The sequence below is a fragment of the Azolla caroliniana genome, unplaced genomic scaffold, assembly GCF_043228905.1.
Source record: "Azolla caroliniana isolate FFs.n. ecotype wild unplaced genomic scaffold, voAzoCaro1.0.p SCAF_4, whole genome shotgun sequence".
NCBI lineage: Eukaryota > Viridiplantae > Streptophyta > Polypodiopsida > Salviniales > Salviniaceae > Azolla > Azolla caroliniana.
The window spans coordinates 24836945-24909033 of record NW_028230439.1 but is presented as its reverse complement, the minus strand read 5'-3'; the positions used below and the strand labels follow the sequence as shown (position 1 = coordinate 24909033).

General features: G+C 39.8%; 6 protein-coding genes across 7 annotated transcripts; 4 read left to right on the top strand and 2 right to left on the bottom strand.

The window, feature by feature from the left end:
- The first annotated feature begins 12159 nt into the window (after positions 1-12159).
- LOC147865594 (protein PSK SIMULATOR 1-like) lies at positions 12160-37288 on the top strand. Its single transcript, XM_087318443.1, has 12 exons — positions 12160-12579; positions 15371-15693; positions 19766-19858; positions 19954-20041; positions 20297-20390; positions 32622-32719; positions 32995-33064; positions 33626-33738; positions 35799-35915; positions 36055-36134; positions 36266-36310; positions 36389-37288. Exons 1-12 carry the CDS (start codon positions 12292-12294, stop codon positions 36903-36905), a joined length of 1926 nt encoding a protein of 641 aa, XP_087174569.1. The 5' UTR covers positions 12160-12291; the 3' UTR covers positions 36906-37288.
- A 6465-nt stretch (positions 37289-43753) lies between these two features.
- LOC147865593 (cytochrome P450 709B1-like) lies at positions 43754-47949 on the top strand. The gene is made up of 5 exons (XM_087318442.1): positions 43754-44093; positions 45490-45719; positions 46162-46412; positions 46823-47201; positions 47316-47949. Exons 1-5 carry the CDS (start codon positions 43778-43780, stop codon positions 47751-47753), a joined length of 1614 nt encoding a protein of 537 aa, XP_087174568.1. The 5' UTR covers positions 43754-43777; the 3' UTR covers positions 47754-47949.
- Positions 47950-49262: 1313 nt separating this feature from the next.
- Positions 49263-53567, top strand: LOC147865592 (cytochrome P450 CYP72A616-like). 2 transcript variants are annotated; one of them, XM_087318440.1, is made up of 5 exons: positions 49263-49609; positions 50622-50851; positions 51741-51991; positions 52473-52851; positions 52966-53567. In XM_087318440.1, the coding sequence occupies exons 1-5, from the start codon at positions 49294-49296 to the stop codon at positions 53401-53403; spliced, it is 1614 nt and encodes a 537-aa protein (XP_087174566.1). In that variant the 5' UTR covers positions 49263-49293; the 3' UTR covers positions 53404-53567. The 2 variants fall into 2 exon arrangements, with proteins under 2 accessions (XP_087174566.1, XP_087174567.1); XM_087318441.1 differs by having other exon boundaries at positions 49472-49609; positions 50593-50851.
- A 902-nt stretch (positions 53568-54469) lies between these two features.
- Positions 54470-55716, bottom strand: LOC147865591 (uncharacterized). The gene has a single exon (XM_087318439.1). The coding sequence runs from the start codon at positions 55663-55665 to the stop codon at positions 54712-54714; it is 954 nt and encodes a 317-aa protein (XP_087174565.1). The 5' UTR covers positions 55666-55716; the 3' UTR covers positions 54470-54711.
- Positions 55717-57514: 1798 nt separating this feature from the next.
- Positions 57515-58545, top strand: NCLPP7 (nuclear-encoded CLP protease P7). The gene is made up of 2 exons (XM_087318438.1): positions 57515-57588; positions 57622-58545. Exons 1-2 carry the CDS (start codon positions 57549-57551, stop codon positions 58278-58280), a joined length of 699 nt encoding a protein of 232 aa, XP_087174564.1. The 5' UTR covers positions 57515-57548; the 3' UTR covers positions 58281-58545.
- A 3473-nt stretch (positions 58546-62018) lies between these two features.
- LOC147865589 (ADP-ribosylation factor 1) lies at positions 62019-66475 on the bottom strand. The gene is made up of 6 exons (XM_087318437.1): positions 66258-66475; positions 63554-63624; positions 63297-63416; positions 62869-62987; positions 62424-62505; positions 62019-62335 (listed from the first exon to the last, which is right to left on the bottom strand). The coding sequence occupies exons 1-6, from the start codon at positions 66403-66405 to the stop codon at positions 62330-62332; spliced, it is 546 nt and encodes a 181-aa protein (XP_087174563.1). The 5' UTR covers positions 66406-66475; the 3' UTR covers positions 62019-62329.
- Positions 66476-72089: the final 5614 nt, after the last annotated feature.

The following is a 72089-nucleotide window of genomic DNA, read 5'->3' as shown; positions in this document are numbered from 1 at the left end:
CGGAGCGATCGATCATTCTCAAAAACGCTTCGGCAAATCGCAGAAAACGCACTGCAGTTCCAGGTTCTACAAGCTTCCGACGAAGGCAGTAGCATAACCAGCCTCCAAGAAGCGGAGACACTACTACAGACTCTCGCTGGCGGCGACGGGGACGCAGCGGCATTTGCAACATTAGAGGCGGATTCGGATAGCGGGGAAAGCGTGGGATCCCGCTATAAAAGCAGCCACGAGAACAACCCCTTTGAGTCGGATCACTCAGCTACATCGGAGCCAGAGGAGGAACTAACTCTGGAGTTCGGTGACCGGCAATCGCCGAGGAGGGAGGAGTGGATACCAACACCACCCGCGGAGGAACCGCAGGAGCGGTTATCAACACCACCCGCGGAGGAACCGCAGGAGCGGTTATCAACACCACCCGCGGAGGAACCGCAGGAGCGGATACCAACACCACCTGCGGAGGAACCGCAGGAGCGGAGACCGACATCGGAGGAACCAGCGCAGGAGAATCAGTGGGACGACACGATGCCGTATCCATACCCAAAGTATCGGGATGAGCCCGACGGAGAGGCACATGTGTATGCATTCCTGCGAACATGGGAAGCCAACCACGTGTCCCAGAGACTGACGGAGCCCGAGGCCGACCGATCCAAAGTCGCCGAATTCGGCATGACATTAGAAGGACCGGCGGCCCGGTGGCACGACAAGCACTTACCAGGCAGCTTCGCCACGTTCGAGGCATTGAAAACCCAGTTTTTACGCTTGTTTCATAGACGAGTGGAACAAAGGGAATTGGTCGGACAATTCTACACCACTCGGCAGGGAGAAAACGAGACGGTCCCACAATTTATCGTTCGTTTCCAGACCTTGCACAGTCAATTAGCAAGAGCACCACCCGAAGAGGAGGCCAAGGCAGTCTTTTTGGCTGCGTTAAAAGACCCACTTCGAGCGATGTGTGGAATCATCGATTTCAGCACCAGCACAATGGACCAAGTCATTGATCGGGTCCTGGAAATGGACACCACGAGCCCCTTCTTGCCGATGGGGGCGTTACACCAGGCGCTTCCGAAGGAGGAGGATCTCCGGTTCCGACAAGCCCTACAATGCACAACATGCCTAAATTCGGGGCACTCGACCGTCGACTGCACCCTGCGTGCACAGTGCATGATATGCAATTCTCGCGCCCACACAACGAACCAATGCGAGTATAACCTGTTAACTCGACAAGCGGCACCGGTCCGACACATAGAACCGCGCAATCGGGACCCGGAAGAGGATCGATTCCGGAGGGACGACCGCTACCGACGAGAGCGCGGCGACAGATACCCCGATAGAAGACGCGACAGCTATGACCGAGAGGAGAACCGAAGGGATAGCTACCCCCGGGACCGGTACGACCGAGAGGAGAACCGAAGGGATAGCCACCCCCGGGACCGGTACGACCGAGACGAATCCCCGGAATACGAGCGACGAAGAGAAGAAAGGCGGCCAGGAAACCGGAATTTCCAACGGAACCAAAGGCGTGGATTCTTTCGTAGAGAGGAGCGTCGGGAGGCAACAAAGAATGACAAACCAGTAGCGGCACCGGAGAACCGAAAAACCGAGGACAACCGCCGGGGAATGCCCCTTCCCCAAACATGGGAAAAAGGAGAATCCAGCAACACGCACAGGGTGTACTGTTATTACTGCCGAAAAGAAGGGCATTACAGTAATCAATGCCCAAGCAAAACAGCCGACAAGCAGCCGGCAGTCAACATGGTGACAGCCGAAGTACAGCAGGTTACCACGCGGTCGAAGGGGAAGGCCGCCGAATGGGAAGCCCAGGAAACAATCAGAAAACAAGCGGCACAATGGATCAAAGAAGCCAACGAACAAGGTGCGGCGGAAGTAAGAAACCAAAATATGCCGAGGGAGGAGGAAATCGTACAGCCAGGAGAAAACCCGACATGGCAAGCACTACAAGATTGTCAGATCGTGCTGCCGTTGGCACGGTTACTGCAGTTGGTGCCGCGGTTCACAGCAGACTTACAAGCCGCCGTGAGCAAACCGACGCCGACGCCAGCACCGGCATTTTTCTCCAACCCGGAGGAAGGCCCAGCGGTGGTTGATACCAGTAGCCCAGCAATCACGACAATCGTCAAAGGAAAGGAGATTCCAGGAACAATTATTGACGGAGGCTCCGGGGTGAACGTCATTAGTCGACAGACATGCGACGACCTAGGCATCCAGGAGTGGGAACCATGCCCCTTCTGGTTACGCATGGCGGATACAAGCTCAGTCCGACCAACTGGTCTTATCCGGGACTTGGAAGTAACAATAGGAGGCCACGTATTCCGAATATCGGCCGTGGTACTAGAGCTGAATGTACAAGGCGCATATCCCCTACTGTTAGGACGACCATGGCTGCGAACGGCGCATATTAAGCAAAACTGGCAAAAGAATATGATCACGTTCCGACGAGGCAAAACAAAGGTACGGGTAGCCACGCAACCACGGGTGCTCACTAGCAAGGAGGCAACCCCTTTATATGCCGAAAGCATCAACATGTTGGAGGGCTTACCGGATGAGGAAGTTGATCGGTATCTCGAGGAACACCCACAGATCGTCCCACTTTTTGAGGTGGATATCACGGCAGCAGTAGAGCCGTACATCACAATGCCGGACGAGCCGGACAAAGTGGCGATCCGGGAACTACGCCAAGCACAGGAAGCCCTAGAAAGAGAAATGACGATATCCCAAAGGGTGAAAGCATCCCAGCTGGAAGAGGTGGACCTCGGCACAACAGAACAACCCCGATCGGTAAAAGTCGCGAAGGAATTGCCGAAGGAGGAAAAACAGGCAATGGTAGCACTGTTAACGGATTTCAAGGACGTGTTCGCATGGTCATACGAAGACATGCGAGGGTTGGACCCCCAGCTCTACCAGCACCAAATTCATCTAAGTACTGACGCGAAACCCATCGCTCAACGTCGGTACCGGATGAATCCAAACTATGCGGCAAAGGTGAAGGAGGAAATTGACAAGCTTCTCCGGGTCGGATTTATCCGACCAGTCAAGCAGGCAACCTGGCTAAGCCCGATAGTGGTGGTCCCGAAAAAAAACGGCAAAATCCGGGTATGTGTAGACTACAGGAAACTAAATGCCGCGACAGTGACCGACGCTTTTCCACTACCATTCACGGACGGAGTGCTAGATGCGGTGGCCGGCCACGAAGTTTACAGCTTCCTGGATGGATTCAGCGGCTACAACCAAATCCGAATGAACCCGGCCGACCAAGAGAAAACAGCGTTCGTGACGGAATGGGGAGTGTTCGTCGCGGTCGTGATGATGTTCGGATTAAAGACAGCCCCTGCAACATTTCAAAGGATAATTATGGAAATCTTCGGTGATTTTATTCCCGGTTTTATGCAGGTCTTCCTAGACGATTTCGCCGTCTACAACCGACACGGAGAACATCTCGATCACCTACGACTATGCTTAGAAAAGTGCCGCGAGTACCGATTAAGTCTGAACCCGGCTAAGTGCGTCTTTGGAGTCGCAAGCGGCAATTTGTTAGGCCACGTGGTGAGTCGAGAAGGAATCGCGGTAGATCCAGATAAGGTAAAAGCAATTCTCGACGCACCGGCACCGAATAGCGCAAAAGCTTTAAGCCGATTCCTTGGTCAAATAAGGTGGCATAGTCGGATGGTACGGCACCTTGCCGACTTTGCGACACCATTGCACGCTGCTGTACATAGAGTACCTTTCCAATGGACAGAAATGGAGGAGGCAGCCTACCAAGCGTTGAAGGTCATGCTGTCACAAGCTCCGGTGGTGCAGCCGCCGGACTGGAGTAAAAGCTTTCACGTCTTCGTCGACGCGTCGGACGTAGCAATCGGCAGTGTTTTGATGCAACTCACGGAACCGAAATGGTATCGGCCGGTGTACTACGCAAGCAGGAAACTCTCGAAAGCCGAACGGAACTACTCTACAACGGAACGAGAGGCATTAGGAATGGTGTACAGCGTCACAAAGTACAGGCACTATCTGCTCGGACGAAAGTTCTCCTTCCACGTTGACCACTCGGCACTACTCTACTTGGTCTCAAAGGCAGCCCTGACAGGAAAACTCGCACGGTGGACGCTGCTATTACAGGAATTCGAATTCGACATTTTCCACCGACCCGGGGTGCAGCATGCGGTAGCAGACTACCTGAGCAGACTAGAATCCGGAGAATCAGGGGACGGCGTACAGGATGAATTTCCCGACGCCGAGCTGTTTAAGGTCACGACGGCACCGGCAACGGAGACCACAGTAGCGGACGAAGACAAATGGTTAACCGAAATGCATCAGTTCCTGAGCACCGGAGTTCCCCCGGAAAACTTGGACCGAGACGAACGGAAGAGGATGGCAGTACGGAGCAGACATTTCTGCTTGGTAGGAGACACCCTCTATCACAAGGGGGCAGATGGCGTATGGAGGCGAGCAGTGCGGAGCGATGAAAAGGATCTGATCTTGAGGGAAGCCCACTGTGGAATTGCAGGCGGGCATTATGCCGGCGAAACAACAGCCCGAAAGATATGGCAGAGCGGACTATGGTGGCCGACTACCATGAGAGATGCCGTTAAGTATAGCAGGGAATGCGACCTGTGTCAACGACTGGGCCAACCCACGGAGCAGGCCCGGATGCCACATCACCCGGTCTTGCCATTAGAACCATTCCAAAAGTGGGGCTTGGACTTTGTCGGTCCCTTTAAGCCACCGGCAATGCGGACCGGAAATCGGTATATAATAGTGGCTACCGACTACTGCACCAAATGGGTAGAAGCAAAGGCACTACGGGACAACACGGCGGCGTCCACGGCCAAATTTTTATATGAATGCATATGGTGTCGGTACGGATGCCCGATTGAGCTGATCAGTGACCAGGGAGGACATTTCCTCGGGCAGGTGGTGGAAAGTTTGACGTCATTCTATGCGGTAGTACACAAACGAAGCACTCCCTACTACCCTCAAGCCAACGGATTAGCGGAATCAACAAACAAAACGCTACAGAACATCCTTAGAAAAATCGTCAATGAGAACCGGACCGACTGGGACACGAAGTTGCAGAGCGTGCTGTGGGCGTACCGAACGGCGTACAAGACCAGCATCCGGACGACCCCGTTCCGACTGGCATTCGGCTTGGAAGCAGTCATGCCAGTAGAATTCCAAATTCCTAGCTTAAGAATACAGGTTAAGGAGCGGTTAAGCGAGAAGGAATCGGAACGAATCCGGCTGAAGATGCTGTTAGAACTGGAAGAAAATCGAATAGCCAGTCTGCTACAGCTAGAACTAGAGCAAAGGAGGAGGAAAGCCTTTGTAGACCGACACCGGCGCGGTAACGAAAAGGAATTCGGGGTCGGGAAACCTGTATTACTGTTCCAGACAAGGATGGGGAGCATGCCAGGGAAATTGCGATTTCGGTGGACCGGACCATTCTGGATCACAAAGGAGTACAATGGGTCTTACCAGCTCGGGACGTTGTCAGGAGAAGTTGTGGGCAAATGGGCAAATGGTTTTCGCCTAAAACCGTATAAGGGGCACATGCCAGCTAACCCCTTCAAGCAAGACCCGGAAAACCCGAATGGCGAGGAACCGACACCGACGCGTAACAACGACGAGGAACCGACAACAGTGCGCACCGACCCGAACACATCGGGGGGAACCGAACAATGATGCGGCATATGTTAAAAAAAAAAAAAAAAAAAAAAAAAAAAAAAAAAAAGATGACGTGGTGCTACGGTCAAGAAAATTCAAGACAAGAAGATCAAGAAAATCATGGTAATGATGAAGGAGGTAGTTACAACCGTCACACGGATGCACGAGCTATTTAAAGCACAGAACGTGGGGGGCCGAGGTACAGGACTTAATACGTGCGGCAATCAAGGAGTCATAATGACAGACACGTAGGAGATTCGACACACGCGGCAAAGAAGCGCAAGCATGACACGCGGCAGCAAAGGACAGACAGCATGCGCAGGCGCCAAAAATAGGACATGCTATTCATGACAGAGCATGCGGAGGCGCCAAAAATAGGACATGCTATTCAAGGCAGAACACGTGCAGCCGCCGAAATTAAAAAGTGAGATGCTAATTATGGCAGAAGATACGTACGCGCGAAAAACAGGAAAAGGCGGCTCGAGGGAAACGCCACTATATAAAGGAAGAACCGGGGAAGGGTTCACTTTTTACGAATTTTCCCACAAGCAAACGCAGGCTCAAGACAGCAAGATCCGACGCGCAGAACACCCACACCCCGACCTCAGACCACAGGCAGCAGCAGAGGAAGAAGAAGCGATGGCACTGTCGGAAGGAGCGCGCCAATGGCTGACAGAGAACGGATTAGGAGGGCTGCTGCGGGTCGCTGACGCTCCACCACACAAGGAACCAGAGCAGGCGGCAACAGCGGTGGACTTAGCAGAGGTCACGGAAGGAGCGGTACAAGCGCTCACAGGGATTTCGGAGGGAGGCCTTCAGACGATAGAGCTACCCTCGAGCCAAATATTCTTCGAGTATTTCGGCGAATACTCCCTTAGTAGCAAGGCGTATCGCACACAGGGCGGAGAGAACCTGCTGTTCGGAGAGGTGGCCCGCGCCCTGATGGAGTACGGGTTCGTGAACCCTCATCCGGCAGCCATAGCCAAATACCGAGCAGCGATCGTCATCGCGACATTCGAAGGCCTGCAGGTGGACTGGCTCCATTTCATCACCGAAGGACTGAAAGAGGCGATCAAGCACTTAGTGGAAGGGAAGAAGCCATGGGCCGGAATATCCCAATGGTTAACAGTGTTGGTCCCACCGGTGTCCCCCATCAAGCACAAGCAAAGAAGTCGGCAGGAGACTACCCCGAAGCAAACCATGAAGCGCCGACGAATCCTAGAGAAACACACTCCAGGATGGACACAGGAAGAAGAAGCGCCGCCAGAAGAGGGATCATCCCGACAGCCGCGGAAAGAAGGCTCATCTCGACAACCGAGGGAAGAAGACTCCTCCCGATAGCAACGGGAGGAAGGCTCATCACGGCAGCCACAGAAACAGCAACAGCAACCGACAACGAAGAAGAAAAAGGCGGAAAAAGGCAAGGAGAAGGGGGCAAAGAAGACCAGCAAGAGGCAAACCGACACCGAACCAGTAACGCTCGAATCGGAACCAGTACCAGTAAAGGAACCAATAGTGGCACCGACGGAGGACGCTGAAACAGAGGAAGACTCATCCGAACCGATGTTAATACTACCACCCAGGCAAGGAAAGGAGAAACGAGCGACAAAACCGACCCCAACAGCGGACGGAACTCAGCAACGGGCAAAAGAACCGCCTCCAGTAACCGGAACAGAAGCGACACAGGATGAAGGTTCGTCTGCACCAAAGACGGCAGTACCGGAACCGACGGCGGCGGAGTTCGAAGAACAAAGAAAGGAACAAGCGCCGGAACAAGAGAAGAGGCCGGAGAAACAGCCGGAAAAACAGCCGGAGCTAGGCACGCCTGATGACACCAACGAAGGCAGAACAAAGGCACAATGGCTAAGATGGTTGTCAGGGCAGTTGTCGGGAGTAGCAGACCAGATGGAGAAAGAGGAGGAGCAAAGAGAAGAAGTGACTAGGACGATGACTAAGGATATGGTCATGCTCCGGGCACAATTAAATGAGCTGCAGGAAGAGATAGCACAGGCAAAAGAAGGCAGCCGACAAGCACAACATGGCACCGAGCCGGTCGCGACATCAGAAAAGCAAGCCGAACCAGAAACGGAGAAGGCCTTGCAAACCGGCCCTGAGACCGAGAAGTTAATAGCAACTCTGAAAGAAGAATTACAGGCTCAGGAGGCATTGAGAGATAACGAAAGAGAGCAGCGGAAGTTGGTAGAAGACGACAGACGGCGAATGGAGGAAGGCCTTCGCCGAAGCAAAGCCACCAATGACCGACTACAAGAAGAAAACGGGACACTGCAAAAGGAAAAAGATAGGCTGCGCCGACGAATGGAGCAGGAAATTGAGCGGTTGCGAGAGGAACTCCGACAACAAAAGGACCGGGATGATCAGTTGCGAGCTCAGGCGAACCGACGCCTAAAACAGAAGACGGAGGAATTCGACCGACTATGTAAGGATTATAAACAGGCCACGTCGGACATCAAGAATCAGGCAGCAACGTACGACCGACAGATGGAGAAGCTGAAAGAGCAGCTCAAGGAAAACCGCTTGGAATTGTCCAAAGCAAGGGAGGAAGTATCGGCGGAGAAGACCTTGACGTCGGAACAAAGAAAGGAGCTGGAAGTACTTCGGCAGAAAGTAGGGGAACTGACAAAGAGCCGGAACGAGGAAAAAGTGAAGTTGACTTTCGAAATCAACAAATGGCGGAGTACCTGTGACAAGCAAAAAGTCGACTCTGAAGCTCAAGCTCAGTTAATGGCCGACATCATCAAACGGATAAGGAAGGAAAAACAAGCAGCTTCGGAACAGGCTAAAGCAGGGGTTGACCGAATTAAGTTCATCATGTCCAGCTGGAGTACCCGAGCTCAGGCCAGCATAAATGAAAGCACGGAGAAACTCTGGAAGGAATGGGCACAACAGGCAGCTGAACTGCAGATACTCCGAGCTGATGCAGAAAATCGGAGGAAAAACGGAGATGGGTTCTATAAAATGGACGAAGAAAGTATCGTCAACATCCGGGAAGAACTGTCGGAGGATTTCTATGCTCTAGCAGAAGAACATCTCAAGGAAATCCAAGGGTTAGTAGAGAGGTTGGATGACGGACAGCTCGAAACCCAACTAGAATTGGAAGGGTACGAGAAGGACCGACTGCGACAGGAAGCCGAGGGACACACAACGCCGATCTCCATTAGTGAGGGCGAGCGACCGGCTGAAGAGGACCCAACCAACAATGTACCCGAGGAAGAACTTCCGGAGCAAGAGCAGGTTGATGCCGGGGATGATGCAGAGTGGAGACAGAGAAGTACCGAATCCGGGGAGGAAAGGACACAACCAGTGGAAACCGGAGAGAGCGATACCGAGAACGGAACGGAGGTGGAGCAGGACAGACCCGGACAGGATACAGAAGAAACACCGGTACCACCGGTACAAGCAGAGTCGGAGCAGCAAGATGCGAAAAGGCAGCCAATCCAATCGGACGTCGGAGACGGCACAGGCAAAACAACACTTGAAACCTCGGAGCGGAGTTTGCCTGATAATTTGGAGGAAGACTGAAGCCGGCTGTGGGTTCGAAGTGCAATGCACTTTCCCACGGGCGTGCCATGTGTTGGCCGGTCAGAGAAGGCAAATGGGAAAGCAAGGTCGGATCGGATAAATATAGAAATAGGAATAGAATTATTAGGAGGGACGGATCCGGTAGTTGTAACCGATCCGGATCCGAACCGATTCGGTTTCGGTTAACGGTTGCCTACCGAGCACCGATTGTAATCTGGCCGGATGCCTATAAAAGGATCCGATGTTTTGTAATGAAAGCGCGAAGAATTAATATAGTTTTGCTTATGCTGATTAATCTTGTCTTCGTCTGTGCTTAAGTGTAATTATCATACGCGTGTATTAACATCCTATCCCTACCACCCCTTTGGAGAAGTGTCGGATAGACACCTGTGTTGCGGCTAGTCCAGCCATACATACAACATTACTTACCTCAGTACCAACTTCAAAATATATCCTCCACTTTAATAGAAAGCAACATAAGTCATACCCCCATGCAGGTTGATCATTCATTGATAAGAGGTTCCTTTTTAGAGGCATAAAAAAGACAATGTTTGGATGCGAAGTTGTGTATCTATTGTGGGGGTCTACAACACAATCCACGTTTGTCTTGTCTCTAACCATTTGGCTTTGACCCTGAAATTGCATCCAAACCCTTATCTAGGGGTTGTATCTCCTCAAATCAAGTTAGAAAACCCATCACCTACTAGTATAATTAAGGTCAAATGCAACATATTGGGCTATATATTCAAAAGCATAATTATTAAATTCACGCAATAAAAAGCATGGACACTTCTATTGGCACGTGCAACATGACAACCTCAATATTGATTCATGTTGTGCATTTAGAGCCTCCATGAATCTAGCTCAAAATGTATCATAATGAGATGACTTTTTATGCATATAAGATGACCTTTGCATTGAGATGATGATGCTAAACAATACAACATGATTTTTTTTTGTCAAACTTTGGAAATCTCATATTCCATCATCAATTTAAGAGAGTAATATGAGAAAAAAAACATAAAATCAGCATCAATACCATTTCAATTCTAGATTTTACGATGAAAACATGCCAATTATGTCAAATTATAATTTTATGTACAACGTAGCAAATGGCACATGAAGAAATTTCTATTGGACAATTTCAAATTAGCAATATCTTAATTTACAGGAGACTTCAAAATATAGCATTTGTACAAAACCCACATCAATATTGCATAATGGCTTTAGATTATGACCAATCGCTATCCATGACTCAAGTGACATTATTTTGATGATTATACCCTTTAATAAGCATAATGTTACCAATTAGTCGTGCTCAATTTCAATAATATAAAGCTCTTGGGAATTTCAACGATTTGCTCATACAATGGCATTCAAACACTTAACATTTTAATAATGTTTACATAAGACTAATTGACAATGTGTATGCCAAGCATCACAGAAAGCTAGTTCATGTGAGAGATGATACAATTAATTGCTGTTCAATTTGGTTGCAAGTCTTTGTTGACTTGACCACATTATCACTAGAATGGATATTACTTCTTTATATAACCCCAAGTGAAAGGCACATGATGTATGACCAATCACCACACATTACACCCTTTGTCAATCAATGGACATGCTTTCTCGATCCAAAAGATGATCACCACACCACAAAGACCTTCATCGAGTGAATGAGACGAGGCACTTTGTTCAACCTTATGTAGTTTTCTGATGACAAGATAAATTCCAAATATCAACTAATATTTTTTGATGGGCACGTGTCATGCTCTATGTTTCCAAAGGGACCAGAACTTCTAGCTACCACTACTACAAATGCAAATGTCTCATCAAAGGGAAAACTCATCACACATGGCCTTGTTGCAGACTTCTTAGTTTTATAACTATAGATATGGTGCCTCTTAACAATCAAAATGCCACTAAATGGGCAAGTGTGGTTAGTCCATCCTAGGCAACATGCCAAAGTTGTTGTATGTATATAGGGCCCTCTTCATGGACATGCTTGAATCCCTACAACCTTAAGAGAAATACGAAATCCGTCGCTAATGTCCACCTTTCATCGTGCATCATAAAAGTTCATTCCAAAGTGAGATTCCATCGCCTTGAACTAACGCCAGTTCGACATTTCCGTGAAGCAAAGATACTCTCGGGTAAGTAGAAACCACAAACAAAGGGTAGGATAAGGCATACGAGCGGGAGGTACATACCAAGGTAGGGGTGGGATTAGACAAGACAAAAATATAATCACTAAAGAGAGGCGATTCGATTAGTGAGCACAAGAGGGGATGCCAAGCTAAAATTGAAGCATTGCCATTAGGAGAAAGAAGATTAGGGAAGCTAAAATGGAAGCATAGCCATTCAGGAGAAGAGGAAGAGGATAAGGTTATATACATATGATATACATATATCTATCTTAAAAGTTAAGACTTAGATCTGTCTACATATATATGTAGGCTTTGAGGCAGAGAAGAGGCAGGAAGGAAGGAAATGGGTCAACAGAGAGAGAGAGAGAGAGATGGAAAAGAGAAGAAGAAAAGGAAAAGAGCAATGATATGGAGGTAGATCTGACAACATTACATACATACATACATGTAATGTACCTGTTTTAGTAGAAGAGTTGTATATCAATTGAATAGAGAGAGATAGAGAGATAGAGAGAGAGATCTTCCTCTGTCCCCTTCCCCTGTTTTTGGCGGCCCTTCCAACCTTCTAATCAGAGTGAATAAAAGAACAGAAAAGAAAAGAAAGAAAGAAAGAGAAAGAACTGAGAGATTTTAGTACAGTATATGAGAGGAGCCCACCCTGGGTTGCAAGCATCTGTGGTCCTGTTGACCCCTTCCACATCATGGATTCTCTCTCTGGAATGGTCTTGTAGCTTGGATTGTTGAGTTTCTTCTGATCTCTCTCTCTCTCTCCTCCCCCCCCCCCCCCCCCCCGTGTGTGTGTGTGTGTGTGTGTGTGTTTGTGAAGAAGAAAAACAACAATTCTTCACGCCATAGCTAAAATAAGAAAGAAGACGAGAAGCAGCTCTGTTTTTCTTTTTCTTTTGCGTTTTCTTGAATTGTTCTGCTAATGGGTGCTGGCTATTCAAAGAAAGAAGGTGAACATTATAGCAGCAGCAGCAATATTGCTAATGACGGGCCTTCTGAATCTCGTTCTCCTTTGACAAGACGCCTTTTTAGGGTTTCGGAGGCTACCTATAGACCCCCTAGAGACATTTCTGGACCGCTTGGCCCTGTCCCGCTGCATGTTGCAAGGACTGATGTCATCTCCACTGATGTCACCACCTCTGCTGCAAATGCCAGTGTCGCTTCCAACTCTGCCTCTGAGAAGAGCAAGACTACTCGCATAAAGACCAAGGTATGTTTGCTCAATTTCAAACCAAATTCCCATACCCTATGCGTGGAAGTTTCTTGAAAATATATAGTAATGACATTTTAAGTCTTTTAGACGTGTTTGTATACATATGCATGTGATCTTAGTAAGGATTAGATTGATGAAGCTCAATTCACCATTGAGAAAGCTGAATCAGTCATTCTGAAGTGTGATTAAATCACCGCTCAAACATGGTGGATTGGTTTTGAAAAATTGCCATCAAACATGGTGGGATTCATTATGAACATATGCCATCATGAATGTGAAATTCACCAACAAAGAAACTGAATTCACCATTTGATATATTTCGAATCCACTATTAAAAAATGTTCCAACTTCACCAATCAAAGATATTCAATTCACCAACCAATAATATCAAGCTCATCGCAAAAAATAAATATGTTTCAATTCACCATCAAGGATTTGAGTTAACTATCAAAGATGTCTAACTCTTCATCAAAGGTGTTAAATTTATTGTCAAAGATGTCTGAAGGTGCTGAATTCAATTGAAAATGTACCAAATTAATAATTAAGGATGCTGAAATTACATGCTGGCGACATAATTGGAGTGCTAAACATATGTACAGGAGAGGAGTTTTGCAACATTAGCAAATACTCTTACCAACATGAAATTCGCTTGCTAATTAGATGAAGTTCTTGTACATGCAATAATCAAATTTTCTCCCCAATAAAATTGTGCAAACAGCTCATAGCTGGAGAAAGAAGGAAAGAATAGAGAAATGCATATTAACTTCTTTTAATATGCCAAAATGTGCTATAAGATCAAACAAGAGATTGCATCTGAAAATGTTTTCTTGTCTTTGGGAACAACAAACCAAAATAAATTTAAGTAAAAATGTAAATAGAAATAGAATCACTCTTGACTAAAGAATCTTGTCGTCTTTACTAGTAAGACTCTCAAGTGAGACATATTGTAAATTTTGACTTCGAAAGATCTCGAGCACAGGTCGATTCAGAATGGCAAGAGAAGCACCTACAATGGCAGGAGATAATGGGTTTCAGTGTCGATGACAAGGGTGGTGAGGCCACGGTCCACAAGGCCAGAAACTATATGCATGACAAATTGCTATTTCCCCATCTATTGGTGGGGAGCCCATTTTTCTAGCCCTTGATTGGCTCATAGTGGTAGGGAGTGATGGGGCTAAAGAAACTTGTGGTTCTTTGTTGATGAGCTTGTGTGCTGTATTGTTGTTCTTCGACAACTCCCTTTGGCTCTTGAGTTTGACCAAGGAAAACCATAGGCACCATCGGTCATCATATTCCATTACCTTGTGTAAAGGGCCAAAGGCTTGATTAAAGAGGCATGGATTTGCCCTCTTATTTCATAAAAATCTGTACAATGACAAACAAATCGTTCTTCAGATTCCACTCCCTGATGATACAATTGTCAAACTCTTTCTTCTAGAGCTTTTTGTGCATATCTGCCTACCTCAATCTTTAAATGATGTGGAGAAGTTCACAGCTGCCCTATTACACAATGCATTCCATAGGATAGATGTATGTATATATAAGAGGTCCGGATGATCAATCCATCCTCTGATGTGTGTAAAAGGTGTTTTATAGTGGGCCATCTTCCTACCAAGAGATGTTGTGGGGCTGATCCATGTTATTTTGTTTTTGAAGTTGATAATATCAGTTTAGATCACTCTATTTTTTCCAATTTGGTCATGTTTAGATGGGGACAATCGAGCTATATTAGAATGGAGGTAGTGCATTTGTGCTTATGCCATGTGACTCAAACCTTTGTTGCATTTCAGCCTACCAACAATGAATATCTCCATTTTTCAGCACCTTCGTTGACTACCTTCATTCAGGGAGCTCAATGATGACATAAATGCCAATGTTGAGTACCTTCATTCAGGGAGCTCAATGATGACATAAATGCCAATGTTGAGTACCTTCATTCAGGGAGCTCAATGATGACATAAATACCAACGTTGAGTACCTTCATTTAGGGAGCTCTTGAAGCTGTTGGATATTGTTCACTGATCCAAATAATGCCGCAATGATTATTGGGTCTGCTCTCATTTCTATCCAGATTATATCAAGTGGCACTGATGCTTTTCTCCTGAACTGCCGAATCTCCCTATGTAATGTGATACCTCATCAATTTAGAGATTGAAGAGAGTGGGTGATAGTGGTATCCTTGTTCTACTGCAATTGTGCTCGCCACAGCCTCCGACAACCGAAAGAAAGAAAGAAAACAGATATTCTAGCATTTTTTAAGAGGCAAGAATGGCTTGTGAGTCTAACAAAGGTTACATCTGTTCACATTAAAGAAAGAAAACAGATATTCTAGCATTTTTTAAGAGGCAAGAATGGCTTGTGAGTCTAACAAAGGTTACATCTGTTCACATTAACTCATCAGTGTGAATGACAAAACAAAACATCTGCAAGTCCAAGTCCAAATTTAGATCATTGCTCTTCATGTGGATTTCTTAATATATGACTATGGTTGGTTCATATTCCATATCTGTTTAGTCCTAGGTTACAACACTGAAGATCTGTGTTGCTACAGGATAAGTTCCACACATCCAAAAATTTTCATAGTTAATTTGGCATTGTGGTGAAATAATCAATATGATGGCTAATATATAAATACTGCATACATTAAAAGTAGAATGCATTTGTATGGTTGGATATAAGATCTTATCTAAGTAAACTTAAACGGTGATTTGATTGTGTCTTTTCTTTAATTTCATTACATAAGTAAGGTTAAAGGGAAAATTGGTTACAAATTTTTGATTTTTTGCAGGTTTTGCAAGTGGTGGGAAGGGCTGGGACTGCTGGTCTTGGGAAAGCAGTTGATGCATTAGATACAATAGGTAGTAGCATGACAAATCTTAACCTTGGAGCTGGAGGTGGTTTTCAGTTGGCAGCCGCATCAAAAGGAAACAAAATTGGGATATTAGCATTTGAAGTGGCGAACACCATTGCCAAGGGATATAGTTTGAAGCTTTCACTGTCTGCAGATAGGATAAGATATTTAAAAGAAGAGGTCCTATGTTCAGAAGGTGTCCAGCGATTAATATCTACTGATATGGAGGAGCTTTTGAGCATCGCCGCTGAAGATAAAAGGTATGTGGTAATATTTCCTCCTAGATCTTCGTTGTCTTTTATATAGCAATATGTGATGTTTCCCTTGACGTTATGATAAATGTACCAATTCCAAGAATTTAGCATTTAAAAGATTGCCTAAACCTATCAGTCTAGGTGATAAAATCATTGAACTAATCAATGTCTTGTACATGTGGCCCAAAATATCTGAGGGCATTGCAAACCTCTTATTGCCGCAAACTTGCATGGCCTAGACAGCAATAGTCTCTTAGAGAAGTTGGACACGAATTGAATCCTTCTTGTAAATAGTTCTCAGCCTAAGGTTTTGCTCGTTAATGGAATTAATCAGACAAATCACTCCAACTAAGAATGTCCATGCACCACCTTCCATAGAATCAAGAAAGAGCTCTCAATCTATCAATCCTTACTATGTTTGAACCTAGTAATTGTGACAATTCTGGTATAAATATACATGTTGAGGATTCCAATAGTGTTTATAGAGGTGCTAAACACATGATGCCCATGAAAATATAGGTCAGATGCAACCTCCTCTATATATTCACAACTTGAGTGGTGGACCGGTCGTGGTTCAGAAAAAAAAGTATGTGCAATGGGATCATTTGAAACAATTTTCTTATGCTTTGTGGAAGATTCCGTAAAACAAATGTGTCAATTTTGATGATATTGGATCATTGTATTGATGTCAATATTTGGATTTGACATGGTCTTTTCCATGTTTGTTGAGAATGAAAAGCACAATGTGTGAAAAAGTGCGTGAGCACACTTTATTCTAATCTGTGTAGTTGTCAAGTGTAAATGTGGTCAAAGAATATGAGATATTCTTATGACAGAATCATACTCGAGTGGATATCTTGATTAGATTCCATCAACCACATTTAATGTGTAATCCCTTGAGGACTTGTATAGAAAACCCCCTTGCCTTGGCCCATTGTGCTTCCCTTACTTCGGAGACCTCTCCATTCTGGATCGACCTATGCTAGAGATCGTTCGAAGCAAAAGTTACAATATGTCTAACTTGAGAATCTCACATGTGCCGAAAACCAGATTCCCTCGTCTGTTTTTATCTTATTTACTTTTATATTTACTGAGTACTTCTTATTCTATTTTGATTTGTTCTCAAAGACGAGACAACACTTTAGATGTAATATCTTGTTTGGTCTTATAGGCCATTTTGGCCTCTTAAAAGACGTTAATATATCTTTCTTTCTTCAGTGCATAAGCTGTCACCCTCCTACTGTGTATTTTCTTATTTCTGGTTATTTTCTCCGAGTCCTTCTCTTGCTCACACCCCCACTCTCACACACGCACTACGCTTCCGCATACCCCAATTCTATGAGAGTTCTTTACACTCTTCCATAAACCTTATGGCAAGAAGGGAAAGTATTGTTAGAAAAGTATGTTGTGGAGGCCCCCAAGCCTCCATAAGAAGCATTTGCCTTGGATAAGTCACTTGCATGTACATCTTGCAGCAGTTCCTACTACGTATGTGCATTATTTGTCCTTGTCATATTCTTCTTGGAGGTGGATTGGGACCCCATAATGTCCTTGGGATGTTGGATGTCACATAAGGTAGGAATATTATCTGGTTGCTCAAGTTGGCCCATTGTTGATTGGGTCACCCTTGTATTGAAATAACTTTTTACATTTCAAGATGTTGGATTGGATATCGGTTCCACTATCAATGTCATATGGTCCAATCTTCAAAAGAGTGAGTCTTTCAATGCCCATGTCCAAAAGTGTACTAAATTGTCTTTAGGACGGACCTAGTTATGCCTATTGGGAGCTAATTCCTAAAGTGGTATGCCCAGGAGTACAGTGTTTACATAGCTAATGAGATCACAATGGCTTAATGCAGTCAGTAACCATGTTATTCCCTTGCTTGATAGAGTTGTTCTGCTCTCAGTGCACATATTAGTGTTGTCTCAATTTTATGCACATGTTGCCTAATCTTGTTTTTGTAAGAATTAGTGTTTATATTGGCCACAGTGAATTTATTGATCATTAGTGGAACTTTGATAATGTAGATTTATTTGCAACAATGGACTTTCTCTCATATTGGATGTTTGGGTGTTTCTCAAGGTATGACTATGTCAGACCATGCACCAGTTCGTTTGACGTTGAGTTTTTAAGAGATGGTGCAGGATTCCAAATTGTGCTTTTTTGCATGACAATCTCCAATTTTCATATTCATGTTCTTTTAGAGGATGAAACCTCGCAGTTATGATGCCAATAGGTGCATTGATTGTGCACATATGCTATGTGCTCTTAATGGAAGTGTCTTACATGCCATCTATGCAACAGTTGATGCAATCTCAACCAAAGATACCCGTTTCCAGGATTGCGAGGGAATGGCTGAATTGAACTTTGAAATGTTTAGCAACCTTGTTCTAAGTTTTCTGACCATAACATGACTTTTCAGGCTGATTGATGAAGACATGCGTTCTCAGCACATAACTTGTGGCTAACGAGTGTGGCTTTAAGGGGCTTTACGTGACAATGCAGAACAGATCCAAAGTGAACATTTCCTGGCTTCTTAGTGTTAAGACACCACCCAGGTTTCACAAGGAGACCTTTGCTTACTAAGGCTTAATATAGCAACCACTAATACCAGATATCACGAACTGCTTCTAAGATTTATGTTGAACGTGACCATTGAAGATATGGATGAATCTTGTGCTAGTTAAGATGGTCTTGGCAAAAAGAAATTCTTAGCATGTTGATTGATATCCAGTTCGACAAATGGGTTTGTTTCTGATGTTTATGACAGGTCGCTTGCTAAAGTCTGCATTTCTCAGGCTGGGTTGTGCTTATTCCAAGGAGTGTTGATACTTGCTTTTGTGAAAAGGCAGCTTATCTCCTCATCGAATATAGCAAATGTGCCAGACATAAATAAGTTTCCTTTCCAAGAACCTAGTACAAAGCTTTGGTTTTTCTACGCATTAGTCAAACGTGCACTGCTCTATGGAAATGAGGTGGGCCCAATAAAGATGATTGGTCCTTGGAAACACATGATATTAGACACAATGAGGATATCCCAAAGCATACTGCCGAAAGTACAGAGAATAATGAGAGTACAATGATCGATGGAGGCCATCAAAGAGATCATTTGTGATGATATCCCACATGATTAGGAGTAATGCCTCAACACCACGTGCCATTATCCAAGCTGAGTTGGGGACAGCATGATAGTAACTGAGCCCTTATTGCGATTGTTTGTTTCATTCATTAGATGTGGTACGGATGGATAGATAGTTATATGAGACTTCACATTTGATTCCTCATAGCAATTTGGCAGGCTAGGGAGTGCGAAGGATTTGGTACTCTCTAGTAACTACATGGTTCAGTTAGCATGAACTTGGCATACTAGCACTACCAACAGTCCAGCATAGCATGGATATCCCTCGTACTCACTTGCCTATCATCAACACAACAAAATGAGTAGACTGGGTAGTATTAGACTGAATACCTGTGAGACTTGGGAGAAAGGAGAAATCGGTGAAGCCTCTGGGAACAAAAAATAGCAGACCAAACAAGGGATTACATCTTAAAATGTTACATTTTGGATAGCAACAAACCAAAATAAATATATTATCATCTCTCAAAGGCCAAAAGGACCTATGAGAAGAAAGAATTTCCACAAATGTATTAAAATGAGATTACTTATCTCATCATAAATATGATAGACAGTCTATCTACCAACTTAGAAGCTAAAATTGAGTTTTTTCCTAAAAGCTATTCTGAACACTGACTTAGAAGCTTAATAATGGCATGCCAGAAAGCCTTCAGGAGCCAGATTGGGCATCAGCTTGGAGCATGCTAAAAATCTGAATGTAGCAGGTTGGAAATGCATGGCTAGAACCAGTAATACACAGAGCTGAATTTGAGAGAACTTCTGGTTGTGTGTGTATGTCATGGGGGTTAATAGTTCAATGAAAATCAGCTGAAATGAGATCTATTAGTGTTGCATATAGGGAAACAAAAAACATTGTATGAAGATATGAAATGCATGGTTATGCATCCTGGATCATAGATATCCTTTTTCAATGGTAAACAGAGTATTTTATGTATGTAGGAAAGAACTAACAGTATTTGCAAAAGAGGTAGTTCGATTTGGGAACCAATGCCGAGATCCTCAATGGCACAATCTTGATCGTTATTTCAACCGGTAAGGGTTCATAGTTAAGATAGGTGGTCACTTTTTCCTTGTGGAAGCTGGTATGAGTATGCTCATATATGTTCTCATTTCTGATGCTTACCCAGATTAGGCAAGGAGATGGTGCAGAATCAAAGCAAAGAAGAAATAGAGGAAGAGTTGCAAATATTGGTTGTTTGGGCCCAACAGACTGCGGTAGGTTTTTTATCACTATGGATTCTTTTAGTGAGGCTCATTGAAAATCTAGAACCCCTTCTACTGAGGTTTATACAATAATGAGGAAAATTTAGAACTGCTTGCAGTTTATTTATGTATTGATGTCTTTGTGAGATGTGCATGCGTGGATATACATATCTGTAGGGATGAACTTGTAACATGAAAGTGAATCACATGGCTTTCTTTATTTCATTAGAGCTTAAATGTACAAGCTTATACTTTTGTTAATCACAGGAATTATATCATGAATTAAATTCACTGGATAGATTTGAAGCAGAGATACGAAGGAAGCTTCAAGATGAGAATTTGTATAGCAACTATTCGAAAGGTAAGAGGTAATTGAATATTGTTTTTATGAAACATTCTGGCTACCACATGGATAGAGTAGTATCCTTGAGGCTTGCACATTGAAGATAATCACTTGGCCTTGGAAACTGATACTCATAGACGTGAAAGTTTTAAAATTGGTATAGCGCAAAATATTTTTACAGTACATATATAGAACAATATTCAGTGATGACGAACTATTCATACATTTGGTAATCACATGGCAAACTTTGAGTTTTCATAAACTATCATACAGTGTCCAGTCTGCAAATGAAATCACATGGTAAACATACTAGTGTATATTTACTGTCTGAAGGCTTCAGATAAAGTATAGTTAGCTGAATAAGAACAAGAATCCTGATAGGATCAGAGCAATACAGCTTAACTTCCCAAATGACATGGTGATTATCCATTGATAATATCTGATAGGAAGTCACTAGATTGATGTGGCCTGCAAATTTAGGCGTCATCCCTCAATAAAAATAAGAAATGTATAATGACAACATCAGGCGGCTTAGAAAACAGTAGAAAACAATACTGAAAAGTTGAAAAACGAACTGAAAAAACGGTGATAGTGGTTGGATTAAAGGCCCTTAGGTTACTCCTATTAAACTAGAAAAACGTTTTTATATAATTTAATATTTTCTGTTTTTTATTAGAGGTGTACAGTTTCATTTTCAGAACTGTACTACAATTCCTAAAAGAATATTCTGTACACTGAAAGGGATACTTGGACAAGATTCCCACTCAGCATTAAATAGGTATTTATGTGGCCATGACTTAGCTGTCCCATCAGCATTGAAGCTCCTCTTGTAAGAGCATATTCTATGCATCTTCAATAGCATAAATATGGTGCATTCCTGCCATGTACATATTTTTAAGGAGTGGGCTTTTGTTTTGCAGAACTGCTTTTTCTGTCTTTAACCTCTCCTATGTGTCAAAACCCATAATCGTTTTTAGTTTCCATATCTCTCTGCCTTCGATACTTCAGAAAATTCATTATATCTTCATTTCTCTATGGTCTCCATATAGATGAGGTATCACAATACATAGAGACTTTCAGGGATTTGGGAGCATGCCTAGCAGGTATAGCTATACAAATATTATTATATGCTGATGATATTGTGCTGATTTCTGACTCTCCGGAGGAACTACAAAGACATCTAAATGCCTTAAAATTATTTTGTACGGACAAAGGTTGATCAATACACATGGATAAAACTAAAGTGATGGTGTGTAACAACACTCAAGCATAGGTAACAAGATCAGAATCGGAATTCTTGGGAGAGGAAAAGGTGGAATACACATGCTCCTACACATACCTAGGGGTAGCATTTACAGGCTCTAGTTTCTTCTTACAGGATGTTTTTTGCCCGACTTTCTTGTGGATATGCAGTCCTTGGTGCTCTTGAAAGCCAATGTGCACATTTGCAGTTCCAAGAGCTATGAACTAAGCTGTGGTTATTTGATACACTTGTCACACGAAATCTTCCCTATGGAGTAGAAACATGGGGACCAAGTCTTAACAAAGCAAATCATTGGAAAGATTTAGAGAGACCTTTAGTGTCAATGATTGCACGCATGAGTCGCCTTATGGACTAAAGGAAGTATCCCAGAGTTTCCAAACTAGATTCAAGAATCAAATAACCAAGTTTCCAAACTAGATTAAAGAAAGAAAAATGAGGTAGGGTTCAGTACCCAGAGTTGTAGTAGTTGCAGTAAAACAATGACTATATAATGGTATTTTTATTCGTTTGGTTATATACCATTATATATAATCATATAGATGCCGATATCCTGATAGAGTCTAAGTAATTAGAACTAGAATACTATAAAAGAAAAGTCTGATTTCAAAGAAAACATAGCTTAGTACAAAATACCGTGATTAAAAATATTATCTTTTATACCCTTCTCGGCTACTAATTTTTTAATAAAAAAGAAACCAGTATAGTTTATGTCTATAAGAGCCAAAAACTCATTGTTTAACATCATGATGTGATTTTACGGAATCTTTTCAATATAGATATGGAGGCCAACTAAACCTATTTAAATTGAAGTTATGGGTACTGCCAGACCAACTTTATTGATTGAATTGACAAAATTACCAACAAGGTTTGTCAAGACAAATTCGCAACCCTGAGTTCATAACCTAAGCTCCATACTACTGGGACAAATTCAACCTTAAATCCTATGGCAGAAGATTAGCGTGTAATGTGGTCTATGATATTTGTCAGCAATCCTGAATTTGCAGGAATCAAACAGCCAAACTTGACCTTTCTAATAAAGACAAGCTCTATTAAGGAGAATACTAAAGATCCAAATATTACAACGACAGATAAAGCCCTGACAAGGTAGTTACGTGTGAGGATGCTAATTCTGAATCCTGTTCCAGTCCATGAGTGCTCCCACTGAATCCTGTCTTAGTGTTACTCCCAGATCCCCCTGTCCAAATGATCCCTGTCACTGCTCTCTGGTCTGCTGAGCCTGCGCCCCTCTGACTGATTCCAAAGTTTGAAGGCTTTACATTTTTTGTTTTTCTGTTTGGATCAGGCATCTTGGAAAAAACTTTCAATGGATAGAGATATTGCTACATACATAGAAACACACCAATGTGAAGGGATTCATTTACCAGAGATACCGAGGATCTGATAGGAATGAGTCTTTATCCTCCACTGTACAATATAAAGGGGGTACTAGAGGCTCTGGTGATGTAGCATTTATATACAAACTAGAGCTACATGGCGTTTAGGTGGTACACAAAAACCAATAAATGTATCAAAGAAAGTTATAACTCTTGCAAAGAGACAGCTCAGGATTTTATGATGAAATTATTCTAGCACAATCATCACAATATTATATAGCCTAAAATTATTCCAGAATGGATGGGTGCAGCATTTATGTACAAACGAGAACAATAACATGTAGTTCAGGTGGTAGACCCAAACCAATAAATCTATCAAACAAAGTGATAAATCTTGCAAAAAGAAAACTTGGAATTCTATTACGAATTTATAGAACTTGGGTGCAGTATTTATGTACAAACTAGAACAATAACATGTAGTTCAGGTGGTAGACCCAAACCAATAAATCTATCAAACAAAGTGATAAATCTTGCAAAGAGAAAACTTGGAATTCTATTATGAATTTATAATTACATATCACGTGATTATTATTCCAGAATTGGTTCCATCTGATATTTATTGTCCTGAGAGATAATAATTACCCCGCCTTCAGAATATGGCATGCTATTCCCAGAATAGCCCCAGATTCTGAGAATTGAGATAAAGCAAAGAATACTTAGCAGAGCATTAAACATAAACTAGAGCCACATGCTGCACTTTGCCAGGTACTATGTACCAATCTTCAAATTAAAAAATATTCTATAATTTTTATTGGAAACAGCCCACACTCCATATTCTGAGTTCACACAACCGAGTGCAACCTTTTGACTTGTCATACCTTTTGAGGGGGAAGGAATGCAAGTGAACTACTCTATAGTAAAGCTGAATTTAACAAAGAATGTCATACCTGTAATAGTATTTTTATTTCGTCCAGATGCATAGCTATTGGTATTGATGAAAATACAATCATTGCTGAAGCTGACATAATGTCATTCATTCCAGAAGCGGAAAAAAATTGGTCCCTGCAACAGGAAATGTTCATAAGAGTTGCAGCTATGGAATATTGTTTAGCAAAATATATTGAGGCCATCTTATAGAGACCCAAGAGAGGTTATGGGATGATAGACACACAACTTGTGGTGTATTCTCTCATAGTGATGTATTTCCAACACCACTCCCGTAGCAGCTCCTTTCAGACGTAAGGAAGGTTGCCTCAAGTCTTCACAACAGCTTGCTAGGAGGGAGATACTTCACATTGGTTGCTCATTTGGAGTGAATCCCACAGGTTTGTTACATACTATACACAAATAGCATCCTTCTAATAATCATCAAATGCAACCTCTCTCATAATGTCCCACTCAAACAGACTCATACATGCCCCTGTTAGATACTAAAAGGGCATGGTTAGACCCTAACAAAAGGGACGAAGATGGATTTTTATAGAGCTCATTTCCTCATCATCAAAAGGATAGTTTCATACTATGAATTGATTACTTTGATACCCACTTCTGTAATGATTCCAGGTTACATGGATTGAGTATATCTGATGAAATTCTTGTTAGAGTACTTACATTATACTAAAGCACCCAGATACTATACATGAATTCTGTGGAAGGAAATCGGAATGAACATTGCATTCTATATCATCTATCAGATGATGATGAATACCTGAGAGAAAGGAGATCGAAAGAAAAAAAGATATATTAACATCTTTTAAGAGGCCATAATAGCCTACAAGGCCAAACAAGAGATTGCATCTTAAAATGTTGTCTGGTCTTTAAGAACAACAAACCAATATAAGTGCAACTAAGTAGAAAAGATAATAGAAATAGACTAAGATGTGACGAGAGAATCTCGTCACCTATACATAAAAGATTCTCAAATCAGATATATTGTTTATAAAAAGAAAGATATATTAACGTCCTTTAGGATACAGAGCTTATCTGGTGACATCTGCTAGAGAGCTTATGTGATATATCCAAATCCACGTCTTTGAAGATGTGGAGGTCAAGGAAGACGTCTGTTTGAGCACATAGGATGTTATCTTGATGTTCTCTTTCACACCTTGGGCATAGGAGTCTAGAAAATGCATAAGGACTTTCTTTTCTCCATCCGAAAAGCCTTGAGCATCATCCATGTATCGTTTAAAGAACCTGACTTCGATTCTCTTAAGGAAGTCACTTTATGGACTAAAGCAATCTCCTCGAGCCTGGTTCGACAAGTTAAGAAGGGCTATGGTGGGTATGGGATACCAACAGACAAATGTAGGCCATACAATGTTTTTTCGACAACACAAGGAGTATACTACATTACATGCTGTGTATGTGGATGATATAATTATCACGGGTAACGATGAAGGAGAAGGTGCAATTGGTTAAAGAGTTTGAGGTGAAGGATCTAGGATTGTTACAATACTTTCTTGGAATTGAGGTAGCTCGTGGAGTAGAAGGAGTTCTATCTCAGCGATAATATGTATTAGATCTTCTCACAGAAACTGGAATGTTGGGTTGTAGGCCCATAGCTTCTCCAATCGACCAAAAGATCAAGCTAACTGAACTTGCAGGAGAGAAAGTTGATTGTGAAAGGTATCAAAGATTGGTAGGTCGGCTGATTTATTTGACTCACACCTGTCCAAATATTTCATTTGTAGTAAGTGTGGTAAGTCGCTACATGCATGATCTGAGGAAAGATCATATGGATGCAGTGTACCATATTCCGAGATATCTCAAAAGTGCCCCGGTGAAGGAATTGATCTTTAGAAAACATGGTCATTTTAACATTGAGGGCTATTGTGATTCTGATTGGGCCAGTTGTGCTGATGATAGGAAATCCACATCAGGATACTGCATGTTTGGTGGGTGCAATCTGGTCTCTTGGAAGAGTAAGAAACAGTCAGTAGTAGCAAGGTCAACAGTCGAAGCAGAGTATAGAGCTATTGATGTAGGAGTTGCGGAGATGCTATGACTGAAAACTCTCCTAGTAGAACTAAAGGTGAATCAAGAAAATCAGATGATTCTGTGGTGTGACAATAAGTCAGCAATCAGCATTGCCAACAATCGGGTACAGCATGATAGGACCAAGCACATCGAAATCGATAGATTCTTCATCAAGGAGAAGCTTGGTAATGGAATATTAAAACTGAGTCATGTTTCTACTGAACATCAAGTACCAGATTGTCTTACAAAGGAACTTGGGCCAGTAAGTCTTACTAGATTGTGTGACAAGATGGGCTTAGTGGATATTTTTCGCCCATCTTGAGGGGGAGTGTTGAGAATGATTAAAAGTTATAACGGCTAGTTAGCCCAACGGTCAGATCTTGGCGTTTATACTTTTAATAACGGCTAGTCAGCTCCAACAGCTAGTTAGCCCAACGGTCAGATCTTGGTGTTTATAAAGAGGAACTTTCTCCTCATGTAAATATGAGCGATCTTTGTATTTTCTCCCTCTTGTTGTGACATACCAATGTATATTATTGAACAAATATGCTTTTTCATTTTTTTATTATATGTCCCCAACCTTGGACACCGGTAAGCACTAGTGGTTCAGGAGAAGTGGCTGTGTTATACGAAAAGGAGCTCCATGATAGAGTGCATGTTGTGCATAAGGACGTAGATGCATGTTACATGTGGATACGAATAAAAAAGGGGAGCTTAGGGAACTATATATTGCAATTTGCTACTTTTTGCCTGCCTAGTCAAGGTTTGCACCTCTTGGTGAATCACCATATCTATCATATGATGATATCATAAGATTTGCTACTATGGGGGACATAATACTATGAAGAGACTTCAATGCACGAACTAAGGATGAACAAACAGCTATGTTTGACACCAACAAGGCTGTTTATCGAGAAGTTACGGCTGAAGAGGTTGGTCTAAAGCGACAAGCTCAAGAAATGAGTGCTACAACTAAATATGACAAACACTTTCTAGCTTTGAACAGTGTGCATGGATCTGTGATATATAATGGATTGTCACAATGGCCCGGATAAGATGCTTTGACATGTTGGAACCCGAAAGGAGGTGCAAGCACAGTCAATTACCTAATGGATTCTCCATCTCTTGCATAAAGTAGCCACAAATACCTTTCCTCACACAACGGCCAATCCCCCCAAACTTGGTAGAGTAATACAAAATAGTTGATATGATGAGGAATGTCGTGATACAAGGAGATGCTTGCAGCGTGATGTAACTCGGGGCATTTATACACACAAACAAGCAAGATCAACCTTCCAATGCCTCGTAAGGAAGAAGAAGAGTTTGTATTTGGCTAAATTGGAAGATCATTTGTATTGCTTGTTTCTAGGACAAGAAAGTAAAAGAGCATGGAAAATGTTTAATGAGAGGCAACCTACCACACAACTGACCTCACCTCAGGTGTGGCATGAATATGCAAAGGTTCTATATGATATCCCGGGGAAACCTCCTCTTCCCCACCCACATGGCTCATGCCCACATGAATCAACCTTTTTTACTCCACAAAATGTAAGAAATGCCATTGCTCAGCTACAATTTGGGAAGGCCCAAGATCATGATGGATTGGTGGGTGAGCACTTTATCTATGCCTGTGACACCTTGCTCCCATTGCCATGTGTGAAGGTTTCTGTACTAGATGGACTCAGCATACCATTGTGCCAATCCTGAAGAGTGGAGAGCCCATGATGCCAAGAAACTATAGGACAATCATGATTGGCCATTATTTGGCTAAACTATATGGCTCGATTCTAGAATCAGAATTGAGTATATGGGCAAAGCAGAATGGCTGCCGTTCAATTGGACAGGCAGGCATTCGTAAGGGGTTCACAACTTTGGATCACATATTCACCCTCCGGGCCCTTATTGAGGAGGGTAGAGCCCATAATAAGAGGATTTATTGCTGCTTTGTGGATTTCCGAAAAGCCTTTGACACTGCCACGTGCTCGGCTTATGCAGCGGCTAGAATCCCTTGGTGTTTCTATAGATATGCAATGAGGAATCTATGCACTCTATGAATCCGTGTCAGGAAAAGTGCGGTCTTCCAAGGGTTTGTCAGAGGCGTTGGGTAGCACAATCAGAGTGAAGCAAGGATGCCCACTATCACCCACTCTCTTCGGTCTCTATATTGATGAGGTATCACATTACATAGAGAGATTCGGGGGTTTGGGAGCATGCCTAGCAGGTATAGCTATACAAATATTACTATATGTTGATGATATTGTGCTGATTTCTAACTCTCCGGAGGGACTACAAAGACATCTAAATGCCCTAAAACTATTTTGTACGGACAAAGGTTTGTCAATCAACATGGATAAAACTAAAGTGATGGTGTTTAACACCACTCAAGCATGGGTAACAAGATTACAATTGGAATCCTTCTTGGGAGAGGAAAAGGTGGAATACACACGCTCCTACACATACCTAGGAATAACATTGACAGGGCCTAGGTTCTCCTTACAGGAGGCTGCTTGTGCTCGACTTTCTCCTGGATATGCAGCCCTTGGTGTTCTCGAGAGACAATGTGCAAATTTGCAATTCCAAGAGCCACGAACTAAGTTGTGGTTATTTGATACACTTGTCACACCAACTATTCTCTATGGAGTAGAAACATGGGGACTGAGTCTTAACAAGGCAAATTATTGGAAAGATTTAGAGAGGCCTTTAGTGTCAATGATATAATCCGGGCAAAGCATTGGTGCCCCACGATATAATCCGGGCAGAGATGGGAGCAACACCTATAATCACTAAGGCATTGTTCCGATCTGTGACATTTATCCAACGTCTTTGGGAGCTCCCTAAACGAAGGTACCCAAGGTTGGCACTTATGTCATCAAGACAATTGGCTGAAAATGGAGACATTCATTGTTGGTATGCTGAAATGCAGCAATGGTTCGAGTCACATGGCATGAGTCTAAATGCACTATCCCCGTTCCAATATAGCTTGGACTGTCCCCATCTAAATATGACCAACGTGGAAAAGAATAGAGTGGTTCGAACTGATATTATTACTTGGAAAACAAGATAACATGGATCAGCCCCAAAATGCCACTTGGTACGAAGATGGCCCACTATAAGACACACTTCTTACACACATCAAAGGATGGATTCATCATCAGGCCACCTTATATGGAGATACATCTATCCTATGTGTTGCGTAGTATGATAGGGCATCGGCAAACTTCATCACATCAGTTACAGATTGAGGTAGGCAGATATACACGACTACCTCTAGAAGAGAGAATTTGCCAATTGTGTCATCAAGGAGTGGAATCCGAAGAACACTATGTTTGTCACTGTAGTGTCTTTTATGAATTCAGAGGGAGATACCATTGCCTCTTTAAACAAGGCTTTGTCCCACTACACAAGGTAATGGAATATGAGGACCAACGGTGCCTAGAACTTTTCTTGCTAGAGCTCAAGAGATTTGGGAAAAGTTGTTGAAGAATACAACCACACAAGCTTATCCACAAAGAACAATCACAACTTTCTTTAGCCCCATCATTCCTACTAATGCTACAAGTCAATCACGGGATACACAAATGGGCTCCCGACTAGGACATAACAAAGGGGTTACAATTGATCGAATAATAGCAATTTTCCGTGCACGTAGGTCCTTGCCCCATGAACCACGACCTCGACACCCTTGTCATCGACCAATAAAAGTCATTATCTCTCGCCATCGCAGGTGCTTCCCTCGCTTTGGAGACATTTCCATTCTGGATTGACCTATGCTAGAGATCTTTCGAAGACAAAAGCTACAATATATCTAACCTGAGAATCTCACATGTGCCGAAAACCAGATTCCCTCGTCTCTTTTTATCTTATATACTTTTATATTTACGGAGTATTATTGATTTGTTGTTCTCAAAGACGAGACAACACTTAAGCTGTAATCTCTTGTTTGGTCTTATAGGCCATTTTGGCCTCTTAAAAGACGTTAATATTTCTTTCTTTCTTTCTTATACCTGGAATAGGAGAGTTCACTATATCTGGTAGACCTATTGGCTTGGCAGCAGATCATGCATATCTACGCTCTTGAGGTGAAGGAGGGATGCACAAGGGATGTATATGCTAAGGAGAGTGGGCTGGCTAAGTATCATCTTACTAGTGAGACAATTGATGTGTATAGTTGTGGAGTATACAACGGCATGCTAGATTTTGGATACTTTCGGACACCTAGATGAAGTTACCCAAGGTTTGTCAAAATCATTGCATAAAGCAGCCACAAATGCCTAGGTAGAGTAATACAAAAGAGTTGGTATGATGAGGAATGTCGTGATACAAGGAGTTGCTTGCAGCATGAAGTAACTCCAGACATTTATACACACAAATAAGCAAGAGCAACCTTCCAACGCCTCGTAAGGAAGAAGAAGAGATTGTATTTAGCTAAATTTGCTCCGACAATGGGCGGACAACCTCTCTTTCCACTTCTTCAAGAAAAATGAGCTCAACTAGAAGGAATAGGATCCCAAAGATCATTTGTATCGCTTGTTTCTAGGATAGGAAAGTAAAAGAGCATGGAAAATGTTTAATGAGAGGCAACCTACCACACAACTGACCTCACTTCAAGTGTGGCATGAATATGCAAAGGTCCTATATGATATCCCAAGGCAACCTTTCTTCCCCACCCATATGGCTCATGCCCACATGATTTTGTCCTTTTTACTCCACAAAATGTAAGAAATGCCATTGATCGGTTACAATTTGGGAAGGCCTATGATCATGGCGGATTGGTTGGTGAGCACTTTACCTATGCCTGTGATATCTTGCTCCCATTGCTAGAACGCATCTTTAATAGAGCCATGTATGAAGGTTTCCCTACTAGATGGACTCAGCATACCATTGTGCCAATCCTCAAGAGTGAAGATCCCATGATGCCAAGCAACTATAGGACAATCATGATTGGCCATTACTTGGCTAAATTATATGGCTCGATTCTAGAATTAGAATTGAGCATATGGGTAGAGCGGAATGGCTGCCGTTCAGTTGGACAGGCAGGCTTTCGGAAGGGGTTCACAACTTTGGATCACATACTCACCCTCCGGGGCCTTATTGAGGAGGGCAGAGCCAATAATAAGAGGATTTATTGCTGCTTTGTGGATTTCCAAAAAGCCTTTCACATTGTGCCACGTGCTTGGCTATGCAACGGCTAGAAGCCCTTGATGTTCCTACAGATATGCAATGGGGAACCTATGTACTCTATGAATTTGTGTCAAGACCTTCCAAGGGTTTGCCAATTAGCATCGTAGAAGAGGAAGAGTGAGACTGGCATCGACAAAGTAAGCCCGGCACATCTAATTTGACTTGACCCAACAAGTTGGAGGAAGATTTCTCAAAGCCCGAAATTCTGAAGTCAGAGGTATACCTGAACGTGAACTGGCACCTTGACAACTTGGGAAGTCAAAGGACATGGGAGATGGGGTAAGATCAGCACATACTTGACAACTCTGAATTTTTGTCAACATTCTTTGGATCCACAAGATTGACCTTGCCTGATGGAGATCAAGTACATAGGTGCAATGTGAAACCATGGTCCAACAGTTCGTGCAACTTCGACCGAGTCTTTAACCACAACGTGACAACCAAGCTTAAGAGGACACACAATTGACCTTGATGGGGGCATGTTGAGAATCAAGCTCAACTCGTGTGAACATGTGCTTATGAAGAAAAGCACAATGTGTGAAAAAATGTGTGAGCACACTTTATTGTAATCCGTGTGAACTATCTAGTTACATGAACTAGATTGTGATGTCTAGATTAGCTGTCAAGTGTAAATGTGGTCAAAGAATATGAGATATTCTTATGACAAATTTGTATTCGAGTGGATTGTAGATTCCACCAACCACATTTAATGTGGCAGTCGCTTGAGGACTTGTATATAAAACCCCTTGGGCCATTGTGTTTAGTTGATGATCTTTTACTTTTCTCAAAGACGAAACAACACTTAAGATGTAATTTCTTGTTTGGTCTTATAGGCCATTTCGGCCTCTTCAAAGATGTTAATATATCTTTCGTTCTTTCTCCCGCCATCGTAAGTGCTTCCCTCGCTTCGGAGACATTTCCATTTTGGATCGACCTATGCTAGAGATCTTTCGAAGACAAAAGCTACAATATATCTAACTTGAGAATATCACATGTGCCAAAAACCAGATTCCCTTATTTCTTTTCTTTTCATCTTATTTACTTTTATATCTACTGTGTAATATCTAGTTTATTTTGATTTGTTCTCAAAGATGAGACAACACTTAAGATGTAATCTCTTGTTTGGTCTTATAGGCCATTTCGGCCTCTTAAAAGACATTAATATATCTTTCTTTCTTTCTTCAGTGTAGTTTATTACTTATGGTTATTTTTCTCTGATTCCTTCCCTTGCTCACTCTTACTCTCACACATGCACTATGCTTCTGCAAGGGAACCAGAAAATGCTGAAGAAAGCAAAGCAAAGAGGCTTTCGAACCATGTAGAAAAAGCACATTTCTAATTGATTTATGGGATAAAACCCAATAAAGAGAAGATAGGAATAACCTTTCTATTCTCAGCATGTTCACTGTTATGTCAGTATTGTTTTCTACCATTAAATGTGCATTTTCTTTTATGAATTGTAAGGGACATAATGTGATGTTCACCTATTCACAGGGGACAGTCTTTCTGCCTTGCGAGTTGAACTTAAAAGCCGGGCAAAAAATGTGAAGAGCTTGAAGAGGAAGTCATTGTGGTCAAAGACATTGGAGGAGGTATTATTCTTAAGTTTAGTGTCTGTTTAATTTGATATATTCTAATGCAATTTGTGATGGATCTAAGCATTTAATGTGCTCGATGATGGTAATATGGAACATTTAACCTTCTAGTTTTATGTTTCATGTTCCACTCAATTGTATTTCTATGAAAATGAACCTATTGCTCTTCACCGAAATAGATATGGTTGGGACAGATTTTGGTGGTTATCTAATATTACTCTTATCAATCTATGCATTTTCTCTGTTGTTCTTTATCCTTTGGATTTTGCTAGGTCATGGAGAAGATGGTGGATGCAGTATATCTTCTGCATTTGGAAATCGAGCATGCATTTGGAGATGGAGGTATTAAATCTGGATAATTTTCCATACGTTACATGGAGATCTTGTTCAATATGGATTTATTCTTTCCTCATGGGGTGATTCAATATGAAAAGGTCAGTGGAATGAGGAGTAAGTCTCCTCACCCTCACAGGATATAAACCCACAATCATGTGATATTCCAATGCGGTGTTTTACACGTGTGCCAAATGGTTGAATGAGAGAAGGGTTATAACAAGAAACATGGTGCAGCATTATAATGCATGCCAAAAAGAGGGCACATATAAGGATTGGGTAATGCATGCGTGGATTCCTACATGATGGGGAAATTTGTCTCATGATTTCAAGGTTTGATGATGTGAGATGTGAAACAACTATTTCGGAGAGTAAATTAAGGTGGGAAGTCAAGAGAAAGACCAAAACTGAAATGGTTTGTAACATACTGGGTGGTTATTCATTAGCATCCACATCTAATATGCAATCCTATCCTTTTCCACACTTTATCTTAGGGGAATTCTATCAATGTCTTATTGGTCAATAATTGCTGGTCGCTATTTGGTTATTGGTTTTTCTCTATTTTTTCAGGGAACACGTCTCTCAGAAAAAGAGGCCCAGGAAAGATGGATGATTCTGAACGGCTGGGTTCACTTGGCCTTGCTTTACATTATGCATGCATTATTGGGCAAATTGATAGTTTGGTAAGTGGTCATTTCATTGTTTTGCATCCACATACATTATTTGTTCGAAGTATGGATACCTCCATATCATGCATGCTTTGTTGTCTGATCATTTTATGCATGGTCAATTACTCATTTATCAGAAAATTGATTTGTATGGTGTGAATTTTCCTTTTGACTGTTTACTAAACTAACAAAATTATGAGCGATAATGTGTCATTTGATTTGTCCATCCAAACATTTTTGAGGAAAGGAGAGTATAAAGTAGGCTGAGGATTTAATTCCTATTTTGTTTGGAACTTATTCTGTTTTTCAATATTTAGGATCCAATCTGCGAGAATACTAGAATGAAATTCCCTTTTGAAAAAAAGTTTCTTTTGTTTTTTCATCATTTCTCAGGTTGAGATTAAAAAACTGCTTTAAGTTAGTAAAAGATTCAGTGTTTCTTAATGCTATCTATGGAGAGAACTATTTTGCTTGGTGTGATATATATTTCTTTAAAGTAACCTATAAGGCTGAATCAATATAAATATAACTAAACATAGGTTACTAAAGAATCTAGTTATAGATAGATTGAAACTTTGCCTTCGAAAAATCTCCAATATGTACTTCTCCCATATAAAGAGATATCCAAAGCAAGGGAATGACCATCAGTGCCAGGTGATAGTTATCTTTATTTGTCAATGACAATGGTAATGGGGCTATGGTCCAGATGGCCTTGGCCTACATGTACGACACATTGCTATCACCCCATCTGTTTTAACCCCTTGCGAGTGTCATGGTTGAGACCTTTTCCTCTGCCAAGAAAAATTCTGGTTCTGATCTTGTTACACATGCTTGAGTGGTATTAAAAACCATCACTTTTGTTTTATCCATGTTTCTAAAACAGACCTTTTTCTATACAAAATACTTTTAAGATTCAAAAGGATAATATAGTAAATGCTATAATGTAGTGGTAGGTTTGTTTATATGTACTAAAAGAAAATTGTGCCCATGTTCCAAACAATTAAAGAGTATATCACCTTGTATGTAATTCTTGAAGAGGGATATTTTTTGTTACTAAATTATCTGAGTGAAGGGGATAAATGACCTCAAAATGTTCCTCAGTCTGGTCATGTTTAGTCTATTATTTAGTGATCCTTTCTGCAATGGATTTTTGAGCGCTTATGAGCTGATCATAACTACGACATATGCTGACACCATGAATAAAATCTTCAGATCCTGGGATCACATATGTACCAAAATTAGAAATCCCACAATTGAGACATATTAGATTTATGTCTATCTAAACGTCTTCTAAGTTTTTTTAGTGGTCAGTTTCACATGTGCTTGCTTATAAACTTCTAGAGATGTTCAATTCTGTTTAAAAGAGATTGAGGTAACTTAATACTTCAGATCAATCAGCTTCATTACAAAATGGTCTGCTTTCATTGATCAGTGGGTAGATGATGTTTACTTAATCAAATTACTGGCTCTTGGAAAACCCAATCTATGTATTTTGTTCCTTACTACCTGTATGATGAGGGAGATCAAAAGGTATCTAGAGTAGCAAGCCATCTCCAGAATCTCAATCATCCCTAGATTCCATTCCCTGTCATCATACAACCGATGGCCATTTCACATAGAATCAAGACCGAGTTGCTAGGATATGACCTTTGCTGATCGTAAATTTGGTAGCGTACTCTCAAATCAAATACCCTTTCCAGCAAATCTCTTCTTGATTTCAATTTATTTGCAGCAGATTTCACCAAATCAGTTTTCTCTATTCAATGCTGCTTTTGACAGTGGCATGATTACACTAATCAAAAAGCTCTTTTACATCCGTGTTTTATTTAACAGAAAAACACCCAGATACCCCTTATCTGTTGGCTATATACCAGAATACACCCTAGTCTGTCAACTACCAGCATACACCTCGGTAGTACAAAAATTGATGTACAGAACATAAGTGAATTCCATGGGCTTGTATATAACCAATGTTGCTCTTTTTGTGTAATAAATACCTATCTCACTGCACATGAACAGTTAAAAGAACATGGATACTGTAAATAAGCCCAACCAATTAACATTTTCAATGCTAGGTGTGCCGGCCGGGTACTGTTCCAGTTGATACCAGAGATAACTTGTATCAGAGTTTGCCACCAACAATCAAGGCTGCCTTGCGGCATCAGCCTGCAGCCTTAAAGACAAAGAACCAGGTTTTCTTTCCGCTGCTTTTGGCTTTTTCCCTTTTACTGTTTTCACCTTTTATTTCCTATCCCTACAATTTTCTTCCAACTAATACCATATGGAAAATGGGACTATTTTTATACTAAAAACAAATGTTATCTTGTGCAGTTTAATACCATATCAAGTGTTAAAGAAGAATTAGACGAGATGCTAGGTTGGCTTGTGCCAATTGCAACCAACACAACCAAGTAATATGTATTATTATTTATACATGGAGATTAGGGTTTTGCTATATTTGTCAATTACAGTTTTGCTGTATGTTATCTCCTCGTACTATATAGTATCTATGCATTTTGAAGTCTATATTTTGAATTGGCAGAGTACATCATGGATTTGGCTGGGTTGGTGAATGGGCAAATACAGGGTAATTATTATTACTTGCATTTTGTTCAGGAAACTGTGTTACAAAATTGTTAAGCATCTTTACATGAGGAAATTGCAGGTCATCTCTGGACATGGGACACGCAGCTCAGAGTAGCTCTTCACTTATTCAGACTCTGCATCACGCCGACCGGAAAAAGACGGAAGATTACATTTTGCAAATGCTTTTCCTGCTACAAGATCTAGTTAATCTGGCACAACATAACATATTAGAATTCAGAGCAACATCAGCGGAGAAAGTCAGAGATCACGGTGACCAGCTTTATGAACCACTTGATGACCTCACACAACTTGATGTGAAGCAAAACAAATCCTTTCCTGAAGATCAAGTAGAAACATCAAATCATGATGTGAACAATCAAGATTTAAAGGTAGAGATGCGATTAAGTCAAGAGTTTGAAAGGAATGGAGATTCATCACGGGATTTGTCAAAAAGTCGGAGCCATTCGTCAAGCCGATCAATGGAAGACCTGTTATCACCAAAGTCATTGAATCATGTGCACTTAGTGCCGATGATAGATATCGGGATTGATAGAGTCAAATCTCTTGATGTTATTGATCGTGTTGATGATATTTAGCAAAATTCCACATTGTCAATCTTTCTTCATCTAGTAAAAGGTAAAGATCAAGTCAATGTCAAAGGAAGAGTGACATTTTTGATGCATTGATTGCCCCTTGGGCTTTAGTCAATGTACGGGGATTTGTTTATGGGAAGTGGTTTGTAAAAAAATGCTCTTGGTAAGTGCTATTTTCAATTGATAGCAGGAAGTGCGTGTCCAAATGAGATGAGACCACTTTTTTCTATCACATTGGCATTGGCATATTCAGCCTTTGTTTTATGTGATCATATATTACTAAAACACATCTTGTAAAGTATCTCGTAGAAGAGCTCTAGTGCATTACTGTACATCGAGGACAATTTGTTATTGTATAAATGTAATGCTTGAGGTGTTGTGACATCTGCAAAGTGTATTAATTGTAGTGCTATATTTGTTTTAAAGTTTTTTGCATCCCTCTATTTGAAACGGCTTGTATCCTTGTTGAGATCCTTTGGGCTTTTACATCACATTTTATGGTGCCTAGACTTCTGGGGAGTATCTATTTGAAATGTCTCTTCTCAAAAGTTTTTGTACAACTACAAAGCCACTTTTTACTCGTGTGTAAGCATTGATTGTCACTCTGTTTGGAGCATATCCCAACCTTGCATGCATCTATTTTTTACATATCTGTGATACTATGACTCTGATTTACTTGATGTATGAACTTTGAATATCTAATACAAGTGCTTAATGAAAGCAGCACATTGTTTAGCTTAATACTTAATTCTCCATGACGTGCAAGGTTCAAGTTTCAACACTTACAATTTCTAATGACCAGACCCTTCACTTTGTAGTAATTTGTAAGGCAATTTTCCACATGACTTGCAAGGTCCACGTATCTAGGTGTAATAGGATCTTCCATGAAGTGACTATAATGAATTCATAGGAGACATTGAAACGAAAATTAAACTATATTATTGGCTAATTGGCAATGTTGAAATGGTAGTTTGGTGATGAGGCATGCAAGGTTGTCATGTATAAAAACCCTAAACCCTAAACCTTGTTTAGAGGAAATGGGTACGTAGTCATCACTCATGATCCTCAAACATAGGATATGTATATTTATTTAATTGATGAATTACCCAATGGCTTTAATGATGGAGATAATGGGTATATATGAAAGGGTTTGCTCTTATTGAATTGAGACTAACAATCAGCAACAGTTCGGTTTGGTTTGAGAGTGTCAAAACCAAATCGTTTAAAAATTTTGAAACCTAAAATCGAACCATTAAAAAAAATTCAAACCATTAAACCGTAAAAACCGTGGTTTTGTGGTTCAGTTTCGGTTTCAACTTAGGTTAAATTTCAAATTTAAAATATTTCATTATTTTAAATTTTCAAAATTTTAAAGATTTTCCTAAAATGTGAGAATAAGGCCTGAAGATGAAAAGATTGTTTAAAAACTTCTTCTTTTTTTAATTTAATTTTTAAATTTTTTTTAAAAAACCATTAAATCGTTTAAACCGCGGTTTCTAACACATGAAAGTGTGAACATATATCTGAAAACAGAGAAATGGAAAAAGAATAAGATAATAATTTTTTTGGAAGTCAACTACAACTATTAGCAAGAGACTTTTTTCTTGACTAAAAACTCAAATATAATGCATGTAGTTTATGTGCCTTTAAACTAGATAATATAATAGCACTTGGTTTTTACGAAACCTTATATTTACCATCATATTAAGTAGGGATCGGCAACGGCTCGGCTCAAGCCTAAACCGTTTGGCTTAGCGGCTCGGCTCGGTTCGGTTTAGGCTTGAACTTGCCTTAACGGTTTGAGCTCGGCTCGGCTTGGCTTGAGCCTCGCCAAACCGGCTCAAGCCGGATAAACCGTTTAAGCCATTTATAAACTTTAGAGAGGGGGAGAGAGACAACAGACAAGGGGAAAGAGAGAGAGAGAGTAAGGGAGGGAGAACTACATAGACGAGGAGAGAGAGACAGAGGGAGGGAGACAACATATAAGGAGAGAGAGAGAGAGAGACTACACAAACGAGGAGAGAGAGAGAGAGGGAGGGAGACAACATATAAGGAGAGAGAGAGAGAGAGAGAGAGAGAGGGAGGGAGACAACATATAAGGAGAGAGAGAGAGAGAGAGACTACACAAACGAGGAGAGAGAGAGAGAGGGAGGGAGACAACATATAAGGAGAGAGAGAGAGAGAGACTACACAGAGGGGAGAGAGAGAGAGAGAGAGAGAGAGAGGAACTACATAGAGGGGAGAGAGAGGGAGAGGGAGAGAGAGTCGAGACCACACGTGAGAGAGAGTGGGAGGGATCATCTGAGAGAGAGAGGGAGGTAGGGAGGTTTCTAAACCGGTTTACAAGCCGTTTACCAAGCCGGTTCACAAGCCGGTTTAGCCTAAACCGGTTTGTGAACCAGCTCGGCTCGGCTCAGCTCAGGTTTGAGATCCTGTAAACGGTTTAGGCTTAGCCGGTTTGGCTTGGATCAGGCCAAATCGGCTAAGCCTAAACCGAACCGTTGCCGATCCCTAATATTAAGTTAGCATTGATGCACATCATATTACCAACATTAATGTCTCATTCAAAGACCCACATTGATATCAATAAGGGACTTTTATAGAGTTGAGCTCCTTGATATGAGGCTTGATTGATAATAATACTAACAACAATACTTGCTCATATAGTATTCTATGAGGATCCATTATCTACTAAATACAATTAAGGACTTTTATGGAGATACACTCCTCCATATGAGGTTCAACCAATTTGAAGACCACCTAGCTTGTAACATGGTCTCAATAGTCACTTAGTCAAATTATAACATGTCTAACACCTTGTTCTCTCTCCCATTAATCATCATCCCCATAATCATTATGATGTCCCACTTGAGCTTCTCTAGTGTTTACCTAACTTGATAAAAGAGTATTGGAAGAGTAGATGAAGCTATTTACATGTTGGGGTCACTTAATACCAAAAGAACATAGTCTATTCTCCCAGAATTTCATATTTTTTCTTTTATAATTGTTATATGCTTTAGATAAGAGGAAAAAAGAAATTCAAAGTTCTTTTGGAACAACTTTAACTTTCACAAAAGCATTGGAGTGTGAAACCCTAGATGTTTTTGGCCAATTTAGACCATTAGGTTGAAGTGTGTGCTAGCATGAAGGGACATAAATGAAAGCAGATATTTGTGTAGAGAGGCAACCCATGTTTCTCATGATTTCATCTCAATATACTTTTATAAATGGATTAGTACCATTTGGGTAGTGACTAATATAGATTCATTCCAGTTGTGGGGGATACACTAATACCAAATTTGCCCACTACGTAAGCACTATTATTCATGTGGAAGTTTGTGGGCTTTTGGCCAATGTATGGGAATTAGCAATCCAAAGTTGGTGCCAAACATGTGTATTAATTGATATGTAACAACATGATGATTCATTGGAAGCATGTTTTAGAGTTCCTCTACATGTGCATTGCCTATGGCTTGAGGGAATATCATTGTATTAAGTTCATGTTGAACTTAATGTGATCATCAAGATTTTGAATTTGCCAAGTTAAGTATAATCCTAACGATTTTGTGACATTTAAAAACAGAAAAAATGATAAATTTTTGCAAGGGATTCTCCTCGCAAGCGAGTAACATTGTTTGCCGATGGACTTCCACTTCTTTTATGTCAACTAATTAAGCTAAAACTACTTTGTGATGTGGTGATATTGAATCACATCCCATGTGGAAAATGATATTTATTACACATGTCCACTTAAAGCTTTGGGGAAAGGGTGGTGTTGTTTCATGGAGAAAGTTTCGCTCAAGGACATTAGTAATGTTTGGGGGGGGACAATTTATAGGTTGCGAACTAGTAAGGTGCGACTTCTATTTATGCGTAGGTTGAGTTGTGCCAATGTCTAAAATAGTACAGATAGAAGACTACATTTTTATGGCATGGTGAAAAATGATCACAAACAAGCCTAGTATATGCGGTAACGTTGTTGTACAAAAAATGTTATGGTGTAACATATTCTATAAAGGAAATACTTTGTGCTAGGCCTAGTTTCATTTCCATCCAAGTCTCTTGAAAAGGAGTGAGAGGTCAAAGGGTTTCGATGTGGGTGTGGCCCGCGGTCCCAATGTAAAATGTACCAGGCAATGTAACTCACGTTCCCTTATCTTCTTAATTGCTTCTACACCACGAGTTGCTTTGAGGTGCGACATCCAAGGGCGTTCAATTGGTCTTTGGTTTTCCGCTTCTGCAAGGGAGAGGTCGAGTGGTGCAGGTGTGTCCCACATTCATGTCCCTGAATTTTTTTTCATTGGTTACATGTTGGTGAATATTAGAAAGGTTATTGTTAACAAATTTGTAGTTATTCTCTCTATGTTGTTTTAGCTCTAAGTTATATATCTACCTAGTTTCTTTATATCTAGAGTATCTAATAGTTTGGAGAGGGTCCGCGTATGACTTGGTATTTTGCCCTTATCTCGACGTAAGTTGGACGCGTGCATTTAAAGTGATACTCGTTCTATCTGTATGTGACATAATCTATATATCCTTTGTTGAGAGATCAAGCTCAACTTAGTTTAGTTATTTAGTCAACCATGTAACTTCGTACTTACCTAGATAGAATCTAGTTAGGAGTCTATAAACCCTTAAATAGGATTTTGTACTTGTACGTAAGTGGGGATACATTCAAGATCCTCCACTACCAAGTATATTGAATATAGGACTTACATCCTTGTACCTATGTTCTACTCACACATGTGCACCGTTGCACATGAGTTGTATACATATATACCTCATTGTAAGTATTTTTGGATTTTGATGATGCTAATTTAATATAGAGTTAATCATCCCCCATCTTGTGTTGATCATAAGTGTACTTCTCTCTCTCTTCCTCTCACACACATACACACACATATCACTTAATCTTCCGCTTAACTTAATCACATAATTAGGTACTAATTAACATGTAGTTAATCACCTAATTCTTAACATCCTTTCCGTTTCAAGGACTCCATTTGTATGAACATTCTCGATCTCAAGTTGGCGAGATGATATTGTAAGATGTCCAATGACAAACCTTAGTGCATTTGGTAAGGAAGAGGAGAGAAAGAGATTTAAAATTAGAGTGAAATTGATTGAATCAGGACCTTGGGCGACTTTTGAATAACAATCGGCAACGGTTCGGTTCGAGAGGGTCAAAACCGAACCGTTAAATTTTTTAGAAACCTGAACTGAACCACAAAACCGTTAAACTAAACCATTAAAAAAATTTAAACCGTTAAGCCATTAAACCCGTAAAACCACGGTTTCAGTTTTTAGCTTAGGTCAAATTCTAAATTTTAAAATTTCAAAATTTTAAAGATTTTCCTAAAATGTGAGAATAAGGCATGAAAATGAAAAGATCGTTTAAAAATAATTTAAAATTTTTTGTTTTAAATTTAAAAAAAAAACCATTAAACCACGGTTTCTAATTGTTGAAACCGAACTGGAACTGAACCTGAACTGAAACGTTAAAACCATAGAATGAACCATACGTGCATTCGCATTCGAGAATGATTCAAATCAATCGTGTATGGTAAATCATCTCAAAGTTGGATTGGATTGACTAGGGTCTATATTATATATTGATTCACTCTCAATCCCAGTAAGTGGACTCTAATCCATTGTGAACCACCAACATAAGCATCAAGACATCTCTATCATCGTCACTTTAAAACTTTACAAAAAAATGAGTATGAACTATAGAGATTGAATCAAAATATGTCATTATAAATTATAATCAAACGTTCAAAAACTCATAAAACGTATATTCGAGAATATGAAGAAAACATGACATAGGCAGTAGTAGCATAACAACTTACCACTAGGGTGACCTAATTTCTAATAACAAAGAAAGAAAAAAAGAAACGATCAAAAACTCATAAAACGTATATTCAAGAATATGAAGAAAACATGACATAGGCTAGTAGCATAACAACTTACCACTAGGGTGACAATTTCTAATAACAAAGAAAGCAAGAAAAAGGAACATGACACTAACATAAAATTTTCCCATGACATAGGCAGTAGTAGCATGACAACTTACCACTCGGGTGAGCTAATTTCTAATAACAAAGAAAGAAAGAAAAAGAAGAAAAAGGAGCGTGACATTAACATAAAATTTTGCCATGACACTAACAAGAGGATATGAGAAAGTTATGAATTGAACCCAAGACACAAGTAATAATAGCACAACAACTTACCACTACACTAGGTTGTGCTTAGTTCTAATAATAAAAAAACAAAAGAAAAAAATTATTATAACACTAACATAAATATATTGCTATGACATGGTACTAATGAGAGAGAGAGAGAGAGAAAGATATGAGAATTTGGGAATCGAACCCAAAGACATAGACAACAGTAGCATGAATTGTGAGCAGAACTGTAATGACAATAAATGAAAAAAAAGGAGCATGTATTTTTCCCATTTCAAACGTGTTCGTTTCCAAACGTTTGAATGCTTGCACGAACACGATATATTACGTTCTATGGTTTAAACCGTTATGCCGCGGTTTCGCGGTTCGGTTCGGTTCGGTTCGGTTCCAAACCGAGCCGTTCCCCATCGTTACTTTTGAACCAGGAAAGTAAAGCCTAGGTGTTTCTTAGAAGATGACAATTCCATTTGGGCTTTTTTTATCCTTTTTTCCTGATTGTAAGGACTAAAGAACAGTGATAAGATCAAACGAATGAAAGACAGAAAGAAGAAAGAACAGGGGAGGTGCAGATGACGAAGAAGAAGAAGAAGAAGAAGAAGAAGATGGAAGGATAGAGGGGAATTAATCGGTTCTTCCATACACACACACACACATATTCTGAAAGACAGACAAAAGAGGAAGACTACTCAAATGGCTCCGTACACCATCGACTCCTCCTTTAGCTTTCTGGCGATTTCCATGTCTTTGCTTGCCATCTTCGGATTGCGCTTCGTGTTCTCATTGATTCAATCCTACTTCATTCGCCCCTGGTCTGCTTACAAAGCCCTTGTTGAGCAGGGGTTCCATGTCCTTCCATATCCTCCTGTCACTGGTAACTTCGTAGAGTTGAAGAGGATGGATGCAGAAGCACAAAGCTCTCCCATGCCCTCGCCTTCTCATCATCACCTCCTCTTCGATCGCCTTTTCCCTTTCATCAACAAGCACATATCCACGTATCATCATCAAGGTAGGTACATACTATAGTACAATGTACCTGTTTCTTGGTCTGCCAGAATGGATTGATGGATGAGGCATTGTGGATTGTGCATCATGCATGGATGCAATTCACGACGAACATGTCTAATAAGGATGTTGCTGATGATGCACTATACTTATGGGTGATGCACGATGATGAACCATAGTTATGGGTGATGCATGATAAGGATAATGACACCGACAGTTCACCATGCTTATGCTTACGGACGATGACCAATAATGATGCACCATGCGTTATGGATGATGAAGGATGATAGTGCGGCATGCTTATGGACAATATGGCACCATTCGTTTCTCATTTTTACCCTCGTATTTCTATTTTTCTCTTTAATGATGGTGCTAATGATGCCTTTTTCTCTCTTATAACGTTGACGATGATTTTTCTCATTCTTACTATACATCTTTATACTTGAATCTCTTTCTCTCCCTATCTGATGCTCATTCTTTTTTGGCGTATCTGATGTTTCCGTGATGTTTTTCAATTTTTTTTTTCTCTTTTTCTCTCACTAAATGGTTTTTTAGTATTTTCCCAATGGCTTGATCCGAATGATGCATTTTTTATGCGTTTGTGATTAGTTTCTTCTTTATGACGGTTGCTTTTCATTGTTATTTCATACCTATGGTAGGTGCTTTTGCAGTTGTGTCTTCCCACTCATGATTGCTATTGTGATAGTGATTTCTTACTCACCATTGCTTTTGTGGTGGCTGCTTCCCACTCATGATTGCCTTTTGTAGTGGTTCCTTCATGCTTCTATGTTGACTCCTCACACCTGGTGCTTCTGTGGTGATTTCTTCTCAATCGTGATTGTTTTCTGTTGTAAGACAACACATCTGTTTTATTTGGAGGGCTAAACCCCACCAACCTCCTTCTGAGCTATAAATGTGTTAACAGTGGTGGTATGGTTTTAATCCAAGCCAAAAATCCCTCTTCCCAGCTATAAATGTTTACAGAGGTAAAGAATCTGAGCTAAAAAGCCCACCAAACATGTTGACAAAGATAGCAGCTACCTTTTGATTATACTACTGTAATCCCAAAGCAAAGAAACAAACAAACAAACTTCCATGAATATTGAGAACAAAACAAGAAACCACAACACAATCAAGTGAAGTCTATGGAAGCTTAATCCCTTTGTTCTTGGTAAACAATTGGATACGCAATCAGTCTAATCCATCCTTCTCGATCATGGTAGCTTTCTGTTGTGATTCCTTCTCATTAATATTTGCTTTTTTCTCACAAATTACGATTTTGTGGCGATTCCTTCCCCTTGATGTTTGGCTTGTATTCGATCCATTTGTTTTGGTGAATTAATTCTCTCTAATCATGATATGCTATTTTGAGTGATTTCTTCATCTCACTGTTAATGCAGATGACGCCCCTTTTGTTTATTGGTGGGGCAGCCAAGCCATAGTGGCAATAACCAAACCAGAAGATGCCAAATGTGCCTTGATGGCTGACGTGAAGCATTTTAAGAGAATGAATGTTACCATTAAGTCATTCTTTCGCTTGTTGGGAAATGGACTCCTCCTTATTGATGGAGAAGAGTGGGAACACCACCGCAACATCATGAGGCCGGCCTTCTTCGCAGAGAAAATCAAGGTAGACAACTGTATACACATGGTTAAAGAATGTTTATGTAACTTCTACACACTTGTTCACAGGATAGGAAGAATGGCTTAGTCATGTCTTAGATTTTGGACAGAAGAGTGATGAAGAGTTTAAGGTTTGATATTATTACCAGAAACTGAATATATAAGCAAATTTGCTTTGGATCAGATAAGTGTGGCCATGCATATGAATATAATACAGTGAAGACCATATAAAAAAGGGCCCATATTGTAGACAAACATGGCTAAAGGTGGAATACAATGGTGTTTTACTAATCACAAGTGATGAAGACTGAAATTGATTATTCTGAGAAGGATCGAAATGAAAGGTTTTGCTCTTAATTTCATGACGCATTTCAAATATGAAAAATGATTTACTGTACATGGTCTTGTGTAAGGTTGTTAATCTCGACTTTTGGCACTTTGTATGATAGGAAATGGTCGTTCACATGACGGCAAGTACAATGGAAATGGTTGAAGACTGGAAGAAACAGGTGTTAGAACAAAGTGGCCCACTGGAGATAGAAGTTGCAAAGCCCATTAAGGATGTTACTGCTGTCACCCTTGTGCGGTCATTGTTTGGCTCTAGCTATCTCGAAGGGAGAGACGTGTTTGAAATGCAAGTTGAACTTCTTCAGTTGCTTGCTCGACTTCGTGTTCAGAACACAATAATCCCAGGATACAGGTATGTAAAAAGCACAACTACTGCTTTCACAAGTGTCTATTGGAAGGAGGCAATTTACTGTATGTAAACACTCAATATCATGTTAATACAAAACCTTGTTTAAGATACCCTTGTATGTTAATTTCCAATAGGTTAAGCTTTACTATAACTAATATTTTTGTTTTGAACCAGTTTATACGGCATTGTTTGTTACATAAAAGGTGTATATGAACAAGTACTAAAAAATAGCTTTTCATCTTACTCACATGATAGAATTATCTACTGAGTCCAACATCCATTACTGAAACTATTTTGAAAATAAAGGGAATTTAGAATTCCAACACACCTTCAGATGATCTCACATCAGAATTAATGATCTACGTGTGTCTATACCATGTGTTGTTGAGAGTTTGTTGTGATGTTCTTCTCAGATATTTGCCAACAAAGAGTAACCGTAAATGTGTGAACCTTGAGACGAAGATAAATCTTAAACTCCATGAGCTTGTAGAGTCACGGCGCAAAAGAATACAGAGCGAGGGTGGTGTTTATGGATCGGATTTGCTAGGATTGATACTGGAAGAGGAAACAAAAGACAATACTAAGGGTCCAAAATTGACCACCCAGCATGTTATAGACGAATGCAAGACTTTCTTCTTTGCCGGTCATGAAACAGTAGCGGGTCTGCTTGCATGGACTATGGTGCTGCTATCACTGAACCAAGAATGGCAAGATAAAGCTAGAAAAGAAGTTTTGGAAATCTGTGGTGATAGGGAAGACCTAGAGCCCAACAGTTTGAGTAGATTGAAAATCGTAAAACATTTCCCCTTTCTATACCCTTTTACAGATTTTATTTAAAAAAGATTTTGTATTAAGAAATTTGTGTGGATTGTTTCAAAACAAGAAATGACCTAGTTGGTATTGCAGGTGAGCATGGTGCTTAATGAGACATTAAGGCTGTATCCTCCAGTGCCGGAGCTCGGACGTCGGATAATGATCCCGACTGAAAAAGATTTTAAACTAGGATCTCGGACTTTGCCCCCGAACACTGCATTTGTGATAGAGTGTTTATACATCCATAGGAGGAAGGACATATGGGGAGATGATGCTGATGAATTTAAACCAGAACGATTCTCCAATGGGGTTGTGAATGCTTGCAAACATCCATATGGTTTCATACCATTTGGGATTGGACCACGCAATTGTATTGGCCAACATTATGCCATGATAGAAGCCAAGGTCATCCTTGCTCTTATCCTTAAGCATTTTCGTTTTCATATTTCACCAAACTACAAACATGCTCCTCTGAATACCATTACTCTGCGACCAAAGCATGGAGTTCAAGTAATCATTGAACCAATATGATAGTCTAAATGGTTGACTTCCATAATAAATAATGTGCAGGAATGAATATGGAACTAAAATAAGAGGGCATTCATGTTGGTCTTCTGAAAAAGAGTATGTATGTGTATAATTGCAATTCACTCCTGATTTACAGGAGCTAGCTAAGGATATATGATGACAGTAACGGTTTGGCATGGATATGATGCATTGCTACTTATTTGTGCTGTGTATCTTGGTTTACGCATTCATAATTGTCCTGAGCCTATCATTCTTTTTAGAAAAAATATTTGTTCAAGTTATGGGAGTCACCACTAATACTACGGATTCGACAAATTTGTAAGGTATTAGTGTTGTCTATCATGGTTATGATCTAGCATTTGAAAATTCTGATGAGTATTAGGCTAAGCATGATTATGCAATATTGTTGTTTAATGACCATCGAATCTCACCTTCATTGCTTGTTTCTATAACTGCCCTGCACTGAAGTTGTGCTGCCATAGATTGCCTCCTAATTGCATGCAAAAGAATGGAATGATGTTAACTTAATCCAGAGCATCACCACCTTTCTGATATTACTTAATAGAATGTGCTTGAATTCCTATGGATGATGGCATCTGTGTGAGTTGCAAAAACCAACAATATAATAAGACAAATTTTCGAGCTATTTTCTTCTTGACATCACTTCCATATTAATGGAAGATTCATTATTCTTGCTAATTGTAGTGTCTCATCAGAATAAATAACGGTACTTATCCCAACCACTAACTAGCAGTTATTTTTTTATTGTGACTTGCTTGGTGTGGGGACTCAACACCGACTACATGTCAAGACATATGAAAACAATTGATAAAGAATCATTACTAAAAAACAAGTTGGGACAATGCATTGCAATGCACATGGACATCCTTTCTTACGACAAATTACAAAATTTGTTGTATGGTTGGTTGGGTCCACAAAAGAATAATTTATTACATATCTACTAAAAGCCACTTTGGGCTATGATCTCCATCCATCATTTATATATTGAGTAAAGACCCACTATGTAGGTGTGATTGGGATAAAATTTATGTTTGATGGTAGGCATGCAATACAAGAACAATATGTACATGAAGGAGCTAAAAGCAATACTTATTTGGTAGCTTGGATGGTTGGGATTCTATCCCGAATTCCTTTTGTTCAATTGCCCACTAGCTATATTGTGAGGGTAGCTAACATGTGTTATAATTACATAAGTGTCCTTGAAGATCAGATGTGAGACATAGTTCCGAAATTAGAGTGAAATTGAGTTGGGACCATGGGCGACTTTTGAACCAGGAAAGGAAAGCTGTTCTTAGAAGATGACAATTCCATTTGGGCTTTTTTTCCCTTTTTTCCTGATTGTAAGGACTAAACGATAGTGAACAGATCAAAATAATGAAAGATAGAAAGAAGAACAGGGGAGATGCAGATGACGAAGAAGAAGATGGAAGGATAGAGGGGAATTAATCGGTTCTTCCACACACACACACACACACACACACACATATGCTGAAGAGACAGACAAAAGAGGAAGACTACTCAGATGGCTCTGTACACCATTGACTCCTCCTTTAGCTTTCTGGCGATTTTCATGTCTTTGCTTGCCATCGTTGGATTGCGCCGTGTGTTTTCATTGATTCAATCCTACTTCATTCGCCCCTGGTCTGCTTACAAAGCCCTTGTTGAGCAGGGTTTCCATGTCCTTCCATATCCTCCTGTCACCGGTAACTTGGTAGAGTTGAGGAGGATGGATGCAGAAGCGCAAATCTCTCCCATGCCCTCGCCTTCTCATCATCATCTCCTCTTTGATCGTCTTTGCCCTTTCATCAGCAAGCACGTATCCACGTCTCATTATCAAGGTAGGCACATACTATGCTACTATGTCCCCTTCTTACTCTACTCAGAATGGATTGATGCGTGGAAGATATGCATGATGGTGATGTATTATGATGATGTCGATATGGTGCACTATACCTATGGGTGATGCATGATACGAATTATGACAGCGACAGTAATCCATGCTTAAGGATGACAACCATGATGGTGCACCATGCTTATGGATTATGAAGGATGATAATGCGTATGGACCATATGGCACTTAACTTTTCCCATTCTTGCTGTCCTATTTCTCTCTTTCTCTTTAATGATGGTGCTAATGAAGATGGCACTTTCTTTCTTATAACATTGAAGATGAGTTTTCTCATTCTCGGTGCTCTCTCTCTCTCTCTCTCTCTCTCTCTCTCTCTCTCTCTCTCTCTTTGATGTTCATTCTTTTCCTGTAATGTTTCGGCGATGTTTTTTATTTTCTCTCCAATGATGGGTTTGTGGTTATTCCTTCTCACTGAATGGTTTTTTGTCATTCCTTCTCACTGTGTCTTTGCAATGGCATCTTGTTCGCAATGATGCTTTTTTTACACTTCCGAGGTTAGTTTCTCCTCTCTGATTGTTGCTTTTTTTGGTTATTTCACGACTCTCATGGTTGCTTTTGCTGTTGTGTCTTCTCACTCATGATTCCTTTTGTGATAGTGCCTTCTTCCTCACAATTGCATTTGCGGTGGCTGCTTCTCACTCATGATTGCCTTTTGTGGTTATTCCTTCATGCGTTTTTGTTGACTCCTCACCAATGATACTACTGTGGTGATACTTTCTCAATCGTGATTGCTTTTTCGTGTGATTCCTTGTCAATAGTTATTGATTTTTGTTGTGATTCCTTCTCACTGATGATTGTTTTTTTCTCACTAATTCTGATTTTGTGCTGATTCCTTCCATTTGATGTTTGGCTTGTATTTGATCCATGTGTTTTGGTGATATAATTCTCTCTAATCATGATATGCCTTTTAAGGTGATTTCTTCATCTCACTATTAATGCAGATGATGCCCCTTTTGTTTTTTGGTGGGGCACTCATGCCACGGTGGCAATAACCAAACCGGAAGATGCCAAATGTGTCTTGATGGCGGACGTGAAGCATTTGAAGAGATTGGAAGTTATCAAGAAGACTTTCTTTCGCTTGTTGGGAAATGGACTCCTCCTTATTGATGGAGAAGAGTGGGAACACCGCCGCAACATCATGAGGCCGGCCTTCTTTGCAGAGAAACTCAAGGTAGACAACTGTTTACTCTTGGATAAAGAATGTTTATGTAACTGCGACAGACCTATCCATAGGGTAGGAAGAATGACTTAGTCCTGTCTTAGATTTTGGAGAGAAGAGTGACGAAGAGTTTCAGGTTTGATATTGTCACCAAAAACTGAATATATAAGCAAATTTGCTTGGGGTCAGATAAGTGTGTCTATTCATGTGAGAGTATAATATGCTCAAGATCATGTAGCAAAGACAACTGTATACACTTGGAAAAACAATGTTTATGTAACTTCTACACACTTGTCCACAGGGTAGGAAGAATGGCTTAGTCCTGTCTTAGATTTTGGAGAGAAGAGTGATGAAGAGTTTCAGGTTTGATATTGTCACCAAAACCTGAATATATACGTAAATTTGCTTGGTATCAGGTAAGTGTGTCCATTCATGTGAGAGTATAATATGATCAAGATCATGTAGCAAAGACAACTGTATACACTTGGATAAACAATGTTTATGTAACTTCTACACACTTTTCCACAGGGTAGGGAGAATGGTTTAGTCCTGTCTTGGATTTTGGAGAGAAGAGTGATGAAGAGTTTCAGGTTTGATAGTGTCACCAAAACCTGAATCTATACACGAATTTGCTTGGGATCAGCTAAGTGTGTCCGTTCATGTGAGAGTATAATATGATCAAGATCATGTAGCAAAGGCCCATATTGTAGATAATCATAGCTAATGGGTGACGCCGAATGGTGTTTTTCTATTCACATAAGTCATGAAATCCGAAATTGATGGATCAAAATTAAGGGTTTTACACTAAATTAAATTAAACATTTCAAACATGAAAAACGATTGACTATACATGGTGTTGTATAAGCTTATTATTTTCCACTTTTGGCACTTTGTATGATAGGAAATGGTTGTTCATATGATGACAAGTACAATGGAAATGGTTGAAGACTGGAAGAAACAGGTGATAGAACAAGGTTGCCCTCTTGAGATAGAAGTTGCAAAGCCTATTAAGGATGTTACTGCTGACATCCTTGTGCGGTCATTTTTTGGCTCAAGCTATCTCGAAGGGAGAGACGTGTTCGAAATGCAAGTTGAACTTCTTGAGCTGCTTGCACAGAATAGCGTTCGAACCTCAATAATCCCAGGATACAGGTATGTGCAAAAAACTCTATATCATGTGTATTCAAGGCCTGGTTTGAGATACCGTTTTATGTTAATTTCCAATTAATTAAGCTTCACTATATATCATATTTTCATGTTGAACCAGTAAATGTACCCTCTTTATACAACGGTCTGTTTGAACAGGTGTTAACTCACATGATACAATTATCTACTGAGGCCAACATTCATTACTGAGACTATTTTGAGAATAAAAGGAATTGAGAATTTCTATACAGACCTTTAGATGATCTCACATCTGAATTAATAATCTACATGTATATATCATGCGTTCTTGAGAGTTTGTTGTGATGTCTTGTCAGATATTTGCCGACACAGAGTAACCGAAAATGTGCTAAAATAAAGGGAATTGGGAATTCCTACACACAACTTTTGCTAATCTCACATCTGAATTAATAATCTATGTACGTGTATAGCATGTGTTGTTGAGAGTTTGTCGTGATGTTCTTCTCAGATATTTGCCAACACAGAGTAACCGTAAATGTGCAAACCTTGAGGTGAAGATAAATCTTCAACTACATGAGATTGTAGAGTCACGGCGCAAAAAAATACAGAGCGAGGGTGGTGTTTATGGATCGGATTTGCTAGGATTGATATTGGAAGAGGAAACGAAAGGCAATACCAAGGGTCCAAAATTGACCACCCAGCATGTTATAGACGAATGCAAGACTTTCTTCTTTGCTGGTCATGAAACAACGGCGGGTCTGCTTGCATGGACTATGGTGCTGCTATCACTGAACCAAGAATGGCAAGATAAAGCTAGAAAAGAGGTTTTGGAAATCTGTGCTAAAGGAGAAGACCTAGAGCCCAACAGTTTGAGTAGATTGAAAATCGTAAAACATTTCCCCTTTTTATACCCTTTTACAGATTTTCTTTAAAAAAGATTTTGTATTAAGAAATTTGTGTGGATTGTTCCAAAACAAGAAATGACCTAGTTGGTATTGCAGGTGAGCATGGTGCTTAATGAGACATTAAGGCTGTATCCTCCAGTGCCTGAGCTCGGACGTCGGATAATGATCCCGACTGAAAAAGATTTTAAACTAGGATCTCGGACTTTGCCCCCGAACACTGCATTTGTGATAGAGTCTTTGTACATTCATAGGAGGAAGGACATATGGGGAGATGATGCTGATGAATTTAAACCGGAACGATTCTCCAATGGGGTTGTGAATGCTTGCAAACATCCATTTGGTTTCATACCATTTGGGATTGGGCCACGCAATTGTATTGGCCAACATTATGCCATGATAGAAGCCAAGGTCATCCTTGCTCTTATCCTTAAGCATTTTCGTTTTCATATTTCACCGAACTACAAACATGCTCCTCTGAATAACATTACTCTGCGACCAAAGCATGGAGTTCAAGTAATCATTGAACCAATATAACTGTCTAAATGGTCGAGTTCCATCATAAAAGATGTGCAGAAACACGTATGGAACTAATGTAAGAGGCATTCATGTCCGTTTTCTGAAAAAGAAAAACATCTGTAAATGTATAATTGCATTTCACTAATGTCTAACAAGAGTTATCAATGGATATTTCATGACCGTATGGGTTTCCACATTGATAATTATGTTGAACCGATCATTGTTTTTTTTGAGGTTATGCTAGTCACTACCAATATTATGGATACGGGAAAGGTTAACATTTTAGGGTTGTCCATAATATTTGAGGTCGAGCTTTTGTAAATTGTCATGACTACGTAGCATTGTTGATTAATGACCATCTACTCTTAACTTCGTCTCCTGTTATATTTTTGACATAGTCATAAAAGAAGTGTATTAGTTAGGAAAGGATAGAAATAGGGCCAGTATGTTTTTGTTTCTATTACTGCCTACACTGGAGTTTAATGGAATGATGTAACTTAATGCAGAGCATGACCACTTTTCTGATGTTAGCATGTCTGTAAATGGCAGAAACCAACAATACCTAACGTGTAGCAGATTTTCAAGTTATCTTCGAGATATCTAAATGTCAATAACGGAGGTGTATACTGAGATTTTTTTCTTCTTGACATCACTTCCATGTTACTGGACATTTCATGATTCTTGCATGTTGTAGTGTCCCACCAAACGCAACCACTCTTCACAGGCACTGGATTACCACCTAAATGGGCCTGATTTTCACTACTTTATGTCGATGTATTACTTTCCTAGTTTTTCCCAGTTGCAAGTCTTATTAGTTTCTTGTTCTAATCTGCTGCTACTTGGAAACAACCGTGCATGATTCTTGCATGTTGTAGTGTCCCACCAAACGCAACCACTCTTCACAGGCACTGGATTACCACCTAAATGGGCCTGATTTTCACTACTTTATGTCGATGTATTACTTTCCTAGTTTTTCCCAGTTGCAAGTCTTATTAGTTTCTTGTTCTAATCTGCTGCTACTTGGAAACAACCGTGTATAACCACATAGAGAAATAACTGAATTTTTTTTATCTAACCGTGTATGACTGGAAAGATAACAATAACACCAAATCTTGAATGTGGATATAAATATCAACAAGATCAAATCTAGAATGTGAATCCAAGAACATGGGGAATTCAGTTCACCAGATGATGTTAAATACAACGTCAGTAGAAGCTGCTATGTCTTGTTGATATGTGTTGATCATGTATATATATACATGTATATTCCTATATACATTTGTTGCATGATATATGCATGCATTTTGTTATGCTTAAATGATGCTGTTAGTTGGGGAGAGATCTCCAATAGAGGTCAAGGGCATCAACAATGCCATGAAAGCTGGAAGAGTTTCTGCTTACCACATGAGGCCAGAAGCCAAAACGGGCCGCACCAGCAGCGGTAACTGGACCATGGGCAGATATCACGGGCTTCGGACCATTCAAAGATTCGGAAAAAGATTCAATATGAGGAATGTTTAGGGTATGCAAGCTCTTCAACAAGCCTTCTACCTCGGCAGTAGAGGTGAAGACCAAGGCGTCCAGGGAAGACAAAGGAAGAAGAGGACGGGCACAATGACCGCCTATCCATGTGGTGACATAAGCGTCCATCCGGAGAGGAAACCATGCATTTTGAGCCAGGTGAGCTAGAAACTCGGGCACTACGGGGGGCTCTTCTAAGCCCCCTTGCACTGAGGGAACAGGGCAAAGCACCGAGCGACCATAGCCGAACCCGAGCTCTTCCACCATAGCTTTCGGGGTGGCTTCACATGGGACTATGAGCTTTACTTGGTTAGATGACCTTACACCGAAGAGATCAAGCTCCAGCACAAGGTCGGCATCTCTTCCGAGGGCCGCGAGGAAGAAGCGAGTGTCATGTGGTGCCAGGTGGCGACCATTGGGGATGTCCAGGGGGCTAGGATTCCGGCACAATGCCTCGTAGATGGCCTGGATGCCGGCACGGGACGTGAAAGCGATGCCAGCTGGCGGCGAGGAAGAGGAGAATAGGGAGCTGATGTGGCAGCTTGTATCTGTGGCTTGGATGGACACTGAGGGTGCCCACACCGTGGCCGCGCCCTCGAGGTGAAGGAGGTGTTGTAGGCGGGATGCATAGTGGGCCGGGGTCGTGAAGCCGATCCTCTTCCCTACTAACCTCTTCTTCCTTCCAACTCCTTCTTCACCCAAACCCATGTCAATGTGACTCCTGCAGCTGGAAAAACAGCCCACCACAGCCATAGCCATAGGGCAAAGAATTTGGATCAGCTAGTTATGTATATGTCTTTTTGGATAATAAAAGGCTTTATTCCGTTTCATGTACATAGTTGTGAAGATGTACCAAAACACCCTTAGGTGGATGCAAATAATATAATTTTGTGTTTTCATGAAATATATGTACAAAGAAAGAATGATAGATAGCTTTTTAAAATCCATTGAAGACCGTGTTGATCAATGAGACGGGGCTTAGCTCATGGTGAGGATCCAATGTGAGTTCTCTCAATTTTATGCCTTCACCAAGTAGAGAGAGAGAGAGATTGTGTGTGAGTGTGTCCAAATGGATGTAGCTTAATTGGTAGGTAAGGTTGCCCAATGGAGACCAGGTGGTCATGGGTTCAACCCCTACATTCTATAGTGGCATCTAGTGAAATAAGAGATATCTATGGAGTATTAGAGAGGTGAGGAAATTGGGTTTAGTGCTAGTAGAGTAACGACTTACCATTAGGGTAAGCTAATTACGATAAATAAATAAAAGAGAGAACGATTACGCATTCTAATAATAGTGTCGAAACATGTTTTTGATGTGACTTTGCACCCAAAACTCCGTTTTTTGTGAATTTTGGCTCGTTGATGTTAAGTTTCGTGTTCTCTACAAGGTTTGGATGTTATGTTTCAAAGTACTTATCAGATATTTGGAAAGTTTCAACATGTTGTTATTTGAGGACTCGACAATGGGTTAATTTTCAGATGCTTTCATGTTTGATAATAGACATGGGGAGAAAGCCTATGTGAAGAAGTGGAAATCATTTCCTCAAGTGCAACGTCAGGTTTTCTAGTGGCGTTACATGACATACCTCTCCGGCAAATTGTATTGTTGCATCCGTCAGAGAAAAAGCACATACCCATATGTCGCGATTAGCTGGTCTAGTCCTAGATATCCCAAATTAAACACTCTTGGAACTTGTTAAATGGTCAATATCCTAGATTGTCTATCTTTCAAGGGTTGAGGATGGTCATTTGGATGGAATAATGAAAAAGCGTAGAGGAAATAACGAGGTGGTATTCAAAGGTTTCCATTGTATAATAATATTCATGAAGAACTAGAAACTATCGTCATGTTATTCATTATTTTGACAAAAGCCCTTAATGAACATTGTAAGAGTAGGTAGTTATATGGTCAAATTATCCCCCATTCTCTATCTTTGAAGAGTTGCCAACGGACATATAAATGGAATAATGAAAAGGCATAGTGGAAATAAACATATGGTATTCTAGAATTTTCTTCTGTATACCAAATGTTGCTAGAACCTTGATTATGACCTGAACAAGAATCCACGATTGTCACGGGAAACGGAACATTGTGAGTTGAGTGATTGTATGATAATGCCAACAAATTGCAATCAAGAACGACATAGGATAGGGGATGGGATTCTCGGGGAATCCACATTGTGACCGAAGCAAGATGAACAGAAAGTCATGGAACCGACCAACAATGTGGTGTAAGGTGACCAAATCAAGGACCAAAGTTTTCACCTGAGTAATTGTATCATGTATGTGTTTGGTATGTATATATAATATATGTATGTATGTATGTATGTATGTGTATGTATGTATGGTATGTGTATAATAGTATATGTATGTATCATGTATGTATGTATGTATGTATGTATGTATGTATGGTATGTATGTGTCGTAGATACATACATACAAATTTGTGGTGTTTTTTGCTTTCGTTTTTAGAGGGTTCAGGGTTGAGGTTAACTGAAAGAAACGGTGGCACAGAACAGAAACGCAAACCCTAACAGAGAGCCTGTCTCCTTCACGCATAAATACAGACAGACAGGCGAAGAAAGACAGGAATCAGAGAAGAACAGTAAAGCGGACAGATACAGAGGAGGAGACACAGAAAGATGTTGTGCCATGTGAGGAGAACTCTGTTGAGAACAAGGTCTTCTTCGTCGCCGCCATTACCCCTTCTTCCACACTCATGGGAACAGAAGGCCAGGGATATGAGCCTAGTCCCCATGGTGATCGAGCACTCACCTCGTGGTGAGCGAGCCTATGACATCTTCTCCCGCCTCTTGAAAGAACGAATCGTGTGCATCAACGGCCCCATCTCAGACGACACTGCTTCTCTGATCGTAGCACAGCTCCTCTACCTCGAGTCGGAGAACCCCCAGAAGCCGATACAGCTCTACATAAACTCGCCTGGAGGCGTCGTCACGGCTGGCCTTGCTATCTATGACACGATGCAATACATCCGGAGCCCCGTGAGCACACTTTGCGTCGGACAGGCATGCTCCATGGGATCGCTCCTGCTTTGTGCTGGCGCACATGGTGAACGGAGATCGCTGCCGAACTCGAGGGTCATGATCCATCAGCCCTCGGGCGGAGCGAGTGGCCAGGCCAGCGATATCGCCATCCATGCTCGGGAGATCTTGGAGATGCGCGATCGGCTCAATCGCCTCTATGCCAAGCATACAGGCGCCGCCTTGGATAAGATCGAGGAGAGTATGGAACGCGATAAGTTCCTCTCCCCCCAGGAAGCCAAGGATTTTGGGCTCATTGATGAAGTTATCGAATCGAGACCCGCATCTCTTGTTGCAGACACTAGTCCTCCTCCTGCACAGCCGCCAAAATAGTAAATTTTCATCAAACTCCCTTTCCTATTCAAAACACGCCGTTTTCTAACTCTTTTCTTTTTTTGAATTGGTGAACAAATTGGTAACCAAAACCATGTTGTTCTTTTATGGACCTCATGAATGAATACTTAGATCGATGGGGTCGGCTATTCTTCCTCTTCCTTCACACCATAGATTTGTATGTTCTTTTATTTTGAATGATGTAGGGGTTTCTTTCTTCCTTTACAAATTGATAATTGATGATAGCTTCAGTTCACATTGACAATGATTATTCTCCCGGAAAAGCTTTTTGGCCATTGATAATGTGTATATACCAACATAAATTTCAATTATGATCAAGTTGGTTCAATCATCTTTTTTGTCTGAAATGGATTTTCATATTTATTGACACATTGTTTTCTTATGATGAAGTCTTGGATATGTACTTCAGTAATCAGTCTATGTTTCCTCTTTATGATTATGTGGATGGAAAGATGTTGGGTGATTGTGTACATTATGTATGAAGTTCATTATTATGATCGGTGGGTGATTGTGTACATTATGTATGAAGTTCATTATTATGATCGGTGGGTGATTGTGTACATTATGTATGAAGTTCATTATTATGATCGAGGATCTTGTACTTCATATTGAGAGTTATTGAAGTTTGTGGTGCTCTGTTACTATTATATTATCCATCTTTTGAGATGTTTGTTTGTGTTTCTCCTTACACATGTTTCACCATCGATGGTTACTTTTAGGCTAATCAAGCACTAAGATGAGCCATATTTTAAAAATTTGGACTTTGTAATGTAATTAGAGAGCATGTAGTGTCTGTCTAGATGCTTTTGTGGTTGAAGTTTTTGCTATGCTGAGATAACCCAACTTCTATTTGTTATAATTATATAACGACCCATGGGACTAAGATATCCACACGATCTAAATTAAAAGCGACCTCAATGGAAATATGCAGGTTGTGCATGTCAATTAAAACTTCAAAGATGATCAGATCATCGAGGTGCCTTTAGTACACCACGATCTCAATTTCTGAACGGTGGACAAAAAGAGAAGTTTATTTTCAGGGTCCTGGAAATTAAGGGGCAAAATCATTGGGTTAAGCTGCCTATGATGCCTCAATGGGAGGATTATCCGAGAGCATAATTTTAAGCTCATCCTTTGTGAAGAGCGAGGCACTAACAAGTTTATGCATTGGCACCTTGGTAGTATCTTAACATAACCAAGGGGACAATAAAAAGTGTGATTTATATCTTAACATAACCAAGGGGACAATAAAAAGCATGATTTATATTGATAGATTTTATTATTGTCCTTGCATAATCAATAGAACCAAAGAGATTGTGCGTGGATCTTAACTAGTGATTTTTGGTGTTCTAGCATTATACTAATTAACATTGCAATTCACATTATGGCATAGGAACATGTGTTTGGATCAGAGTTTGAAAATGTGGGAAAGCAAACTAGATAGAATGTGGAGAATTATAGAATAGTGTTATTTATACTTACGGACTTACCACTGTGTTTGTGGCAAAACTTGCACGAATACCCTATCACATTGAAAAGAATAAGATGCCATGGATAGTCTATAGCATATATGGGTAGGTGTGTTTCTCTTGTTTGGAGAATAAGATGGTCTTGTAGTTAATGCAACATGTGTAAAATTATGTGTGACTTGCGAGTCTCCACATATCTCCAAGCCATAATACATGGTCATTGTAAAGAAGTTGCCTTCACAAAGTAATCTAAGTAAGTACCATCAATCAAATTTACTACATCCATCTTCCAAATCATTCTTCATATCTTGCATCTAGCCAAATTTCAAATATTTTCTTTGATATGCTTTTGAACTTCTTTGTTCCTCAATGCTTACCATATTTATGATTTCAATGAGAAATGATCCAAGATTCGATGTACAAGCCAAAGGAATTTGGTGAATGTAGTTTGTGTTTCTTAAAATATATGACTTAGTCCTAAGATGGTTGTCACCTAGTGGTTGGTGAGCAATATGATACAAGCTTTCTACATAAAAATGTCATAATTAGAATCACACCAACGCTTACATTCATAAAGTCGTCTATCTTGGAGAGTATTCCTTGTCTTGATTATTTAGGAAAACTAGGAATGGCAAAGATGTGAAGTATATCTAAGTGTTGGGAGATAAGGGCATCCAATGGTGTGGTTGGAATTAGATGGTAGGATCCTTGTTGAACTTGGTGACTATAAATCTTTGCTTGTTTCTAGATGAAACAGATGATAGTGCATGGGGGCGAGGTTATAGAAAAATATGCATGGCCATCACTGATCAAGCAAGGTCGGATGGTGAAACTTTTGTGTTGGGAGGTTTCCCTTGTCGTGAGGAAATAAAGTACACTCCCACCGTGTTACACCACAGAAAAAAAATTTATGATTAGGGTGGAGCATGACCAACAATATTCAACTACGTAGGGATGGCTACGTGATGTATCTGGTCCAATTGAACATACCGCCCAACCACCCTCTATCTAGTTTAATAGATCCCATTAGTTCATTTGAATTAATTGTCCTATTGTGAGTCATGGGTGTCATCTCCATCTGTCAAAAAGACTTAGAAGGCCACAACTCACAAGGCCTTCTCTATCCGTCAAGGTGGCATGTTGTGGTTCCGATCACAGGGGTTAGATGTGTTACACACTGCCTCCTAGAGAGAAACATGTCAAGTTGCAAGAAATTTTCCATAAGTTTGCCCTATTGCAAGTATCTAGATGGTGTCAAAACCTTAGATCTTGTAGATGTTTGCGATATCACATGTTATCTAGCCATAAGTCAACCAATGTTGTATCATGGAAACCTAGCTTCTTGATTGTCGTTTGCTTTTGAATATCTCAATCTCCTAGGAGGGAAGTAACATAATGCAACTAGTAAGAATTAAGTCGAATCCACGTGTATGGCCTCTACCTTCCTCTCCATTATCTATAATTGTGGTTGTAAGGCATGGTGGTTTGATTGTTGAAATCTCTTCTCTCGAGGTAGAGCTTTTTCTAAACTTCAATGTGTTTCGAGGATATCTTGCCCAGCCATGATGATCTCTACCATTCTTCCTAGGGTAGGTCCTAAAGTGCTTGGTTGCAATTCAAAACTGCAACATATAGCTCTGATTCAACCATGTCATTAAATACAGCTCATAGGATCCAATCACTCTGGAAGGACAGCCAACATATCGTACTCTCCCAGCACCCAATACGATAACATGCCTGCTGAACACAAGATACTATCTATAATTAAATGACAGATTGGAAGACATGATTTCTTCTGGTCCAAGTAGAAGTTGGACCATCTTAAGAAGTAACCTTTTATTTCCTTTATATTGGGAATATATGCAAACTAAAAGAGGCCATCAATTGAAACACGCAAGTAGAATCAAGTGTTGAAGACAAAATGAGAAGTTTCCATATTCTCATTAAAAAGAAAATAAAAAGGAAAAGGGAGATTTGGTTTATAAAGGAAGTCACAGAATCTAATCAGAACACCAAAAGAAAAAGAGAATACATTGATTCTAATATTCTATCAATTACAACAAACGTGAAAGAATCATGAGTCGCAACTTGTAGAATTATTGCTCGACTTACATAATTCAGCACCATGGCATGTCCTGCTAAAAGCCAAGTATTCATATCCTATTATATTAGCAACTACCACATGGATAAACTGTCTTCAAAGTAATGACTAAAAAATAAAAAAACAAAAAGAGTTCAGGAATAAGAGATGTGAATATATTTATATATATAAATATAAAAGCTAGAGAACTTGTACAAATTGTTGTGTATCCTATGCTATTATTCCTATGGCATGGATTAGATTGTTTCTCTTGTCTAGCACTTACTATTTGACTGCTAATGCCACAACAAAACATGGAAGCTCTCACCAACAAAATAACCACCATAAAGTAAGAGTAAACAATGCACTATGGCATGTGATTAGTTTAATATGAAAATTTGTTTTTAACATTAACATCAAATCCAGATTTGTATTAAATTTGAGCAGCTCTATCCATAATGTATATGCCAGCTGGGGCCTTACGCCTGCATAAAAAATATAAACCTCAAAATTCTACATAAATCCATATTAATGAGATACTAGAGAAAACTAGCAAATGATTTTCTGTCTTACTTTGCTAGCTATGTTGCTAGAGAGCCAATCCAAACCTTCATAGAGACCTTCACCAGAGGTAGCACACGTGCTCTGGATATACCTGTTAACAAATGAAAAGTTTTCCTCATCAAAGCAAATTTAAAAGCAATCATCTAAAATAATCCTGAGGCCCCAACTGCAAGATTCAGTTATTTCCACAAATGCCCCTGGAAGACCACTGAAAGAGAGAAACAGGAGATTGCATCTTCTTTTCTCAAACGACCTCCAAACATCCCACCTCCATCACCAGAAGCATTATCATTAACACCAACAGAGGCATTGACCTTGGGCATTTGGAAAAATAACAGACTTGGGCAAGTGAGGAAATAAGGAAACATGTATGACCATTTCGTATTTTTCCCATCATCTAAATATGGTTCAAAATATAGCAATTCATTATAATATGAACTAATATTCATCATACCAGTGACGTTGGCGAAGAGAATGGAGGCCCAGCTTATCAGTGATTTCAGCTGCATTCATTGCATTTGGGAGATCTTGTTTATTTGCAAAGACGAGAAGTACAGCATCTCGCAGCTCATCCTATAAACAAGAAAATACACAGATTTAGTAGAGGTCAATCTTCATGAAGCCATACTTCCTTGCTCATCTCTATATATAAATATTACCACCACATAATTAATATTAGATGATGCTTAAAACATATCATAAATTATTTAATTGATAGGTAGTAACATTTACTGAGTGTGAATATGTACAAAATACTAATTTCCCTGGTGTCCACAAATTACAGATCATAATTTGATTTAACTAATACAGATAGATATCCAGGAATTACCACGAAATAATGAAGGTAACTCTAAAGAGCCATAAATTTTTACAGATACGAACCTCATTGAGCATTCTATGAAGTTCATCACGGGCTTCCACAACACGATCTCTATCATTACTGTCTACAACGAATATAAGACCCTGAGTGTTCTGGAAGTAGTGTCTCCACAAAGGGCGAATCTGATGGACAAATGGAAATATTGTTTTTACAATTAAACAGCAAACCTTCAAGATGTATGAGCATCTGCACATCAACAGTCATAACAGCTAGGAAAAATTATAATACAAGAGAATCATTGACTTGTTCTATAACATACCTTATCCTGACCTCCAACATCCCATACTGTAAAACTGATGTTCTTGTACTCCACAGTCTCCACATTGAAACCTACCAAATTGTTGCAATTAGCAAGAAAACACAAATAGCAAGTCCAACTACTATATCATCCCAATAAAATATGAGACAGCACTCCCACATCATTACTAGTGTTTACTCTTACCTTCCTTGATGAAAGAATAATCAACATATCATTGGTCAAGGTCATCCACAAACCATGTTTGGCAAATAGGAACACTTTCAGCAGATTGCTAAATCCAGAATGCAATGGTATACAATGGGCACCTTACTATATACTATTCCAAAAGGAAATCCTTAGCAAAGTCAATTTGAACATCTGCATTCTCTTTTTGTGAGGCTACAACATTGAGCTCGTCAAATCTAAAAAAAGTGTTACAATCAATCCAACCCTAGGTTTGTCCATTTATATCACGAAAATGCACCACATCACATGATTAAGCTGAAATGATTGGTTAAAAACGAGTAACATCCAGCCCATATATCTAACGGGAAAAACGCAGAAATATCCCTGAGACATTGTTCATTTTCCCAAGTTCCCCTATGTCTTCAAGACTTCCACAAAATGCCATTGGTGGTACCCCCTATTTAGCCCTGTTAAGTATATTTCTGCATGTACGGTCAGGTAAATTTATCCCATAGTTCTCTCTTTCTATGGTTGCCAAGAAATTTAGATAATTAACCAAAATTGTAAGGGTATTGAGTTGGTTTTCCCTAAATCTAAACATCAAGTTTTATACATCTACTGAAATGATGATGCAACTTATAAGAAACCTCTCTAAAAGATGAAATGAGTCATGGATAAATCTAATTTATTACCTACAATCATGACGCTACAAGATGTTTCCTACAAGCTCAACTGTAAATCTAAAACCTATAATTTATTGTATAACAGATGTACTAATCCAAGAGCTTAATCTGAAACCTATTAAATATGTCAATAACATCCAATGCAGATGGCCCAAGAACCATAATTTAACAGCTTAAATAGTCCAAGCTTGATGGCCAAAACAGTTCGCCTGTAATCTAAATATATTTTTTCCTAGAAATGATGATCCATGATGACCCATAATAAACTGACATATATCATATAATTGCTATCCATGAAAAATAAGACCCGACAACCTCAACTTATATATTCTTAGACAGTCCACAAATAAATCTAAACAGACAATAAATGTTATCCTACACTAATATTTTCTGAACATTGATAGGCTTGGACAGTCCACTAATAAATCTACGTATAATTTGTGCCAATAAAAATGAAGAACATGTTAGGCACCCTAACTTTAGAGACCTAAGCATTCCACTTCTAGACCTAATCAACACAAAATTGAGGATCCCGAAAACAAAATCAGAAAGGCAGAAACAGTGCATTTAAAATTGAGGATCTCTGAATGCAAAGTTAAAATGGCCTCAACATAAAAAACACAAATGAAGAACTACAAACTCCAACTTTCCTCACCAGAGAGTAGGGTGCTTGTGAGAAACTGAGAGACATAACACAAACAAAAAGAAAATTATTCACATAAGAATCCCAACTTAAACACCTAAACTAGTTCAAACTATGAATCTAAGAACTCTAGGTTGATGATCTGCAAACTGAATACCCAGAAAAGCTGAAATCAAGGCCGAAACAATCCATCTGCAAATCTAAATCTAGGTTCCAGTTACAAATCTTAACTTTCCTCAACTCTGAGCTGCGAAAAAAGAATGAAGTAGAGTGAACACTAACAGAAAAAAGAAAGAATCCACAACCTAACTGAAGATCTTGAAGACCTAACCTACAGATCTAACCAGTCAATCTGGAACTGACAAACACAGAACTCACGAAGATCTAAAACCTTAACTTTCATTACGACAACATCTAGAAACCTTACACTAAGCAACTGGACAGTCCATTACTAAAAATGACCAAAAAAATCTGAACTAACCTGTGAGAAGCAAATCAGATTTAAAACAAGAAAAAAAGAAAAGAATTCATGTGCGTCTCACTAAAGAGAAAAACTGTCCACTCCTACATCAAGCCATACATAGGAACTGTCTGATGCCGAAGTCCTAAGACATAATCAGTCTACCGGTATATCTAGAACATACAGAGCTACAAACTCTATCTTTCCTTGACTGTGAGGGGATCGATCTGGGAGAAGCAAGTAACATACTAACAAAAGTAAGGATACACTAATGAAACTTCAAGATCCAAATAATCCTAGCACAAAACTGAAAGAAATATATGTGAAACTGAAAATCGATCACCCTAAACTGAAGACCTGAACAATTTCATCTTTAATCCTAATTCTTTCTTTACCTCATAATGGATCGATCTGTGATGAGGGATGAAGCAGAGAAAACACGAACAAAAATAAAAGGATTCCCATCGCATGCTTTTGAAAATAACGGAAGTAAGGAAAGAAAATCTAGAAACCCTAACATAAAAGGCTCATGTATAGATCGAAAGCAATATCAACTATAGAAACTAGAACCTAAACAGTCTCATGTTTCACTTATATCTGAGAGAGTGGATCTGTGCAGAAACGAAGAAATCCGCACAAGAAGAAACAGAGAGAGCGGAAGGATTCACAAAAGGAGAGAAAGACAGACTTTGTGCGAGGGATACAATCAAAGAGAGACAGAGAGACAGAGAGACAGAGAGAGAAATTCCATACCTATGGTAGGGATAGTGGTGACGATCTCGCCGAGCTTGAGCTTGTAGAGGATGGTAGTCTTCCCTGCAGCGTCGAGGCCGACCATGAGGATGCGCATCTCCTTCTTGGCGAAGAGGCGCTGGAAGAGCTTGGTGAAGGTGAGACCCATGGCGATGACAGAGAAAGAAGGAAGGACGAAACTCTGCAGGATCTGGAGCTATGGCGGGTGCAGCAGAAAGGAAGGAAGAAAGGAGGGGGGGGGGGGGGGGGGGGAGGGGCCAAAAATGTGAATTAAGAAAACTAAAACAAGGAAAGGCAAAAATTACAAAATTAGGCCCTAAATTAACCCTAATCACAAAATTAGCTCCTAAATGAGAAACTTAGCCACTAATTACAATTTTGGATACACAAGACTTATTCATAGAAAGAGGAGAGTGTGGGAAGCTAATCGACCATCTTCATCACAACCCCCCCCCCCCCCCCCCCAAGAGAACAATAATGTATGAAGAACATTTTGGCGTCACCTCCAAGGCAAAACGCATTGACAATTAATTACAATAGCTTACCTCTTATTAGACTTTGTTGCATTGACAAATGCAGTAAAGATGATGTGGTTATTATCGTTATGTTTCACATGTTCATTCCTTCTTTACTATTCGGAATGTATGCATTCATTCCACTAAGAAATTGGCCACTCGTGCATGGTGGGAGATCTTCAACGTATGAAGTTCAAAATACTCAAATGAACAACATAGGAAGCACATGTTTGGATGATGATGATGATGATGATGATGACCAAATGACTGCCAAAACTCATTGTAGCATTTAGGTCAAAAGTTGTAACGGAAATGGGCATATAAGCTAGTATACCATGCACACTCTTCATTTTACCCAAAACAACTTAAGCGATAAGAAGAGAACAAATAAGAATAAGAAGAGGGTGGAAGCCGACAATTGAACTTTGTATATCGTGCTCTCGAATATTTATGCAACAAATGGATTATGAGAGATGGAATGATGCTAAGAGAAACGATGGCCCAACGAGGAGTAAAGAAACAACTAGGATGCAGCATGATTGAGGTGAACGATGAAATTCATATATGCTTTCCTCATGATCAGTGGCATCCCGATTGCAAGGCTATATATATGCAAAACTAGACACCCTGAATTCTCAGTTGAAAGAGCAAAGCTATGTTCCCAATACAAGACTAGTGCTCCATGATGTGGGTGAAGAAAAACATAAATCTATACGTGATTGTAAAAAATCAAAATAAGAAGAGGGATAGTGTGCAACAAAGGCATATAAGAATTTTAAGAAAAAATGTGTTTTGTTGTGTTCACACACATCTAGGAGGGTGTCTCACAAGCATGCCAAGGTGTTTCCTATCTTATAGGATTATTAAATTCAAAAAACATTTGTAACTAGATCAATGTAAACACCTTACGTTGTCATTTTGGCGAACATTTGCAAACCTTGAAAATAGTACTGGTAATTAGTTATGATGTTAATCTAAGCGTTCAAATGTAAATATATCTAGTAAATAATTTCAGGGTTAACCCCATAAACAAAGAGAGATAAATTTAAGCAAAGGTGGACTATCCTTTGTAATGAACTAAGCATTACAAGAGCATATTTTGAGATGTAATTGCTTAATTGAGCTCAAGTATTTGTCTCCTTAATCTTCATAATAAAATGTGAGCATGTCTAGTTACATATATTGTCTCTTCTAATTATTTGTTGAGCAGTAGCGTGTGAGTGTCTCAACACTTAGTTAGAATTATTTACTTGTCTCAATTCCTACATCTTCTACAATGGCCAAAGTGATTACCTCAATTTGTGGTATCTACAACAATGGCCGCATTTTGATAACGAGGGGTGGCTATGGGAACCTTCATGCAACTCCATGGGAAACCTCAAACAACATCATGATACATTGGTGGTGTGTTAGTCTTTGTACAATTGGGGTCTAGTGTCATTTATCAAACAAGCAATAAACAAAGCTTGACCCTGCATCCAAAATACATTAAGTTGATAAAAAACAATGGTTTTGAGTTAAGCTTTAGTCACAAAGCCTCGGGGCAAACATGATATTTTAGATATAGCATGTCTATTAAATAGGAGTCTTTAAATCCCTCTTTTTCTATATATTATTTCCATAGAGAATGTTAATCGGTGTATTGTATTCATAAAAAACCTTGACAAGGAGTTTTCAGATACGCCTCAAATTATGATGTTGAGTATCACACATAATGGCACCTAAACAATATGTACAAACCAAAGTTGCAAAACATGCTGAAAACCAACAAAAGAAAAGAAAATTAAACTCTAACAAGAGGGAACCTTCAAAGGAAACTATTACGTCTTTTTCTTTTTCTTGAGAGGGGGCCATGAAATTGACACATGGATATACATGAGAGTAAACGTACTAAAAAGTTGAACATAAAGGAGCAAGTCCACAATTAGCTACTTAAGACAAGTACAAAGATTTTTATACTAATGTAAAATATGAGAACCGTAAAGTTGAAATGCATGCCAAAAAGGTTAGGCGTCGTTGTAATAATCCAACAATGTTGAATTTCCTTGTGTTTAAAAAATTCATATCATCGAAGATCAAATGCCTCAAAGGAGTTCTCAATTTCTAATCGTGACACCCTAGCTCCAATGGATTAAGACTTAAGCATCCACAACTTCACCACTTGTAGCACCTCCTTTATAATAACATTGTGATCCTCTTATGTTAATAAAAAAACATAATAACTACGAAGGAGAAGAAATCTTCAACTATAGTGTACAATGAGGCACATGTTCCACAAGTCCCTCATTGCTGGGTTAGACAATATATGATATTTATGATGGGTGATACTTACTAGAAAATTGGACGCACAATACAATGTGTTTGATCCATGGATGAGATAATCTAACATTAAACATGTACAAAGGAGGCATTAACCTTTGATATTATCAAACCCAAGATGCACATATTAACCAAAGTGTAAATCCAATATCCATAATGTCAAATAAAACAAAAGCTTTCGTTAAACAAGAACCAAAATTCTATTATAGTTTAATTAGGATATTTTGGGTGTTTCTAAAAACCAAAACTTCAAAAACCCTTCCATAAATTAAAGATCTCTCAATTCATACAAAGGCAATCATTTCTACGTTTAAGAAAACTCCAAAAATATCGAAGCATATATAATTATAGGTCAAAACATTGGTGATGTCAGATAATAAAAAATCCATGTTAATGTGTAACCCTATTTTGACATCACTCTAAAATATCAAGGTAATGTTTAGTGTCAAAATCCTTGTGTCAATAATATCATGAGTTTTTTCATCCTCTATGATTATATTGTCGACTTGATCCCATTGGTTAAACACAAATGTGTTGTCATTTATTAGTTGTTTTCTTGAATCCATTGCGCCACATTCACTAAAATCTTATCAGCATTCCATAATATAGGAATCTGATTTTTAAAGTTACATTACACACTCTTTATTATATTAGAAGTATTTGAATCCTCAAACCAATTGAGCCTTACTTCCTTGTAAATGTTCTGATAAATCTCTTCAAACTTAAATGTCCACCCCTTGTGAACTATCTTGGCAAGCTCTACATCATCTACAAGTTGCAATATGATATAATTATGAACATTAAGAACACTTGCATGCAAACGTTGTTTAGTAAGGTGCGCACACTTGTACCAAGCGGTTCATTTGTTTTCATTTTATGCATGTTCAATCAATCGACATAAAATCTACTTTATCATTTCTCCAAACGCGAATGTACATAGTTTGAACTATCACTTAAGCTCTCATAAGTTATAAGTGATTAACGAAATGGGTAATAGAAATTGTGATGATTAAGGCTAATAACATGATTTAAAGCCCTACTTTCTACGAGCAACGTGGTTCAAGATCTAAAGGTTTTAGCATAAACCCATTTTCCATTCTTGTCCTACATTAAATATTGCATCCTACTCTCTTGCAACTTCGCGATTCTCATTATTTCCCATAATTTAGTCCAATTGTACATGCAACATTCTCTTATTGCATGCACTGGAGGAATGAAATGAATTGATAGGAGATACAACTAATTATTTTCAAACTTTGTAGAGATAATCATCCATTTTGATTCTATGCATTCTATAAACCTTGAACCTCATTAAATTATGAAAGTGAGAGGGGATAAACCATGCTCATGGTTATGAGATCTAGTATGTCCCTGATAGATGGTCTTCCTCAAATGATGGTTTTACTTGTTTCTACATGGGGTCCAAAAAACATGGGGCATGCTTGTATCTACTTACTTTAAGTGGTGTACATTCAACCAACACACATCCTCCATATCAAGACATCTATCACAAAGGGAATTCTTTAGATTTTCGTTGCTTAGACAAACCTAATATGTGAACAACTTTTAGAACCACATGCAAACTTATCCCCCAAACCAATGTGCCTTCTCAAGATTTGAAATAAATACTATGATATGGAGCGCATATTTCGAAGTTGGCACTCTAACTTTTGATGAAGTGATATTAATAATGATATGTGGCTTTGTTTCATAGTAGTAATGAAAAACATTTTGTCAAGGTAAATCACATGTGTAAATCTCTAGCTAACACAAACTTTAAGATTTTTGTCTCTTATTGGGGTATATTATAATTTGATGTACGTTTGTTTCCTCTCAAATGTGGAGCTAAACAACCTCAACAAGTTGTAGTAAGGGTTGAAACTTGAAACATTATGTAAGCATTGTTTCACATTTGTAACCTTAATCATCTGTTGTATTGGCACAATAATGCCCATTGGGTGATAACATTTTATGTCCTTAAGATATGTGTGCATGGATTTGCATTGAAACTTGATGTATGTACTTACAACCACTAGTGTTAATCCGCTTTGAATAAAAATGTCCAAGTGATCTGCATGGCCAATCTTGATGTTGGTCAAATTCTCCTCTAAACGAATTTACAACAGGATGGTAAGAGAATTAGCTTATGGAATGGAGAAATGGTCAAGCTACTTAGCTTTTTGTAATACAATATTCCACATTGGTTGTGAACCTTTGTTATTTAATGCTTCAATTGTTGATGCCAAGAAAACATATTATCATCTATTATGATGAAAAAAATACTACTCTCTTGCAATAGCAAACATATCATATGGTTTTTCACTCATGAGATGTATTTTATGAACCTTTAATGTATGCATAGATGGTCACAACAATTGAAGGAATGTGAAGGCTATGTTTGTAGCTTTGTGGAGATTTATTGTTTTCCATAATACAAAGGCTATCCAAGTCTATTCATTCATCTCTCAAAAGTGTGTACCATGATGTTGAGTGCCATTATTGCTATGTATCCTATTGAAACAACCTTGTACTTAGTACATTCAAACCATTTCTCTTGTTCACAGGGTAGGCAAAGTTTGTCCCATGCACATGGGTTTAGATCTATTAATGATAGAAAATGATACTTTGGTACTACGACTCATTTTCCAAGAAAAGGACAAAAGAACATGTGACCAAACAAAATGTTCAATGTAGAGATTGTATCACAATGAGGAAGATACTCAAGGATGAAGGCTATACTTGATGATACTTATAGATTATGGCAGGCACTCAGAGGATATTATGCATCATTTTTATGAAACATTGACAATCTCATTGTGCCAACCCATACTACTATGGTTTTTGCCTATCAAGGTTTGGCAACATCAAATGAACCAAAGTTGCCAAATAAGTGTTATAGCTTTAAAGAGCATCTTGTGAAGGAAGCTTTACATACATTATTAGTCTTTTCTATTTAATTCAAAAAATGAAAAGTTGCACTTTCTTCTACTACTTCTTG

Bases quoted from the DNA above. Each gene is read 5' to 3' on its own strand.
- LOC147865589 (XM_087318437.1), bottom strand. From the start codon at position 66,405: ATGGGTCTCACCTTCACCAAGCTCTTCCAGCGCCTCTTCGCCAAGAAG. The intron at 63,625-66,257 runs GTATGGAATTTC...ACAATTTGGTAG, and splicing joins CACCACTATCCCTACCATAG to GTTTCAATGTGGAGACTGTG. The intron at 63,417-63,553 runs GTATGTTATAGA...TTTGTCCATCAG, and splicing joins ATGTTGGAGGTCAGGATAAG to ATTCGCCCTTTGTGGAGACA.
- LOC147865591 (XM_087318439.1), bottom strand. From the start codon at position 55,665: ATGGCTATGGCTGTGGTGGGCTGTTTTTCCAGCTGCAGGAGTCACATT.
- NCLPP7 (XM_087318438.1), top strand. From the start codon at position 57,549: ATGTTGTGCCATGTGAGGAGAACTCTGTTGAGAACAAGGT. The intron at 57,589-57,621 runs CTTCTTCGTCGC...CCCTTCTTCCAC, and splicing joins AACTCTGTTGAGAACAAGGT to ACTCATGGGAACAGAAGGCC.
- LOC147865593 (XM_087318442.1), top strand. From the start codon at position 43,778: ATGGCTCCGTACACCATCGACTCCTCCTTTAGCTTTCTGGCGATTTCC. The intron at 46,413-46,822 runs GTATGTAAAAAG...TGTTCTTCTCAG, and splicing joins ACAATAATCCCAGGATACAG to ATATTTGCCAACAAAGAGTA. The intron at 47,202-47,315 runs GTAAAACATTTC...TTGGTATTGCAG, and splicing joins GTTTGAGTAGATTGAAAATC to GTGAGCATGGTGCTTAATGA.
- LOC147865594 (XM_087318443.1), top strand. From the start codon at position 12,292: ATGGGTGCTGGCTATTCAAAGAAAGAAGGTGAACATTATAGCAGCAGC. The intron at 12,580-15,370 runs GTATGTTTGCTC...GATTTTTTGCAG, and splicing joins CTACTCGCATAAAGACCAAG to GTTTTGCAAGTGGTGGGAAG. The intron at 20,042-20,296 runs GTAGGTTTTTTA...TGTTAATCACAG, and splicing joins TTTGGGCCCAACAGACTGCG to GAATTATATCATGAATTAAA.
- LOC147865592 (XM_087318440.1), top strand. From the start codon at position 49,294: ATGGCTCTGTACACCATTGACTCCTCCTTTAGCTTTCTGGCGATTTTC. The intron at 50,852-51,740 runs GTAGACAACTGT...TTTGTATGATAG, and splicing joins TCTTTGCAGAGAAACTCAAG to GAAATGGTTGTTCATATGAT. The intron at 52,852-52,965 runs GTAAAACATTTC...TTGGTATTGCAG, and splicing joins GTTTGAGTAGATTGAAAATC to GTGAGCATGGTGCTTAATGA.